At 38.3% G+C, this 61156-nt stretch overlaps 1 protein-coding gene across 3 annotated transcripts; it reads right to left on the bottom strand.

Moving 5' to 3' along the window:
• Window positions 1-1949: 1949 nt before the first annotated feature.
• LOC124887966 lies at window positions 1950-15488 on the bottom strand. 3 transcript variants are annotated; one of them, XM_047397890.1, is made up of 2 exons: window positions 13980-15488; window positions 1950-2196 (listed from the first exon to the last, which is right to left on the bottom strand). In XM_047397890.1, exons 1-2 carry the CDS (start codon window positions 15053-15055, stop codon window positions 2190-2192), a joined length of 1083 nt encoding a protein of 360 aa, XP_047253846.1. In that variant the 5' UTR covers window positions 15056-15488; the 3' UTR covers window positions 1950-2189. The 3 variants fall into 3 exon arrangements, with proteins under 3 accessions (XP_047253846.1, XP_047253848.1, XP_047253847.1); XM_047397892.1 differs by lacking the exon at window positions 1950-2196 and adding an exon at window positions 4245-4405; XM_047397891.1 differs by lacking the exon at window positions 1950-2196 and adding an exon at window positions 9464-9528.
• Window positions 15489-61156: the final 45668 nt, after the last annotated feature.

The following is a 61156-nucleotide window of genomic DNA, read 5'->3' as shown; positions in this document are numbered from 1 at the left end:
GGTCGGAGAAGTCCTATCTCGAGTGTGGGGCCTAGAAGCCTTATAAACGCTTGAATCCCTTTCCTGTTAGCAGAACTGACAGAGTACGATCTTGCTTTTTGCTCTTTCTCCCCTGTCTGCTGCCCTGCTTTAAGCCGAAACAGGTTTCGAAGGAAGATCCCCACAGCTGATTCCCTTGACGAGAGGCTGAGGCTAAGGAGAAAGCAAAGCTAACAAGAATTTTTTTCCCGAGCAAATCATTCTTCATCGCATAAGCCCATGACAAGTCATTTCCAGATGCTTCTTTCAGAAGAGCACGGGAAAAACCTATGGAATCCATTGTACTAAGAACTAAGACCCGAAAGATCATACGATAAGTTATTGACTAATTAGGTCCATTGCAAGAAAAATGAGAAAATAACTGTCCTTTTTGTCAACTCACAAGGTGTTCGTTGATCTCGAGAAGGCGTACAATAAAGTCTCCAGGGAGATTCGGAGATTCTGTGGAGGTGCTTGGAGGCCAGAGCTAAGGCTATGGCATACACTAGGTCGATTCAAGACATGTACGACGGAGCGAAGACTCGTGCAAGGGAGGTCGGAGGAGATTCAGAGCACTTTCCTGTTTTGACAGGATTGCACCAGAGATCGTCTCTCAGCCCATTTTTATTTGCCTTAGTACTAATTGACAAGACCTGGGGAGGAGTTAATGATAAGTTGGAGGTTTGACGACAGATTCTAGAGTCTAAAGGGTTTAAGTTGAGCAGGACTAAGACGGAGTACTAGAAATGTAAGTTTAGCGATTCGACGCATGAGGCTGACGTGGCAGTGAAGCTAGATTCTCAGGCCATTTCGAAGAAGGATAGTTTCAAGTATCTTGGGTCTATGATTCAGGGGAATAGAGAGACTGACGAGGATATCACGTGCCGTATTAGTGCAGGGTGGTTGAAGTGAAGGCTCACTTCGAGAGTCTTCTATAATAAAGAAAGGTGTCTTCTAAGCTTAAAGGTAAGTTCTACAGAGTGGTTGTCCGACCGGCTCTGTTGTATGGAGCAAAGTGTTGGCCAGTTAAGAACTCCCCCATCCAAAAGTTAAAGGCCGCAGAGATGAAGATGTTAAGATGATGTATGGATTTAATAGGAGAGATAGGGCCAGAAATGAGGTTATTCGAGAGAAGGCGGGAGTGGCCTCGGTGAAAGACCAGATGAGGGAAGTGAGGTTGCGATAGTTCGAGCATGTGATGAGGATGTGCACGGATACTCCATACGGAGGTGTAAGAGGCTCTGGCTATGGATGATTTTAGGCGAGGTAGAGGTAGGCCAAAGAAATATTTGAGAGAGGTGATTAGGCACGACATAGAGCGGTTACAGCTTACGGAGAACACGACCCTTGATAGGAAGGTGTGGAAGACGCGAATTAGGGTAGAGGGTTAGTATGTAGGAGTGTGTTTGTAATGGTAGGGAGGAGCGCTTTGTTTGTATCTGTGTCTAAGTTTCTTGTTCTTAGGGGTCTGATGATGTTTGTGATCTTGAATAGATAGTTTATAGTATTACTCTGTTGGTGTCTTGTTTCTTTTATTATCTAATAGTGTGTTATTCCATTTTGTTGTTTATTTTTATGTTTTTTGTTTGTTATACTGTTATCTATCTTGTGTCGGGGTCTATCGAAATCAGTCTCTCTACTTTATTTGAGGTAGTGGTATGAACTGCGTACACTTTACCCTCCCAGACCCCACTTTGCGGGAATACACTGGGCATGTTATTGTTGTTGTTGTTGTTTTGTAGACTCAGAAGTAAACACATATTGTCACGACCCAAAAACGAGGGTCATGATGGCACTTGTCGCGGCGTACCTTGACAAGTAAGCCTATCACCCAAACTGATACGAATAGAGAAAAAGACAGAAATACCCAAAGGTAAGGCTTCTAGAATGAAGCCGAACCATATAAATAATCATAACAATGCGGAAAGAACTTGTCCAAAATACCAATCATGCCCAAAACCAAGTGTCAATAGTGTAAGAACTACTAATACAATCCAAGAGTCAAATACATCAGAAAAATAACCACAAAGGAATAATAATTGTCTCCGAATACTAATAAAGACATAACTAGTATAGAAAGATAGAGGTGAACTTCGGACGCATGAATGTCCAACCGCTACCTTGGAAGCTCCAATAATCGCCCAAATCAAGTAAGTTGAGGCGCATTCGAGCTAGGACCTGCACCGAAAGGGCGCAGTAGGCATGAGTACGGTCCACTTGTACTCAGTAGGTATCATAGGTCAACCAAGCAAAGTAGAAAATAAAGCATACAAAATATACACTAAGGGCACGTCGCCTGCAATCAGAAAATGTCCCACAATGGTAGCCCACACCGCTTGCACTAACAGTTCTAATATATCTCACATATATTACAAAAACACACAAAGATATAGAACACAAGTATACATTATGTCACATATAAATAGAACAAGAGAGAACATGTAGATACAAGATCACCAAATACAAGTAAAGTAAGGTTAGACAAATACATAGATGACAACTCAATAAGGCAATACAACACAACATAAACACAATAAAGTAAGTGCAATGTATATGATAATGATGATGATGATGATGATGATGCACAAGGTTGTCGTACAACCTCTGGGAACGTCGCACAATCCCCGTATACACCTACGGAGCTAAAGCATCCCGACGTAGGACCCATGAGGGGTTCGTCAACCCATATACAATCCATATATCTCATATCTCCTTTCCAGCATATCCCTCGGAAAGGGTTTTATAAGATGTTACAACATTTTAGAAAAGGTGTTACCAGTGTTTCTCAAATGTTGTCATGGTGGTACCAATGTTTCATAATGAGTATGATATGAAGATGTAATGCTCACAACCCATTACAATAAGTATTTCCACAACCAACCACAATGATACATTTCCACAACAACATGAGCCAATATCCACTCGTTATTTTCATTTCATCCATGAATTTCCACATGTCTTATATGTCGCCAATAAAGTATGAATATAATCACAATACACTAATTGTACCACATTAAACAATACAATACAATTGTTCACATGTATTCAAGGCTATCAATATCACATAGGACCCCACACGGTCAAACATATCACATAACATTTCAATTTCGGCAATTACATCACATATAGGCCCCCACACGGGCACAACACGTAGATAGCCATTTTTCATGATTAGTTCTCACCCTTAACATGCATTTTATACCATCATTTACTACCCAGTCCAGTCTGAAGAGTTAAGTCATAACCTACCTCAAAAGTCGAAACCGGTCCGCTACACTTGAACCCGCAACCTTACCTTTTACGAACAATCTCGAACTTCACTAGAAACATCAAATATGAAATCTACGCGTCAAAACAGAACAAACGACACCCATATTGACTACTTTTGATTCGGGGTTAAAGAAGGGCAAAATTGAAACTTTACTTCAAAAACATGTTCCTCATAATTTTAGGAACCTACAACTGAAAACCCAAGTTAAATCGACTCAAAAACGAGGTTCAAATCGAAGAAAAACCATTTTTGGAGTTTTACCGAGTAAAATATTTGAAATCCGGGTTAAAATCCAGAATCAAAATTGTTTTAAAGATTAAATTGATGAAAAACTAGTACTTATAAGATAAAAGTATTATATAAGTGAAAATGAGTGAAATTTGGATTTAAAATCACATCCTAAGATTTTTTTGGGTTTTTGAGAAATTAATGAAGAAATTACTAAGAAAAGGGTGAATTTTACCTTAAATCCGTCATATAATCAAGAAATAGGTATTAATCTAGTTTCTCAAGCTCCCACAAACTTCACTTTTAAGCTCCCAAAATATTTAGGGTTTAACTCTCAAGAGCCAAGATAAAAATGAGCAAAATGGGCCAAAAAGGGTGAAAAATCTGCTATATATTGCAGATTTTTCTGCTATATATTTCAGATTTTTCTGCAATAACTGGTGCTGTCTTTTTTTCCAAGTCGAAATAGACTTCGACGGGGTGCCCAGGATTCGTTTGGAGTCCGATTTATACAAACGAACTATGCAACCACACTAAATTCGACGTTCCGGACGCGATGGCGCTACCAGATTTTTCAAAAAAATTGTTTTCACAAAATTGACCCCCGAAACCCAAAATCACAATTTTCCAAACCGAGGATCGAAATGAGATTTAAAAGCCGTAAAATCATACCAAATATGCTAACACACTAAAATCAACATTCCAGATCTGTTGGCGAAGTCGAATTTTCCATACGAGGTCATTTTGACCAAAAGTGGGTCCCACTCCCAACTTTTCAATTTTCCGATCAATAGGTCGAAATGAGCTCGAGTGCACCAGGACCCGAACCCAAGGTCTACCTAGCCTAAAATCGATATTCCGGAGCTGCTGGCGCAATCCGTCGGTCATCTGTCGCACGGATCAAAATATATCCACATTAGTTTGAAATAAGACTCTCAAAGCCATCAAAAACCACAATATTACATAAATGATACCAAAATGCATCAAAAATCATGTCAACCACTCCCACACCCCAGAAATATCATAATTCAACAACGGGAAGGGGTAAAATAGTCAAATCATACAAAATCACAAATTTCACATATTTCATCAAATTTTCAGGTCGTTACATCATCCACCACTAAAAATCTAGTTCGTCCTCGAACTAAGGCAAGGAAATACCTGAATCAATGAAAAGTTGGGGATAGGAACTACGCATATCAGACTCAATCTCCCAAGTAGCCACATCTACAGGTCAAAATTATCACTGGACCTGAACCACAAGGCACTTTAGAGCGCAACTGCCTAACATCCCTAGCCAAAATGAAAACTAGCTCCTCAACAAAGGACAACTGCTCATCTAACTGAATTAACTCCCAACGAATGGCATGAGACTCATCAAGAATATAGCAATGAAGCATAAAAAAAATGAAAACTGGATGAACAACTGATAGAACAAAGGGCAAAGCCAACACATAAGCCACATCACCAATAGTTCGAAGAATCTCAAATGGATCAATATACCTGGGGCTAAGCTTACCCCTCTTCCCAAGCCTCATCACACCCTTCATAGGTGAAACTCGAAGGAAAATACGATCACCAATACCAAATCTCAAGGCACGAAGTCTATGATCAACATAGCACTTTTGCAAACTCTGAGCCGCTCTAAGTCTATCCTGAAAGACTCAAACTCTATCCAAAGACTCACAAAGAAAGTACGCACCTCGAAGTCTCACCTCTGAAACATCGAACCAGCTTATAGGAGAGCGACAACACCTACCACACAACGCCTCAAAAGGAGCTATTTCAATACTGGAATGGTAACTGTTACTACATACGAATTCTGCTAGAGCGAAATGCTGCTCCCACTAGCCACCAAAATCCATCACGCACGTGCGGAGCATACTCCAAAACCTGGATAGTCCGCTCTGACTAGCAATCAGTCCGGGGTGAAACACTGTGCTAAAATCAACCCGAGTACCCAACTCATCCTGAAAAGTCTTCTAACAGTGAAATGTGAACATAAAACCTTGATCTAAAGTAATGGACACCGGCGCACCATGAAGACGTACAATCTCACGAATGACAATAGGGGCTAACCTCTCAGCACTGAATGAGACCCGAATCATAATAAAATGAGCTGACTTGATCAATCGATCCATGATGACCCAAGCACTATCAGAACCATGAAATGTACGAGGTAAACCAGTCACAAAGTCCATAGTGATGCATTCCCACTTTCACTCAAGAACGGGTAACCTCTGGAGCAAACCACCAGGTCCCAAATGCTCGGCCTTCACCTGCTGACAACATAGGCAACGAGCCATAAAATCCGCTATATCTCGCCTCATACCACCCCACCAGTAGTGCTGCCACAAATCACGATACATCTTAGTTACACCTGGATAGATAAAATATCTGAAACAATGGGCTCCCCCAAGATCAACCTAATCCGATCACCACTCTCGGCACAACTCATCCCCGAATCCTCAAAACTTCATCCGAATCAAGTGAGTCTTCCTTAGCCTCCCTACTCTATATCTTATCTCAAATCAACCTCAATCTAACGTCGTCAAACTGATGAGCTCGAGTCTACTCTATCAAAGATGATCTAGCCTCCATAAATGCCAAAACACGCCCTGGTGTCGAAGTATCAAGCCTAACCATCTGATTAGCCAAAGACTGAACCTCTAAGGCCAATGGCCTCTCCTGAATCAAAAGATGTACCAAGCTACCCATGCTAGTCGACTTTCGGCTCAAGTCATCTGCCACTACATTAGCCTTGCCCTGATGGAAGAGAATAGTCAAGTCATAATCCTTAAGCAACTCAAGCCAACGACACTGCCTCCTAAGAAGATCTCGCTGATAAAGAAGTACCGAAGGCTACAATGATCTGAGAAGATCTCACAATGGAATCCATACAAGTAGTGCCCCCAAAAATTCAAGGCAAACACAACTGTGCACAACTCTAAATCATGGATAAGATAAATCCTCTCATAAGGCTTTAATCTTGACGAGACGCATACACAATTACCTTGCACTCCTGCATCAACATAGCACCTAACCCAACACCTGAAGCACCACAAAAGACAATAACGCCAATGCTCTTCTTGGGCAAAGCCAAAATAGGAGCTGAAGTCAATAAATCCTTGAGTTTTTGAAAGCCCGCCTCACAAACATTAGACCAGTGAAAATGAATCTTCTTTTAGGTCAACTTGGCACAAAAATCAGACCAATGAAAATGAATCTTCTTTTAGGTCAACTTGGTCAATGGAGCTGCAAAGGAAGAGAAATCCTCAACAAACACTAATAATACCCGACCAAGCTAATAAAACTCAGAATCTCGGTGGGCGAAGTAGGTCTAGTCCAATCACGAACCGTTGCAACCTTAGTTGGATCAACCATAATACCTTTCTTAGTCACCACATAATCGAAGAAAAAACAGACTACAACCAAAACTCGCATTAGAGAACTTAGCATACTTCTCATCCCTCAATCTCTAAAACACAATCCACAAATGCTCCTCCTTCTCAGCCTCACTCTTGGAATAAACCAAGATATCATCTATAAATACGATCACCAAGGAGTCGAGATACAGTCGAAACACCCAATTCATCAACTCTACAAACACGGAAGGGGAATTGATCAACCCAAAAGACATGACCAAAAAATCATAATGACCATATCGATTCTGAAAAGCTATTTTCGGAATATCCAAAGCCCTAATCCTCAACTGGTGATAATCGAACCGCAAATCAACCTTCGAAAACACCGCAGCACCCTGAAGCTGATCAAACAAATCATCACTGCGAGTAAGAGGATACCTATTCTTAACCATCACCTTATTCAACTGTCGATAGTCAATACACATCCCAATAGACCCATTCTTTACAGACAAGACAGATGCACCTCAAGGTAAAACACTAGGTCAAATAAATCCCTTATCTAACAACTCCTATAACTGATCCTTCAATTTCTTCAACTCTGTTAGGGTCATCCTATAAGGAGGAAATAGAAATAGGCTTAGTGCCCGGCTCAACATCAATGGCGAAAACATTATCTCAATCTGGAGACATACCAGGCAAGTCTGTAAGGAACACATCCATAAACTCACGAACAACACAAACACTATCCAAGGAAGGAGGCGAAACAACACGTGTCACGAATACAAGCCAACTAAGATAAACATCCCTTTTCAACCAATTTACGAGCCTAAACATAAGATATAACCCTTTTAGGACCCGAATAGTGTACCCTCCCAAGCCATTCTTGGCACACCCGCTAAAGCTAAAGTCACAGTTTTAGCAAAATAATCTAAGACAACATGATAAGGAGTCAACCAATCCATACCCAAAATAACACTAAAATCGACCATATCTAACACGAGCAAGTCTACCAAAGTCTCACGCCCGACAAAAGTCACAACACAAGATCAGTACGCCTGATCCACCACTAAAGAATCACCTACCGGGGTAGATACACAAATAGGCATGGCAGAAGGCTCACTACCAGAATCAAAACCCCAAGCAAAATACGCAGACACATAGGAGAAAGTCGATTCAGGATCAAATAATACAGATGCAGGTCTAAAACAAACGAGGAAGATACTTATAATCACAACATCTGAAACCTCCATCTCAGATTTGACTGAAATAGCATAACACTATTTGTGACTACCAACTGGCTAAGTAGCCCCACAACCACCAACACGTGCTCTACCATCTCTACCTCTTGCACCTTTAGTAAAACACCTACCTCTTACAGCTAAAATAGGAATAACTCTAAACACATGGCAAGCACAGTCCTTGGCCATATGACCAACCTTATCACATACATATCTCAATAGGAGAAGATACAAATAGACCCGAACAGCCACCCCATACTGCTGAACTAGAAGGTCCACCACCCGAACTCTATAATGCCGCCTACACTAGCCTACCATAGTATCCTCGAGAACCTCTAAAATCTCTGCCTCGAGAGGTTTGACTTTTAAACTCACCAAAACGACGCACCCTTTTGGTGCCTCCCTGAGATGCACTAATAATACCCTCTGTCACCTTAACATAATCCACAATACTCTTAAAAGAACCATCAAACACAACCATCTGAGATGTAGCCAACTGAAGGGAGACAACCAAACCTTTCACAAACTTTTGAATCTTCTCAAACTCATATCTGGACAGGGCGTGGAAGCATGCCTTATACTCAAAAATTGTCATGGAGCCCTGCTCCATATGATCAAACTCGTCCCACATACGATCTCTCAAACTAAAAGGCACAAATCACTCCAGAAAGGCATCAACAAACTAATCCCATGACAACTCAGGAGCATTTACAAGCCTACAACCAACAAATGATATCCAATAATCTCTCGCTGCATCTCTCAACGGATAAGAGGTATAAGCAACTCCATTCACGTAGAAAGAGTGAAACACAACACAGAATACAGGGTATGAAAGAATTAGCACGATAAGGAATAAAATGAGGGAAGTTTCCTAAAGAAATCCTATAGCCTCTCGAAGATAGATACGGACGTCTACGTACCGTCCGCGAGACTCTATTAGACATCCCGTTCTTACACCATTGAGACCAATGAAACCTGGCTGCTCTGATACCAGTTTGTTACGACCCAAAAATGAGGGTCATAATGGCACTTGTCGCGGCGTACCTTGACAAGTAAGCCTATCACCCAAACTGATACGAATAGAGAAAAAGACAAAAATACCCCAAGGTAAGGCTTCTAGAATGAAGCCGAACCATATAAATAATCAAAACAATGCGGAAAGAACTTGTCCAAAATACCAATCATGTCCAAAACCAGGTGTCAATAGTGTAAGAACAACTACTACAATCCAAAAGTCAAATACATCGGAAAAATAACCACAACGAAATAATAATTGTCTCCGGATACTAATAAAGACATAACTAGTATAGAAAGATAGAGGTGAACTTCGGACACATAAATGTCCAACTGCTACCTTGGAGGCTCCAATAATCGCCCGAATCAAGCTGAGGCGCACTCGAGTTAGGACCTGCACCGAAAGGGCGCAGTAGGCATGAGTACGATCCACTTGTACTCAGTAGGTATCATAGGCCGACCAAGCAAAGTAGTAAATAAAGCATACAAAATATACACTAAGGGCACGTTACCTGCAATCAGAAAATGTCCCACAATAGTAGCCCATACCGCTTGCACTAACAATTCTAATATATCTCACATATATTACAAAAACACACAAGGATATATAACACAACTATACATTATGTCACATATAAATAGAACAAGAGAGAACATGGAGATACAAGATCATCAAATACAAGTAAAGTAAGGTTAGACAAATATATAGATGACAAGTCAATAAGGCAATACAACACAACATAAACACAATAAAGTAAGTGCAATGTATATGATAATGACGATGATGATGATGCACGAGGTTGTCGCACAACCTCTGGGATCGTCGCACAATCCCTGTATACACCTACGAAGCTAAAGCATCCCGATGTAGGACTAATGGGAGGTTCGTCAACCCATATACAACCCATATACAATCCATATATCTCATATCTTTTTTCCGGCATATCCCTCGGAAAGGGTTTTATAAGGTGTTACAACATTTTTAAAAAGGTGTTGCCAATGTTTCTCAGATGTTGCCACGGTGGTACCAATGTTTCATGAATGAGTATGATATGAATGAAGTAATGCTCACAACCCATCACAATAAGTATTTCCACAACCAACCACAATGATACATTTCCACAACCACATGAGCCAATATCCACTCGTTATTTTCATTTCATCCATGAATTTCCACATGTCTTCTATGCCAATAAAGTATGAATATAATCATAATACACCAATGGTACCACATTAAACAATACAATACAACTGTTCACATGTATTCAAGGCTATCAATATCACATAGGACCCTACACGGTCAAACATATCATATAATATTTCAATTTTGGCAATTACATCACATATAGGCCCCCACACGGGCACAACACGTAGATAGCCATTTTTCATGATTAGTTCCCACCCTTAACAAACATTTTATACCATCATTTACTACCCAGCCCAGTCTAAAGAGTTAAGTTATAACCTACCTCGAAAGCCGAAACCGATCCGCTACACTTGAACCCGCAACCTTACCTTTTATGAACAATCTCGAACTTCACTAGAAACATCAAATATGAAATCTACGCGTAAAAACAAAACCAACGACACCCATATTGACTACTTTTGATTCGGAGTCAAAATGGACCTCCAAAATGGGTTTTCGAAAAAAAAGGGCAAAATCGAAACTTTACTTCAAAAACATGTTCCTCATATTTTTAGGAACCTACAGCTGAAAACCCAAGTTAAATCGAGTCAAAAACGAGGTTCAAATCGAAGAAAAATCATTTTTGAGCTTTATCGGGTAAAATATTTGAAATCCGGGTTAAAATCCAGAATCAGAATTGTTTTAAAGGTTAAATTGATGAAAAACTAGTAATTATAAGATAAAAGTATTATTCAAGTGAAAATGAGTGAAATTTGGGTTTAAAATCATGCCCTAACATTTTTTTTGGATTTTGAGAAATTAATGAAGAAATTACTAAGAAAAGGGTGAATTTTACCTTAAATCCGTAATATAATCAAGAAATAGGTGTTAATCTAGCTTCCCAAGCTCCCACAAACTTCACTTTTAAGCTCCCAAAATATTTAGGGTTTAACTCTCAAGAGGCAAGATGAAAAATAAGCAAAATAGGCCAAAAAGGGTGCAAAATGCAGATTTTTTTGCAATAATTGGTGCTGTCTTTTTTTCTAAGTCGAAATGAACTTCGACAGAGTGCCCGGGATTTGTTCGGAGTCCGATTTATGCAAACGACCTATGCAACCACACTAAATTCGACATTGTGAACGCGATGGCGCTACCAGATGTTTCAGAAAAAATTACAACAACAAACCTAGTGTATTCCCACCTAGTGGGGTCTGGGGGTAAGATGTACGCAGTCCATACCTCTACCTCTGATAAAGTAGAAAGGCTGTTTCCGAAAGACCCCCGACTCAAGGCACGAGATACCACACCAACCCATAGTAAAGCACAGAAGCAGATTACATAACATAAATACGGCACCCATAAGTAATATAAAACAGAGGAAAGCAGGGGAAAGCACACAGATTCGTAATAAAACATGGAACACGGAACACGGAATCATAACAGGAATAAAACCCCCACCAAGTAATCCCTACACTAGCGACCCAAACTGGCCCTAATCCTCTGCCGTAATTCGCGTCTTCCAGACCTTCCTATCTAGGGTCATGTCCTCGGTGAGCTGTAACTGTTCCATGTCCCGCCTAATCACCTCACCCCAGTACTTCTTCGGCCTACCCCTACCCCCCTAAAACCATCCAACGCTAGCCTCTCACACCTACGGACCGGGGCATCCATGCCCCCTCCTCTTCACGTGTCCGAACCATCTCAATCGTGCTTCCCGCATCTTGCCCTCCACTGAAGTCACACCAACGTTCTCCCGGATAGTTTCATTCCGAACTCTATCCCCTCTAATCAGTCCACACATCCAGCGCAACATCCGTATTTCTGCTACTTTCATTTTTTGGATGTGGGAGTTCTTAACTGGCCAACACTCCGCTCCATACAGCAAGGCCGAACGGACTACCACCTTGTAGAATTTGCCTTTAAGCTTGGGCGGCACCTTCTTATCACACAGCACCCCCGACGCGAGTTTCCACTTCAGCCATCCCGCCCCAATACGGTGCGAGACATCCTCGTCAATCTCACCGTTACTCTGGATCACGGACCCAAGATACTTAAACTTATCCCTCTTACATACCTCCGTGCTTCCAGCTTCACTACTACCTCATTCTCCCGCCTCACGTCATTAAACTTGCATTCCACATACTCTGTCTTGCTTCTGCTCACCCTGAACCCTTTAGACTCAAGAGTTTGCCTCCACACCTCTAATTTGTCAGTCACACCCCCTCGAGTCTCATCTATCAGAACTACATCGTCTGCAAAAAACATACACCACGGCACCTCCCCTTGAATACGCCGCGTCAACACATCCATCACCAACGCAAACAAAAAGGGACTAAAAGTAGATCCCTGATGCAATCCTGTCAGGACAGTGAAATGCTCTGAGTCTCCTCCTGCCGTCCTCACCTGAGTTTTCGCTCCGTCATACATATCCTTAATTAGTCTGATATATGCCTGCGGTACTCCACTCACCTCCAAGCATCTCCAAAGCACCTCCCTGGGGACTTTGTCGTAAGCCTTTTTCAGAAAAAATTGTTTTCACAAAATTGACCCCTGAAATCCGAAATCACAATTTTCCAAACCGAGGGTCGAAATGAGATTTAAAAGCCGTAAAATCATACCAAATATGCTAACACACTAAAATCGAAATTCCGAATTTGTTGGCGAAGTCGGATTTTCCATACGAGGTCGTTTCGACCAAAAGTGGGTCCTACACCCAACTTTCCAATTTTTCAACTTTCCGACCAATAGGTCGAAATGAGCTCGGGTGCATTAGGACCCGAACCCAAGGTCTACCTAGCCTAAAATCGATATTCTGGAGCTGCTGGTGCAGTCCGTTCGGTCATTCGTCGCACGGCTCAAAATATATCCACATTAGTCCGAAATAAGGCTCTCGAAGCCATCAAAAATCACAATATTGCATAAATGATACCAAAATGCATCAAAAATCATGTCAACCACTCCCACACCCTAGAAATACCATAATTCAACAACGGGGAGGGGTAAAATAGTCAAATCACACAAAATCACAAATTTCACATATTTCATCAAATTTTCAGGTCGTTACACATATGGTTGTTCTTTTTCCGTTGTACTAATATGATCACCCAACTGTTTTTCAGCTTTTTATTAACAAACCGCATCATTCTACATATATACAAGAGTAATCCAGTTCTTGCGGAAGCTCTTTCTAACCGGTCAATTATGTAGTACAAAAGATGTATCTTATCCTATAGCCTGGCACACAGGGTCGCCTTTTAAATTTGATTAGTAGTTCAGAGAAGAATTAAGATGAAACAAAAATTTATACAGTGATATCCAGTGGATAAAAGTTATCCTTCCCTCAAGACATAACACAACATGCTCAACGAATATTCTCACCATCCTCTAACTATGATAATAACCATTTCAAGAAGGTCATATACTTTATTTTACATAAGATATGATCAACAAAACAGCAATAAAAAACAATTTATTGCTTGACATGATGTAGGCCATATCTAAGGTGTTTAAACTGATTGCACATTCCAAATATGCTCCATCTTTCCGATAGGCAAACAACTAGTTAAAATGTCATCATCCATAAGCTATGCTAAGACCCATAGGAACAAACATATTAAGCGCGCCATTAGATTTCACAAGAAAACTTTAATTTGCTGATGAAAAGATATTAAAACTAACACAACGAAAATGAAAGCAAAATATCAATGACTATAAATTACCTGAAGTGGTAGTGTCCAAGGCCATGCTTAACTCCCCACTTGAATTCACCTACATACTTGCTCCCATCCTCACAAGTATGAACTCCACAGCCGTGACTTTGTCCGTTAGACCATTCCCCAGCATATACATCACCAGTAAAGAACCTATAAACCCCAAATCCATGCCTAAGACCTTGCCTGTATTGGCCTCTGTATCTGCTCCCCCTTGCCCATGTTTCCACCCCATATCCATCATACTTCCCATCAACCCAATCCCCTTCAAACCTCCCACTCATATAATAGTAATAAACTCCATTTCCACTACATTTCCCCTTGTGAAACTCCCCCTCATACACATCCCCATTACTGTAAGCCTGCACATAACAACCTGAATTTACCCTTTTATCATTTTTTATCCGTGACCCTATTGACCAGAATACTGGCAAAGTATTCCTAGACACTTGTTTTGATGATGAAAGCTTAATTGGCAAAGACCTAGCCAAGAATAACCGAATTGAAGGAAGCCTGGGAAGTGCTAAATTCAATGAAAATAAAAGGGCTGCGGAAAAAGCAAAAGCAGAAAGAAAATCCAAAAAGAAAGAATTAGTTGGATGTGAAACTAAGAAATAGAAGAAGGGAAGAGAAAGGAGAAGTATAAGTCGGATATGGAGACGAAGAATTCGACGAAGGTGGCAAAGGCAAGGGTAAAGATGGAAATTGGTATATGGGTGTTGAGCCTTTACAGAAGAAAAAGGGTATTTGCGAAGAGAATTGGATAGAGTTGGTGATTTTAGGATAGATTTGGAAGGATTATTTCCCAAATGAGGTCTTTTATGGGGAGTAGTTTTGGTGGCAGGGGTGGTGGGAATTGAGTCATTATTAGTAATATCATTTTCTAAGAAAATTTGAATAGCTGTATGATTAGGATGATATTCAGCTGATGAAGAAATGGGATTTTGCGGACCGGAATAGAAACTATGAGGATGTTTCTGATGAAGAGATGAAGAAGAAGAAAGAAGGGGTGCTGTAGGATTGAAATCGGAAGAGATGCAACTGCTTTCTTTTCCGATCTGCACTTCAGATTTCTTCAGATGCATTTAACTATAAACACTAACCAAAAAAATTCACCAAAAATTCTCTCTTATCTACACAACAAAACAAACCTATCTCTGCAAATTCAACAAAAATTTCCTCTCTTTTTCTGGTTTGATAAATATTTCCAAAATGGGTTGGTCTTTCTTGCAAAAGAACTTTTTCCCCCTAAATCTAATATCTAGTATCCTTTTACAAAACTAAAAATAAAATACAGAATGTGTTCGTCGTAGATATGTGTTGGAAGTTAAAATATGTGTGTTACGGAAAAGAAAGCGGAGAGAGCAATGCGAGGATTAGTTTTTGAGTTCTTGGGATACTGGAGAAGGGGATGCGCATGGGATGGGGTGGGGTGGAGTACGGGGGGATTCAATTTATTTTTGCGTGCGAGAAAAATCAGTTTAAAACCAGAGGCGACGACGGGTTCTTGTGTGACAAGTGTATAACTGTTAGGGGTAATTTGGTAGGAAGAAAAGTAATTTAGGGATTACAACAATAACAATCAACTCAATATATTTTCACGTGAAATTTGGGGAGAGTAGAGTGTATGCAGTCCATATCATTACCTCTAAAGAAGTAAAGAGGCTATTTTCGATAAACAAAAGTAATCTAGGGATTAAGAAAAGAAAATCAGAGGAAAGGTGTTTTTAAGTCTTAAACGAAGGATTGATAATATTGATCAATTTAAAAGGTCAAACATAATTAAGAAACTTGATTAAGTTAATTCTAAATTTAATTAATATTTTCTAAATTTATACAAATCAACTCACACTCCTCTCCTCTCGAAATCAATTGTTTCTCTCGTCTCTTTCTCAACCAATAGCTCTCCCAACCAACAGTTCTGCAAATTTCTCCCTTCAATCCCCGGCAACTTCAATCTCTGGCGATAAAAAGTTTTGAGTTCCTTTTCGATTTTTAACCGGCAATCGACGTGACAACATTTCTAGCGACAACAGCTTCGAATTCTTCATTGTCCATTTTCGACTTTCACAGGTAAAAAATTAGGGTTTTTTAGTTATTAATAAAAAGAGAAACTTGAGTTAACTTCTCTTCTAGTATGAATTAACAATTTAAATATTTGTTGCTTAAATTTGAAATGGATACTCAATAAAATCCTAATTTGTGGTATTTCTTCTCTTCTCTTTTCGGAGTGAAATATGATTTTTGTTGTTACTCTAGTTCTTGTTGTCGAACATTATTGTAAAAATAGCACGAGTTGAATTTTAATTTTTTTCGGAGACATTTATTGTGATAAATTTAACAAACAACTGTTGATTTTATTTATTGGTGTTTGTTGTTGTTTTCAAACTTTTTTGTTATTTATGTTTGTACAACAAGTTGTTTGGTGTTGTTGTTGGTTAATATTGATGTTCTTGGGGTATGTGTGTGTGTTGTATTGGTGTGCTGGGTTGATTTGTTGTTTGTTTGTGTGTTGTTGTTGGTTTTGGTAAAAATGGTGTATTGATAAATGGCAATATTACTGTTGTTCTATTGAATAAATTTTGCTACTAGTTTGTTTTTTTTCAACAGATGAACCATCTGTTGCACTAGATGAACCATATATTTGACGAAATCCTAACAGTTATTCCAACAGATGACATGTCCAAGACTTTGATTTTTTTCAAAACAGATGACCCATTTATTGGAAGAGATTTAAATAATATTGACAGTTTGATTTCTTCCAGCAGATTGCTCATCTATTGCAATAGATGAATGATCTGTTGTATAAATCAGTCATTTGTTTCGACAAATAAGTGATCTGTTGGAAGAAATCACAACAGTATTGAAATTATTTTTATTGTTTAATGATGCATTAATCAATTATAATTATTTTTATTTTTCTCTTATTTTTAGATAATATGGCTCCAAAAAGAAAAAAAATTGAATCAAGTCCAAGTAAAGGAATAAGTAAAGTAGCTAGGCTACATCTACCACTATATGAGTTTGTTGTACAAGCGATATCTCAATCAAAAGCAGAAGAAAATGAACACGAGGAAGAGGAAAGTTTCAAAAGAGATAATCCAAATGTTAATAGCCCTTCCACTAAAGAGTTGGTCAAAACCTTCAGTATTGATAGTTATCCTATGAGAATAGAGTGCGATGGTACCACAGATTTAACTGGTGATCTTCTGGTAAAGTCGGTCATGGAAAAATCTTTTGATACCTTTTGAAAAATACTTCAAGACCAAAGATTGGATGCTTAGTTCAGGGACAACTACTTTGGGCGATCTCTTGATTTGCCATAGGACAACAATGCTCATTTCCAAATGAGCATGTATGGTCTTCTCAAACGTAGGCTTATGTATGAAAATAAAGATAAGATGGATGAGGTGTGGATAAATTACTGTGGCAGGCCAGTTTGTTTTTGTTGGAAGGAGTTTGTCATAGTTATTGGACTAAAATATTATGCTCCTTCTAAACCTATACCTATTCTAACACCAACCCTCCCCCCCTAAAGACAAAGGTAAGTTAAGTGATGATGATGATGACTTGTTGTCCCTTGTTGGCCTAAGCTTCAAAAACACAAATTTGATAGAAGAGTTGAAAGATAAAAGGCTTTTAAAGAATCACAAGCAATTATGGTCCTTGGTTTGATTCGTACATAATATTCTTTAGGCGAGAGACATTAACAACAACATACCACATGGTTTAATAAAGATCTCTAAGGATCTTGAGGCATTTAACAGCTATCCTTGGGGTTATGAAAGCTTTAAAATGGTCGTCAAATATTTATTGACTCTATTAATGCCAAAGACAGTCAACTTATATGGCTTTTCGTGGGCTTTCATTGTAAATATTTCTTTTATTATGATTCATTTATTTTTATTAAATAATAATTTTTATTTATTGACGTAATTTTATAGGCTTGAACATTTGAAGTCATTCCGCATCTCAGACAACAAGTGAACTACCAAGAAGAAGTTTCATGTCCAAGAATCCTAAGATGGTTGTCGGTCAAAAGTGAAAAAAAAGTAAAATTTCTTGATCTTTTCAACCCTCCAAAGAAAGCAGTAAGTCTAATTCTAATTAAGTTTTTATTTTAATTAATGATTAATCATCATTCTAATATATGTACTGATTAACAGAACCCGAACTGGGGTCTTATCGTAATGGGCATCCCAAGTCCAACCAGGATCGGGGACCACTCCCGTTACCCAACCCAACCTCCAAACACATACCCTGAGTCGAATTAATTTTGAACATATAATAAAATAGCGCTTATTACAAGTCCAGACTCTGGAATAGGTCTATGACCATAACCAACCCAAGCAAGTCCCAGCAACCAATATCCAACCAATAACCATACCGAAACCAAAACAATAACTAAGAGTATATCCATACATAAGAGAATAGAATGGAACAATCATAAATTCAGTCCAATGGTATCAACCCCAATATCAATGTTAATACTAAGGCTGACACTAATACCGACCCATCCATTCCAACCCGTAGTAGTTCCACAAAGCCTCTAACAAAAAGTAAAATAATATCTGATTGGGACATGCCCCTAACCATAGCCAAAACCAATGTCTGTAAAATGACCAAACTATAAAAATACATCTATGATATGAAATAGAGCCTTCTAGAGTATGGAAGCTCACCATTTCAATCCAACAGCTAATCTCAAATCTGATCGCTAAGCAGGAAGAGTAGAATGGTTGATTCTTGCATCACGTGGGGAAACAGCCGCCCAAAAATGGGTTAGTGGGTGAACGCTAGACAATACTCAAGATAAGGATAAAGTAATGCCAACCTTTAAAACCAAGTAAACTAACTATATGATGGGAAAAAGAATAGGGTTTAGATGCATTTAAAATCATTAACCTAGATATGTAGAGCTTAACCATTCTAGAACCACTCATTAGCTAATGGGTCCAGTGTAACCTCCTAGACGGGCTCCGATGCGTGTAGCCACATAAATCGAAGATATCATAAGAGTAGGGATTCCTGAGTGCCTTTTGTTTTCCATGATACATATGTACAAGTGTACTTAGGGGATTCCCGTGTACCCTGTAAGTATCATATATGGTCGTCATGACCAATCCTCATATTGGCAAACATGAGTTTCCAGTGTCCTTCTATTGGACTCATACCTTCACTGTTAGCTATCACACCCCACCATTATTACCCAATTAAAACCATTACCAAAAAACTAAACCACCATTCCATTTATTATTAACCAAGGCTATAAGTAGTGGTATCGTTATACCGACTATAGCTTGCAAGCAATGTCCTTAGCCAACCTTTTAAGAAGAAGGGATTCCCATGTACCCATAGATTATATTATAAAGTTAGCTTAAGGGATTCCTATATACCCCACAAGTATGTTCAGTATTATGTTTGCTTGGGGGATTCCCTTATACCCCACAAGGATGTTCATTTAACCATAACCATGACCACTAAGACCTTACTATTTAACCATTCCAAACTATTAAAACCATTTATACCATTTAGGGTTTTATTACCAAGTTGTACCATGCAAAATCTCCATTAAAGTCCAATAATATAGTAAAAGCATTTTCATAGGCATTTTATCAAAACATGTTGAAGGCATAGTGTTTCCAAAGACAAAACCAATAACCAATTAACCATTCCCATGCAACCATGTGTTTAAACCATCATTATAATTTGCAAACTATAAGTAAAACACATGGAAAAACCGTTACCAACCATTATAACCAAACAACATATTTTTGAAAACCTAAAACCATATAACAATTATGCCATGAAAACAATTCATAAAACATGCCTCTAGTTGGAACTAAAATTGAGAAAGGAGTAACTTGCCTTAGACTGAGAAAAAGATGAAAAAAAATCACCCATATGAGCCTCAATTGACCACCTTGCAAACTATAAGTAAAACACATGGGAAAACCATCATTCGGAGATTAATCTCTAAAGTGTGTCTCTATTATTTTATCGGGGTTAAAGATTCTAACTCGGAAGGTCCTTCTTTACATTCAATTTCGGTGGTGAATAAGTTTCTGAGGTCTTTCTTGATGATCTTCCTGGTGTTCCTCTGGATAGAGAGATTGAGTTTGGGATTGATTTGGTTCTGGACACTCGTCCAAGATCTATTCCTCCTTGTAGAATAGCTCCGGCTAAGTTGAAGGAATTCAAAGAGCAACTTAAGGATCTTTTGGATAAGGATTTTATCCATCCTAGTGTTTTCCTGTAAGGTGCACTAGTTTTATTCGTGCATAATAAGGATGGTTCCATTCTGATGTGTATTAACTATAGGTAGTTAAATAAGGTAACAATTAAGACCAAGTATCTTTTTTCAAGAATAGATGACTTATTTGATCAGTTGCAGGGTACCAAATTATTTTCAAATATACATATTCATTCTGGGTATCATCAGCTTAAGATTAGCGAAATAGCTATTCCTTGGATGGTTTTTCATACTTGGTATGGGCACTTTGAGTATCTGGTTATGTCATTTGGGTTGATCAATGTCCCAATGGAATTCATGGATTTGATGAATAGGGTATTCCATAAGTTTTTAGATCTATTTGTCACTGTGTTCATAGATAACATCCTGGTATATTCTATGAGTGAGGTGTATCATGCCAATCACCTTCGTTTGGTATTGCAGATCTTGAAAGAGCAGCAGTTGTATGCCAACTTCTCAAAATATAAATTCTGGTCGAACATTATCACTTTTATGAGTCATATTATTTCAACTGAGGGGATCATGGTGGATCCATAAAAGTGGGGTGGTTAAGAAGTGGCATAGACCTATGACTCTAACTGACATTCGTAGCTTCTTCAATTTGGTCGGGTACTATAAGAGGTTTGTGAAGAGTTTTTTTATGATATCTACCCCATTGACTAAGTTAACTTAGAAGAAGGTAAAATTCTTATGGCCGGATACTTGCGAGGATAGTTTCGAGAAGTTGAAGGATAAGCTGACTTCAGATCCTGTTGACTTTTCTTGAAGGCAATGAGGGGGTTTGTGGTTGATTATGATGCATCCCGAGTGGGACTTAGTTGTGTTATGATGCAGCATGGTAATGTGATTGCCTATGCTTCTAGGAAATTAAAGATGCATGGGAGAAATTATCCAACTCATGATTTGGAGCTTTTAGCGATGGTGTTTGCATTGAAACTTTGGCGACACAATTTTTATTGGGTACATGTGGACATTTTCCTGGATCATAAGAGTCAGCAGTATGTGTTCACTCAAAAGGAGCTTAACCTCAAGCAGAGGAGATGTCTTGAGCTTCTCAAGGACTATGACATCAGTTTTCACTACCATCCAGGCAAGGCTAATGTCATTGCTTATGCTCTTAGCAGGTTGTCCATGGGGAGTTTGGCTCATATGGAAAAGGAAAAACGGGAGTTGGTGAAGGATATTCACCGCTTGGCTAATTTGGTTGTTCATCTTTTGGACTCTAAAAATGGTGGTTGTTGGTACAGGAAGTGGTTTGGTTGTCTCTTGGTGCAGAGATCAAGGAGAAACAAATAATAGATCCTGTATTGATAAAAACCAAGGGTGATGTAGGTAGGCAAAAGGTAATGATATTTGAGATAAATGGTGATGGTACCTTGCGATACCAAGGGTGTCTATGTGTTCCTGACATTGATGATTTGCGAGAAAGGGTATTGGCTGAGGCACATGAATCACGCTACATTATTTATCTCGGTTTGACAAAAAAAATCATGATCTCAAGGAGATATATTGGTGGAATGGTTTGAATAAGGATGTGGATGATTTTGTGGCCAAATGTTTGGTGTGTCAACAAGTAAAAGTTGAGCACATGAGGCCTTGAGGTTTTTATCAGGAGATTGAATTGCCTGAATGGAAATAGAAAGTGATCAACATGTATCTTGTTACCATTCTTCCTCGTTCTTGGACCCAATTTGATTTAGTTTGGTCATCGTGGATAGGATGACAAAGTCGGCTCACTTCTTGTCAGTAAGGACTAATTTTTTGACTGAGGATTATGCGAGGTTATATCTTCATGAGATTATGAAGCTGAATAGGGTACCTATTTCGATTATCTTTGATCGTGGTACACAGTTTTCATTTTACTTTTGGCGGTAGTTTCAGAAGGGGTTGGGTACTAAGGTTAGTCTGAGTATTGCTTTTCACCCACAGACAGATGGACAAGCAGAAAGGACTATTCAGACAGAAAGATATGCTTTGTGCATGTGTGATTAATTATGTTGGTAATTGGGTTGAGCATCTACCTCTTGTAGAGTTTGCTTACAATAATAGCTATCATTCTAGAATTGGGATGGCCCTTTTTAAGGAATTGTATGGTAGGAGGCATAAATCTCTTATTGGGTGGTTTGAGCTTAGTGAGGCAGATATGTTTGGTCCATACTTGGTATATCAGGCTATGAAGAAGGTGAAGGTGATTTGGGATAGGCTTTAGACTATCTAAATTTGCCAAAGGTCCTATGCAGATGCAAGACATAGGGACTTAGAGTTTGAGGTTGGGGATAGGGTGTTCCTAAATTTGTCTCCCATGAAGAGAGTAATACGGTTTGGGAAGAAAAGAAAGCTCAGTCCCCAGTATGTTGGTCCTTATGTGGTTATGAGGAGGGTTGGTAATGTTTCGTATGAATTTGAGTTGTCTTCTAGTTTGGTCTTCATTCATTCGAGATTCCATCTCTCTATGTTGAGAAAGTGTATAGGTGATTCTCATCAGTTGTTCCTTTGGAAGGATTGGGTATCTTGGATTCTCTGTCTTATGTAAAGGTCTCGGTTGAGATCTTGGATCGACAAGTTCGTTGGTTATGGACCAAGGATGTAGCTTCAGTTAAGGTTTTATGGCGGAATCACAAGGTGGAAGGAGCTACTTGGAAAACGGAAGAGGACATGAAGTCCAAGTATCTGTATTTATTTTCTGCTCCGGATATTCATGTGGAAAGTATGTGTTCTTGGTCACATCTTTATTTTCTAACTTGGTTAAAAGAAGGTTTATTTCCTTGCATCTTTATTTTCTAGTGTAGTTAAAGGTTGGAATAGTTAAGTTAGGGTTTTACTCGTGATTGTACTACCTTGTCCGTTATTTGGGGACGAATGATCCTAGTGGGGGAGATTGAAACACCCTAGGTTTTTGTCATGACCCGAACCAAGGCTTGGCCGTGACGAGCATTTCGAACCATGAAGGCCCAAAACACCCCTATCTGTCTGGTAATCATGCACCTAATTCATATGATCAAAGTAATGCGCAAGAAACACAATAATTCAGAAACATGGTCATAAATATGAAAAGAAACAATAATGGGGAAATAAGGTTCCCCTAACATCAATCAACTTCTAAACAGCTGTCTGCGAAAATCTCTAACAAATGACTGAGTCAAGTAACTGTATATAAACTGGGACAAGGCCCCCAATAAACCCCAAAACTAAATATAAGATAAAAGGACTGCATGACATAAGACCTTCCGAAACATAGAAGGCTTACCACTTGTCTCTGCAACTCTGTCTGAATGATTTACTGATTCTCTTGACCCCTAGACTGGGCCTCTGAACCTGAGAGGTTAGAGAGGGGAGGGGATCAACACAAAAGTACTGGAACGCAGAGATATCAAAATAAAACATAATATTTTTACAAAATATAGTTGAGAGCCATTATAAAGCAATTTCGTATCAAATCATTTGAAAACACATGGGCGTAATGCAATAGCTTCTCAACAATAATGAAATGCAACTAAGCTAGGTGGAATACCCAACATAATTTACACCAACTGTCAAACCTCGGTTGCCGTCGAGATTAGAGTATAAGTGAGGGAGAGATACACAAGACCACGAAGCATAGTGTCTCGACCCAATGGTAGTGCCCAAGATCACTTAGCCCGGGCACTTACCTATAGTCCTAATTTAGGAATGACATAAAGTCAAGTACATAAGATCACTTAGCCTTGTACCAAATTTCCGTGTCGGCAAACACGTTTTCCAGCGATGAGCCCTTACACTCAAACGCCATCTTCGGGCATCCACCTATCTCATGTAAAATCAATGCATTCAAATTTCATTTGATTCAATCACATATCATATTCTGTAGGGTATCATCATACCCGACTTGCAAGCCATCAATATCACATTATTCTTCTCATTCAACCATTGTATTCAACATGAATAACCTTCTCGTTTTCAAGTCAAAATCATATCAATTCTCAAAACATTTCATGTCATGCTCTTCAAGATGTTTCAAACAATTTACATCATATGATTATTTAAAACAAATTCACATCAAGAGAGGAAATTTTATATCATTCATGCTCTCAAGTTAACATCTTTTCAGAATGCATGCATATACATATATCATATAGCAAATCACTTTGGGAGTAGGCCTAAGGGCCAAACATCCTAAAATGTTTAAAACATAATCATATTCGTAATTTCAAAACCCCCATTTGAAAACATGAATTTTTAAAGCCCATGAGATTTTTGAGATAACCCCACGTACCTTGATTACTACGAATATTAGATGTTTCTCGAAGCCTACGTTGAGAGGATTCCAAATATGCAATTTGTTCCTAAAACCCCTGGTTGAATCCTGAGTTGCTTGGGTTTTTATTTTGAAACCCTAAGGATAATCCTTGAGCATTTTTGATGAATGAAGGTGTATTTTGGGGTCCTTGGAACTGAATTTCATGTGTTAGGACTAAGTAAGGGTGGAAAAGGACCATTTTGCCCCAAAAATGGAGTGTTTAAGTCACTTGAATTCTTTACATAGGCGCCGCCCATCCCATCATCTATGTTTACATAGGCGCTGCCTAGGCTATCGCCTATGCTTTCCAGTGGCCATAGGCGATTGGTTACGCGACGCATATCACTTTGAAAGGCCATAACTCCTTGCTCGGGTGTGAGATTTTAGCAAAATTGGTATCATTGGAAAGGTAAATCGAAGAACTATCATTTGACACATAGTAGGCTTCCTAATTCGATATATATAGAGAGTTATGGTCAATAGAAGCTGACACAATTTACAACGTCCACTAAAACTTAGTCGATCGAAATAGTTTCAACTCGTCCTTGAGTTGAAGGACCTCTATGGTCTAAATTCAAGCTTTAATGGATTCACATGCTACACAAATAATTGACATGCCATATTGGCATAGGATTTTATGGCTTCGGGATTTATCAACACATCGAAATCATGGTTATATTGTAGCCCAAAATGCGGGGCGTTACGTTATCCCCCCCTTAGGATCATTCATCCCCGAATGAAGATGCGGGACACAGACATAAATGATTTCAAGCATAATAAAGGACTAGGAAAGATAAGATAGGAATAATACCTTCCATCTCATCCTCCATCGAAGCAAACAAATTGAGATATCTAATTTTCATGACATCTTCTGACTCCCAAGTTGCTTCTTCGATTTTCTGATTCCTCCATAGTACCTTTACAGAGGCTATCTCTTTGCTCTTCAGCTTTCGAACTTGGCGATCTAAAATTTCAACGGGCTCTTCTTTGTAAGACAAGGAGTCTGTCACTTAGATACCCTCTACTGGCAATACCAGAGAATGATCTCCAATGCATTTCTTCAACATGGATACATAGAATACCGGATGAAAAAAACCCAAACTTGCAGGCAATTCTAGCTCATAAGCAACTGTACCAATCTTTTTCAGAATCTGATATGGCCCTATGTAGCGAGGGCTCAATTTACCCCTTTTTCCAAACTGGATAACTCCTTTCATAGGAGAACCTTAAGAAACACCCAATCACCAACTTCAAACTCTAGTTCTCTTCTTCGAACATCGGCATAGGACTTCTGATGACTTTGATTAGTCTTGAGTTGTTCTCTAATGATCTTCACTTTCTCCATCGCCTAATGAACAAGATCAGGCCCATACAACTGAGTTTCACCTACTTCACACCATCCTATCGGAGACCTATATCTCCTCCCATACAAAGCCTCAAAAAGAGCCATCTTGATGCTGGCATGGTAACTATTATTATAAGCAAATTCAACCAGTGGCAGGTGATCTACCCAACTACCTTTGAAATCAATGACGCATGCCCTAAATATATCCTCGAGGGTTTGAATGGTACGCTCAGCTTGCCCATCCGTCTGAGGGTGGAAAGTTGTGCTCAAATTCACTTGTGTACCTAAACCCTTTTGAAAAGATCTCTACAACTGAGATGAAAATTGCGTACCTCTATTGGATATAATAGACATTGCTGCCCCATGCAACTGAATTATCTCATCAATGTAAATCTTAGCTTAACTCTCTCTCAAATAATTAGTCCTCACAGGCAAAAAGTGGGTTGACTTTGTCAACCGATCTACAATCACCCATATAGAATCATACTAGTTTCGGGATCTCAGAAGTCCTATAATGAAGTCCATGTTTATCATCTCCCACTTCCATAAAGGTAGGGCTATCTCCTGGGAAGTACCACCTGGCCTCATGTGTTCTACCTTCACTTGTTGACAGTTCAAACACTTGGACACAAAATCAGCTACATCACATTTCATGTTATTCCACCAATACAAGGTTTTCAGATCATGGTACATCTTAGTAGAGCCTGGGTGAACAACATACCTCAAAGTGTATGCCTCATTAAGGATTCTTTCCCGTAGCCCATCAACATTCGAAATGCACAACCTACCCTGAAATCTCAGAATACTATCACCACTAATTTCAAATGACATAACCTTTTGTTGACCCACATCTTTCTTGATTTACATCAAGATGGGATCTTCAACCTGCTTCTCCTTAACTTCAGCACAAAGGGATGACTTAGCTAACTCATGAACAATCACCCCTCCATCTTTGGAATCTAAGAGTCATACTCCCAGATTTGCAAGGCGGTGAATATCCTTCGCCATCTCTTTCTTTCCTTCTTCTACATGAGAAAGGCTGCCCATAGACAACCTGCTGAGGGCGTCGGCTACAACATTTGCCTTGCCCGGATAGTAATGCAGACTCATATCATAGTCTTTGAAAAGCTCCATCCAACGCCTCTGCCTGAGGTTCAATTCTTTCTGTGAGAAAACATACTGTAAACTCTTATGGTTAGTATAAATATCAACATGCACTCTATAGAGATAGTGCCTCCAGATTCTAAGTGCAAACACCATGGCTGCTAACTCCAATTCATGAGTAGGGTAATTGCGCTCATGCACTTTTAACTGCCTAGATAAATAAGCTATCACCTTACCACGATGCATCAATACACAACCAAGTCCCACACGGGACGCATCACAATAAACCATAAAATCATCTACACCCTCGGGAAGGGTCAAAATAAGAGCAGTAGTCAACATGTCCTTCAACTTCTCAAAACTATTTTCACACAAGTCAGACCACACAAACTTCATCTTTTTTTGAGTCAGTTTAGTAAGTGGAGCAGATATGGAAGAAAAACTCTCTACGAACCTTCTGTAATACCCCGCCATACCCAAGAAGCTCTGAATATCGGTTGGAGTCATGGGTCTGGGCCATTTTCTCACTGCTTCAACTTTTTGGGGATCCACTCTTATCCCGTTACTGGACACAATATGACCCAGGAAGGAAATAACATCTAACCAGAATTCACACTTAGAAAATTTGGCATCCAACTGATGATCCTTAAGGGTCTGAAGAATAATTCGAAGGTGATTGACGTGATCCTCTTTACTTTTAGAATAGATCAGAATATCATCAATAAATACAATGACAAACAAGTCAAGAAACTGACAAAACACTCTATTCATAAGATCCATAAAGGTTGCAGGGGCGTTAGTCAACCCAAAGGACATGACTAGAAATTCGTAGTGACCATATCGAGTTCGGAAGGCTGTCTTGGGTATGTCTGACTCCCTAACTTTCAAATGATGATAACCCGAACGAAGGTCTATTTTTGAAAATCACTTGGCAGCCTGAAGCTGGTCAAAAAGGTCGTCAATCCTAAGAAGAGGTTATTTATTTTTAATTGTGACCTTATTCAACTGGCGGTAGTTTATGCACATACGAAGGGACCCATCCTTATTTCGCATGAAGAGCACGGATGCACCCCATGGGGAAACACTAGGACAAATAAAACCTTTGTCTAGGAGGTCTGCAAGCTGTTCCTTTAACTTCTTTAGTTCCGCGAGAGCCATTTTATATGGCGGAATAGAAATAGGACGAGTGTCTGGCAACACATCAATGCCAAAATCTATATCCCTATCAGGGGGTATCCCTGGGAAATCTTCGAGAAAGACTTCTGGGAATTCATTCACTACAGGGACTGTCTACAGAAGAAGATTTTCAACTTTTGAATCTTTTACTCGGATTATATGGTACATACAACCTTTGGAGATAAGCTTTCGGGCTCTAAGATAAGAGATAAAGTGACCTCTAGGTTCCACAAAACTCCCTACCCATACAATTAGTGTCTCATTTCGAAAAGAAAAAGTGACCTTTGGGGTCCTACAATCGAGTGTGGCATAGCACGAATGGAGACAGTCCATCCCAAGTATGGCATCAAAATCTATCTTATCGAGTTCTATAAGGTCTACCATAGTTTCCCTACTATGAATAAACACGACAAAATTTCTATACACCCTTCTAGCAATAACAGAATCACCTATAAGAGTAGAAATAGAGAAGGGTTCTACAATAACTTTGGGCTCAAACCCGAAACCAACAGCCACATAAGAGATCACATAAGATAAAGTAGACCCGGGATTAAGCAATACATAAACATCACAAGAAAAGATTCGTAACATACCGGTGACAACATCTGATAAAGCTTCCACCTCTCGGAGATTAGTCAAAGAATATAACCAGTTGCGACTGCTCCCGGTAGCTGAAGGGGCACTCTTAGGAAGAGGAGCTGTGGAGGTGGCATGGGACTTAGCCCCCCCCCCTCCCCCACATTTCCTTCAGTAGAAGGACAATCTCTCTGAAGGTGACCCACTTTTCCACAAGTATAGCAGTTTTACCCGTCAAACTAGCACTTCCCTAGATGATTCCTTCCATAAACCTTGCACCGCGGATAAGTACGACGCTGCTGGGCTACACTGTCCTGAGACTATATACCTTGAGCTTTGGATCCACGAGGAGTCCAAAAACTCTAAGTTTGTCTGTCTGTCGGTAGTCTGGGTGCTGGGGCGCTGGCTGCTGGCTGTGCATTATTCTAAAACTTCTTCTTCTTTGACCACTTATTACCCCAGTTACCACTCTGCAGCTGACTCTGGTGCTGGTCCATAAATCTAGCTCTCTTAGCCTATCTATCTTTCTCTCTAGATTCAACAATCTTTTCTTTCTTGTCTTCCACCTACTGCATATGAACGGTCAGTCGAGCAAAGCTAACTCCTTATTAAACATAGCCCCCTGGCACTCAAGTACCAAGTTATCAGCAAGGCCGGATGCAAATTTCCTCATCTGGGTTCTCATATTACTAGTCAACTCTGGTGCATAGCGGGCTAGTTTGTTAAACTTCAAAGTGTACTCCTGAACACTCATACTGCCCTACTTCAGATTCATAAACTCTTCCGCTTTGGTCTCCCTCAACTCCAGAGGAAAGAATCGATTAAGAAAAGCTTCCACAAATTTGCCCCAAACTGTGGGCTCAACACTCTCCCCTTTTGCATCTTCCCAGTCGGCATACCACTAATTCGCAACGTCCTTGAGCTGATAGGTTGTTAGTTCCACCTATTCAAACTTATCCACGTGCATTACCTTAAAATCTTTTCCATCTCATCCATGAATTCCTATGGATCTTCCTCCATCTAGGTGCCAGTGAACTTAGGTGGGTTCATTTTCATGAAATGTCCGACCCTAGTAGCCTCATACGTAACAGATGCAGACCCAACATTTTTCGATTATTGAGCCTGGTTGGCTACCAACTGTGTCAACATATGAATAAAACATCTGAATTCTGTATTTGAAATATCTCCCTGAGCAATTGGGGGATGATTGACATTAGTCTGCAGAGCTCGAGACGGACTGGTCGGGACTGGAGGGATTCACGATGTAGGCACAAGTTCTCGAGTGTGAGCTCTATTATGGGTCTACATCCCATGGGTGGGACGGACCTCATCTGCCTGAGCATTCTGATCGATGATACGATGTGGGTGCATAACTGTGTTTCTAAAACACAAGTGATCATTGATTAGGGGACAGTTTAGACTCCGACGGACGAACTAAATCATAAAAAAGGGAAACATTTCTTAAACGCCTAGCAGCCTCTTACTTATAAGTGTGGAACACTACACACCCATAAATAGGACTCTACCCGACATGATTTCGCAGACACCCTGGGAGCATGAACCATGCTTTGATACCAAGTTTGTCACAACCCGAACCAGAGCCTGGCCGTGATGAGCATTTTAAACCATGAAGACCCGAAACACCTCTATCTGTCTGGTAATCATGCACCTAATTCATATGATCAAAGTAATGCGCAAGAAACACAATAATTAGAAAACATGGTCATAAATATGAAAAGAAACAATAACTGGGAAATAAGGTTCCCCCAACATCAATCAACCTCTAAACAACTGTCTGTGAAAATCTCTAACAAATGACTGAGTCAAGTAACTGTATATAAACTGGGACAAGGCCCCCAGTAGACCCCAAAACTAAATATAAGATAAAAGGACTGCAGGACATAAGACTTTCCGAAACATAGAAGACTCACCACTTGTCTCTGCAACTCTGTTTGAATGATCTACTGATTCTCTTGACCCCTAGATTGGGCCTCTGAACCTGAGAGGTTGGAGAGGGGAGAAGGTCAGCACAAAAGTACTGGCACGCAGAGATATCAAAACAAAATATAATATTTTTACAAAATATAGTTGAGAGCCATTATAAAGCAATTTTGTATCAAATCATTTGAAAACACATGGGCGTAATGCAATAGTTTCTTAACAATAATGAAATGCAACTGAGCTAGGTGGAATACCCTATATAATTTACACCAACTGTCAAACCTCGGTTGCTGCCGAGATTAGAGTATAAGTGAGGAAGAGACATACAAGACCACGAAGCATGGTGTCTCGACCCAATGGTAGTGCCCAAGATCACTTAGCCTGGGATCTTACCTATAGTCCCAATTTGGGAATGACATAAAGTTAAGTACACAAAATCACTTAGCCTGGTACCAAATTTCTGTGTCGGCAAACACGTTTTCCAGCGATGAGCCCTTACACTCAAACACCTTCTTCGGGCATCCACCTATCTCATGTAAAATCAATGTATTCAAATTTTATCTGATTCAATCACATATCATATTCTGTAGGGTCTCATCATACCCGACTTGCAAGCCATCAATGTCATATCATTCTTCTCATTCAACCATTGTATTCAACATGAATAACCTTCTCGTTTTCAAGTCAAAATCATATCAATTCTCAAAATATTTTATGTCATGCTCTTCAAGATTTTTCAAATAATTTACATCATATGAATATTTAAAACAAATTTACATCAAGAGAGGAAATTTTATATCATTCATGCTCTCAAGTTAACATCTTTTCGGAATACATACATATACATATATCATATAGCAAATCACTTTCGGAGTAGGCCTAAGGGCCAAATCAATATCATAAAATGTTTAAAACATAATCATATTCGTAATTTTAAAACCCTCATTTGAAAGCATGAATTTTTAAAGCCCATGAGATTTTTGAGATAACCCCACATACCTCGATTACTATGCATATTAGATGTTTCTCGAAGCCTACGTTGAGAGGATTCCAAATATGTAATTTGTTCCTAAAACCCCTGGTTGAATCTCGAGTTGCTTGAGTTTTTTTTTAAACCCTAAGGAGAATCCTTGAGCACTTTTGATGAATGAAGGTATATTTTGGGGTTCTTGGAACTGAATTTCGTGTTTTAGGGCTAAGTAAGGGTGGAAAAGGACCATTTTGCCCCAAAAATGGAGTGTTTAAGTCACTTGAATTCTTTACATAGGCGCCGCCTATTTCATCACCTATGTTTACATAGGCACCACCTAGGATATCGCCTATGCTTTCCAGTGGCCATGGGCAATTGGTTAGGCAACGCATATCACTTTGAAAGGCCATAACTTCTTGCTCGAGTGTTGAATTTTAGTAAAATTGGTATCATTGGAAAGCTAACTCGAAGACCTATCATTTGGCACATAGTAGGCTTCCTAATTCAATATATAGAGAGAGTTATGGTCGATGGAAGCTGATACAATTTACAACATCCATAAAACTTAGTCAATCGAAATAGTTTCAACTCGTCCTTGAGTTGAAGGACCTCTATAGTCTAAATTCAAGCTTTAATAGATTCACATGCTACACAAATAATTGCCATGCTATGTTGGCATAGGATTTTATGGCTTTTGAATTTATCAACACATCGGAATTATGGTCTATATTGTAGCCCGAAATGCGAGGCATTACATTTTTGGTCCTTAGAAATATTCCTAGGTTTTTGGCCTCTTGATGTCATACGTGTTGGGTTACTAGTCGTATAGTAGGGTACCGGTAGTATGGTCCAGTCGTATGTTGTCTAGTGTTGGGTAGTGTTTGATGGTTGAGCTTCTAGAATGGGTTTGACTTGGGTAGGTACGAGTTGTATGATGAATGATGGGTCGTATAGTTGGTTTTTCCTTCACTTAATCCAAAACTTAGTAACTTAACTTGGATCTAAGTATGAGTGGCTCACCATGATCTAACGTAGAGTATGAGTCATACCATTAACTCGTATGATGGACCATGTCCAAACCTTTCCTTTGATTCTATTCTAATATAGGTATGGTTTATGGGTTCTAATAGTATGATTGGGTAAGTGTGGGACTTAGGAGTCGCAGGTTGGTCAGTATGGGGGATTGAGATTCTGCTTGGGATATAAGTAGTGGGTACCAATCATACCCTAGGATACAGATGGAGGGGGTGGTCATACCCTCATGCGGAAAATTAATAAAGTTTAAGTTAGGGATATCCTGGACATTTCCCCTCATAACTCCTTGGGACCCCATGACTTAGAACACCTTTTTGGGGCTTCATTAACCTGTTGCAGTCAAGCAAACACTTAAAAACTCTCTCAAAATCTCTCAAGGCTCTTGGGTTAAGCAAACGTTAGGGTTTCCTTCAAGGTGATCAATTAAGGCTCATAGGGGTGATTTCTTCTCTTCTTCTTCTCAATCTAAGGCAAGTTACTCCTCCCACATTGTTAGTTTCAACTAAAGGCATGTTTTAGAAATTGTTTTCATGGCATAATTGTTGTATGATTTTGGATTTTCAAATATATGTTGGGGTTCTTGGTTATAATGGTTGTTAATAGTTTTCCCTTGTCTTTTACTTATTGTTTGCATATTATAATGATGGTTTGAACACTTGATTACATGGGAATGGTTAATTGGTCATTGTTTTTCCTTTGGAAACACTATGCCCTCAACATATTTCATAAAATGCCTGTGAGAATGCTTTTACTATATTGTTGGACTTTAATGGAACAATTGGATAGAATAACTTGGTAATGAAACCCTAAATGGTATAAATGGTTTAAACGGTTTGGAATGGTTAAATGGTAAGGTCTTGGTGGTCAAATAGGTTAATGAAGCCCCACGGGGTCCCAAGGATTTATGAGGGAAAATGTCCAGAATACCCCTAACTTAAATTGTATTAATTTTCCATAGAAGGGTTCGACCACCCCCTCTATCCGTACCCTAGGGTACGAGTGCAACCCACCACTCATACCCAAAATAGAATATCACTCCCTCATACTAACCAACCTATGATCCTAAGTCCCACTCGTACCAAATTATATGATTGGTACCCGTAAATCATACCCATAATATAATAGAATCAAAGGAAAGGTTTGGACACTGTCCATCATATGAGTCAATGGTACAACTCGTACCCTACCTTATGGCTCATGGTGAACCACTTGTACTCAAATCCAAGTTAAGTTACTATGTTTTAGATTAAGTGAAGAAAAACCTAACCATACAACCCATCACCCACCATACGACTCGTTCCCTCCCAAGTTGTACCCATTTCAGAAGCACAACTATTTAACACCACCCAACACTAGACAACATACGACTAGACCATACTACCTGTACCTTACCTTACAAATGGTACCCCAACTCATATGATGTCCAGAAGCTAAAATCTAGGAAAATTTCTAAGGACCAAAACCCAAGGTGTTTCAGTCTCCCCCACTAGGATCATTCATCCCCTAATGATGGACAAGGAATTACAAGAATGAGTTACACCCCAACATAACTATTCCAACTTTTAATTAAGTTAGAAGACAAAGATGTAAGGAAATAAACCTTCCTTTAACCAAGTTAGAAAACAAAGATGTAATCAAGAACACATACCTTCCGCACAAATATCCAGAGCAGAAAATAAATGCAGATACTAGGACAGATGAAACCCTTATCCAAAAGATCCTTAAGTTGCTCCTTAAGTTCTTTCAACTTAGTTGGAGCTATTTTATAAGGAGGAATAGATATTGGACTAGTGTCCGAAACCAAATCAATCCCAAACTCAATCTCCCTATCTGGAGGAATACCAAGAAGATCATTCGGAAAGACCTCAGGAAACTCATTCACCACTAGAATCGAATGTAAAGAAGGACCTTCCGAGTTAGAATCTTTAACCTGAACCAAATGATAGAGACATCCTTTAGAGATTAGCCTTTGAGCCCTAAGATATGATATAAAATTCCCCTTAGAAGCTAAGGAACCAACCTCCCATTCAATAACTGGTTTACCAGGGAACTTAAAGACAACCCTACATGTCTGACAATCTAAGAATGTGTAGCACAAATGTAACCAATCCATCCCCAGAATGATATCAAAATCCTTTATGTCTAATTCAAACAAATCCATCAAAGTCTCCTTACTACCAACAAATACCACAAACCCCCTATCAAATCTTTTAGCAACCATAGAGTCACCTATCAGGGTAGAAACAGAAAAGAATCTGAAATAACCTTGGGATCAAACCAAAATACACAGCCACAAATGGGGTCACATAAGAAAGAGTGGATCCCAAATAAACTAAATAATACACATCACAAGAAAAGAGTTATAACATACTAGTCATGACATCTAGCGATGCCTCAGACTCCTCTTGGGTAGCAAGAGAATATAACCTATTCTAGCCTGTACTGGTACCAATAGTAGAAACAGATGCAGAAGCAACACCCTTCAGTGTAGAAGCTGATGAGGAGGTAATCGGAACCTTAATCATTCTTAAAGCAACCTTACCAGCCAGATAAGTTCTAAGCATATGGACTGGCTGGCCATATATAAAGAATCTGTCCCTCCCTTTATCACAAACACCCCGATGTAACCGACCATATAACTTACAAGGGGGATATTATGAGGCTGACTGGGCCCTACAAGTCTAATATTGGGCACTTTGTATCCTGAATATATCGCCACCCTACTAACGCCTATCACTCAACTGCTTTGGGTAAGGAGCACTAGCTGTAGAGAAAGAACTAGAACTCCCCCACTTTTTCTTTGGCTACTTACCACCATCCCGACCACCTTGCTGTTGACTACCCTACTCAGAGAAAATAAACCTCTTACCATGCCTTTCTCCCACCTCAACCTGCTTTCTCTTTTCCTCCTCCACCTATTTCATATGAAAACCCAACCTAGAGATATCCGTGTCCTTGATCAACAATGCAGTATTGCTTTTAAGAATCAATTCATGAGACAGTCCTGAAGTGAACTTTATCATCCTGGACCTCATATCAAATAACATTTTTAGAGCATACCTAGACAGTTGGTGAAATTTTAAGGCATACTCCTTGACTAATATCTTTCCCTATTTCCTATTAACAAATTCCACCATTTTTTCTTTCCTCAACTTCTGAGGAAGGAAGTGGTCCAGAAATATATTAGAAAAGGTCTACCTTGAGGACAACTCCTCAACATCACCCCTTGCCCTATCCCATTCTTCATACTATTAGTATGTCATATCCTTCAGTTGATAAGCTGCAAACTCCACCCCTTCCACATTTATGGCATACATAATTGTGAATATCTTTTCCATCTAAACTAGAAAACCCTGAGGATTTTTCTCTACCTTAATTCTAGTAAAGGTTGCAGGACTCAACTTCATGAACTAGCCAGCCCTTTTAGCCTTTAAAGATGGAATACCAAATACACCAAGCTTAGCCTAAGAAGCCACCAACTGTGCAATTATATAAATTAACTGACAAAACTCTGCATTTATCTCCCTGCCCGGGGAGGACTAGAAGGAATTGGTGGAACTCCAGAATAATCAAGGATTGGATCCCTAGATCGAGTATGGATTCTCTACGTAAAACGTGTCCTATCAATATTATCCCCAGTTGGTATAGAGGAGTTTTCATGAACTTCAAATTATCTAGACATGGTCTGAAAGGAAAACAAAAAAAATTAGAGAAAATTTTAGAACTTAGACTCCAAGCTTGAAAATTGAATACAAAGAAGAGAAATAGTTTCTAAATGCCTTGCAGCCTCTCCTTTATGAGTATGGCACGTATGCTTGGTTACCTCAAGAAGGGGTTACCGATATCGATTTTTGACCTTCTATTAATCTATTGACGTAAATAGTGACAAATCTATCACGTAGTTTGATTTTATTGGTACAAAGAAAAATAAGGCGAGGTTGGGAAATAGGTGGAGTAAGAGGTCTCGATTTTCTATAAAAAGGAGAGGGTAATATAATGGTGGTAAGTGGTCTAAGAGGAAGAGTTTGGTAGGCCCTAACTCCTACTTTATGGTTAGTGCTCCCTAACCAAATCCATTGGGAGATAGTTATTTTTAGAACGATAATGTTTTTAGGGCATAAAGTATTGCATCTCGGGTTGGTGAGGCCCAATCCGTACCATCCTACCCTCCTTGTTGATTTTATGTTTAGTTGCACTGTGGTTGTTGTAAGAAAGGGAGAAATCGGTGTTTTAATTATGGTTAATTAGGTTATATGCAATGAGAGTATCTCATAATGATTGCCACTTGAGCAAATAGGGCACCGATTACTGATGTGCTAGCATTTTGTTAGCACATTTAAAACTTTTAACTTGGAATAATTGTAATTTCTTAAGTAACTATTGTTGTTTTTGATGATATTTCTTTGATATTGCAGTGAAAGGCAAGATGCAAGAGAAGGTAAGACAATAAGGATAAAAAGAGGTGAATATGGAATAAATAGTCAAGAAATTACAGAAGAGTAGTTGACGACTTTTGTGATAAGTCATCAACTTAGTAATAAGTTAACAGGTCCATTGTCAGCTGGAGGCAGTATGATGAAGTTGGTGCAGAAGTGTGATGACATCCCCCTAATATGTTGTCACAAATTTGATAACCTATCAAGAGCATCGTCAGCCTTAGTTAGAGAATGGACTTCAGTTGGAATCTGTGACGAAATTGGTGATAAGTCATCAAAGTTTTGATAAGCCATCAGGTTTTATCGTTAGCCTTAAGCAAAGAATGTCAAAATTGAATAGGATCTGACGACATTCCTGATAAGTCGTTAGAACCCTGATAAGGCATCACACATGTCGTTGTCTATTTGGAGAAAAAGCTGTAACTTGTGATTTTTTTCCATAATTAGCCTAAGTATTTAAGAACAAGTCTAGGTTTTCCTTAAAAGTTTGAGTCATCTAAGGAACGAATTTCTGAAATTTTAATTCGGAATTTTCTTTAAGTTACAACTATAAATAACAGCTTTTAGGGTTTCATTCAGGACGAGGGAGAAATCTTAGACATCTTAAACTTTAAGAACTTTAGTATTTCTCTCTCTAGTTTTGGGATACACTATTACCATTAACTTGTGAGAGATTACTATTGCTTTTTTGCAGAGTTATTTAGTGATTAAATCAAAGAAACAATTATTGCTTTTCATTGCTCTGTAAGTTTATCTTTTAAATCATGATTTTAATTATGTGTTTCGTTCATTACATCATGAGTGGCTAAACTTAATTAACCTGAGTTATGGGATCTAGGGTTAAGTCTTGATGAGGTGCTAAGTATTCAAGATTCAAAAGGTAGTAGGATTTCTTGATAATTCTGAAGTTTTAATTAACGTTTGTGGTTAAAAATAGTAGATACACCTGCTTTGATTTGATTGAGAAAGAAATCAAATCGAGTAGGAAGTGAATTATCAACAGGGACTCAGAAATACTTCATTTAATAATCAGCGCTGTAACAAGGTTGGTTACCTGAGGTAAAATTTGGGCAGTAAATAGAAATTCTCTAAGTCCGAGAGGATTAGGGAATTAAACGCTTAAGTAGGTCAAGAGACATTTAAGCATAACATCAATAAAGATAGCTTGTTATCCTACCCACCGTGAGAATCTTGAATCACTTTTAGCATCTGTCATGTACCGAAAGCCCTAGTGAACATATTTTTGGTTATTTCATAAACTCTTGATTTACAAACACTGAAACTAAAGTGACCAACAATTATTTGTTGATCATAAAAAAACCCCCATTTTATATTTTCGTATCATTTGTTTGAATTTAACTTGTAGCTTTAGTTTCAAACTAGTTTAATCGCCACTCATATTGTTTCCTGTAGATTTGACCCCAACTCCAAAGTTGGGTAAATATATTGACGAAGACCGCCTTGCACCAAATTGAAGTGTTAGTTGAGTGTTATCAAAAATAGCACCGTTGTCGGGGAACAATTTGGCGTATTGAGTTGGTTTGGAATTTTAGCCTATTTGCTTAAATTCAAACTTGTAAATATTTATCTTTAGTTTTCTTTTATTTCTTATGTTAGGTAGATTTTTATTTTAGTTTACTTATTACTATGACATCACGGAATAAACATGAGCTTGGTGGTTGAAAATCTTATCTTGATGATCTATGTCCATATTATGATGGACCTCACTTTTGTCAAGATTGTAGTATGCTCCCCAAAGAGAAATATATGCACTATCTCCATCCTACCGGGAGTATGACTGTTCGTTAAGTGATGGTCAAGATGGACATTGGAGTAATTGCCCAAATGCCCCCTTCCCCTGGTATGCTAACCCAAATTCTAGTTCTTCTTATGATTTTGATGGGTCTTATGGTCAAGAACAGGAAGAACGAAGCACCGAAAAGAGTGGCATTAAAGCTATGCTTCAACTAATGTTGAAGTGTGTGGACATAACGAATGATATCATACGTGATATATATCAAGACGTAAGGGCAAATAACAAGGAAAAAGGAATAATAGAGAATATGGTTATAAAGGTCAAGCATCCAAAGCACTTTTCAACATTATGTTTAGATGATATCTTATCTGTGGAATCATTTAACATAATGGATGAATATGAAGATGAGAAGCAACTATCTGATGTTGATGATGAGCTTGATGTTAAGAAATCCTTGATGATTTTCTAACCGAATGAACCAATAATGAGGGATGATTCCAAGATTGAGAAAACGGTACTAGAGTCGAAAGAAGAAATTAAGCACAACCCTTGTAGAGACCTTAGTCTATTTTAGGGTAAGGATACTAATAGGGATGCTATTCCGAAATTGAGGGTTATTCCTCATTCAAATCACTTTTCAAAATTATGCTTGGTGGATGTGATGAAAGTTGAATCACCCAAGCAAATAATGAATTTTTAAAATAAGGAGGACAATTCTTACATTTTGGAGTTTGTCCTTCCAAAAGGGTATACAACAACCCCAATCTTGAAGGCCAAGAAGCTTAAAGATCGATGTCTATTTAGTGGCTTTTTAAGATTCTCACTATTGCCCAATGAGCCCATAAGAAAGTTCGATGTAAAATTAAGCAAGCGGTTCAAGTCTTCAAAGTGGCGTGATAGAACATTCCTTATCATGCCCTCACATTTGCCCAACATACCTAAAAGATGTAAAGATCGAAAAATAGGCCGACAATTCAAATCATCTAAGTGGAGGGATAAAGGATGACTAAATAATGTCATGCTGTGACATTAAATTAGGCGCTACTTAGGAGGGAACCTAAGGTATTTTATTGTTTGTGTTTGCATTATGTGATTGACATCAGATCTTCGTACCCATGGTGCCACAAGTATGTTTCTAACTCTCTTGTTTTGGTTTGACGCATTGGGGACATTACATGATTTTAAGTAAAGGGTGAGGCTATTTGTGGGTGTTGATGTCCTCCGTGGTTTTTTGTTGTTGTGCCTCTTTTTCCCGGAGTCCTGTTCCTAGTAAAGCTGGAATGTTTAGGCATATGGTGTTTTATTTTGTGATGGGTTGTGGTTAACTAGGAGAAATACAAGTACTTGAGGCAGTTAACATGTTTTGTTATTTTATGAACACCTCTCAAATGGTCCGATTGTTTAACTGTGTGATTTGCATCTAATTGTGACGCCAATGCATCTTTTAGTGGCATTAGTTCTGGCAACGTGATAATCAGGCTAAACAATTACATGAACCAAATAAGTAGTGATATGCGATATATTTGTGTGCCATGTGCATGTGAGGTCTTACTCAGTCCACTTTATATGTGAATTCAGAACTTTCCTAGTTAGTTTTGCCTTGGTAGAAGGATAGGGGTGAGGAGAGGATCATAGGCCATTTTTAATTTTAGCCTAATTTTAGCCTAAATGACCTTCCTTGTGTACATAATATCCTTTGCCCCCTGTTTTTAGCCTAAATTACCTATTTCTTTCATCATACCTATCACCTTCCCATTTACATCATAATGAACCTGTTTTGGCCCTAGTCCTCCTTGGATACTGTGCACCTTGACTTAGGCAAATAGCCTAAGTTGAGGGTGGCTATCATATGGGTGCATAATGCAAAATGATTATGAAGAGAGGTAGAATAAGAGAAAAGAATAAAAAGTCGGGTGTGGTGCAAAAAGAATAAGAAAAGAAAAAGTTGTGTAAAAGATGAGAAAAAGATAATTTGGTTTTTGAAAAGATAGCACCTACCTTGAACATGTGTGATCAATATAAGAGAGGAAGAGAAAAAGGTTAAGAAGTGAAACCCCAAGAGGTTAGCATAGTATCAAGGAGGCGTAGTCACTTTAAATACCCTTAAATATCATACCAACCCCTAGCCTACATTACAAGCCAAGAAAAAGACCTATAGTGATCCTAGCTGACCTGTCTGAAAACCTTGATACTGACTATAAGGGCAAGCCTATGGCATTTGACGTACATTGAGTGAACTTTATTCTGAGAGTGAGTCTCGTGATTATCCCTATGTGTATATATGCGATTTCTGATATGAGAGAAAAATGGATTTCTTTACTGTGAGGGTACACAGGTTATGTTGCTAGTTGCTAACTTATTCGGATAGTATGATCTTGGTACATGCATGGTTGCTATTACTGAATTTATGCCACATCTTGATTTCTATGTGTTACATTATTATTTTTCAATAGTATACATAGTTGAGTTTGAATTGATTGACCTGGGAAAAGGTGAAGTTGTGTTGAGATGATATAGAAAATTGACTGCCGAATGTACTTTGTATTCTCTTAGTTATATTTTGGTTGCTTGAGGACAAGCAATTGTTTTAAGTTGAGGGTGTTGATGTGCTAGCATTTTGTTAGCACATTTAAAACTTTTAGCTCAGAATAATTGTAAGTTCTTAAGGAAATATCATTGTTTTTGATGATATTTCTTTGATATTATAGTGAAAGCCAAGATGCAAGAGAACCTAAGACAATAAGGAAAAAAAGAGGTAAATATGGAACAAATACCTAAGAAATTGCAGAAGAGTAGTTGATGACTTTTGTGATCAGTCGTTAACTTAATGATAAGTTATCAGGTCCATCGTCAGCTGGAGGCAGTGTGATAAAGTTGGAGCAGAAGTGTGATGACATCCCCTGATATGTCGTCATAAATTTGATAAGCTATCAAGAGCATCGTCAGCCTTAGACAGAGAATAGACTTCTGCTGGAATCCGTGACGACATTGGTGATAAGTTATCAAAGTTCTAATAAGCCGTTAGATTTCATCTTCAGCCTTAAGTAGAGAATGTCAAAATTGAAGAGGATCTGATGACATTCCTGATAAGTTGTCAGAAACCTGATAAAGCATCACGCATGTCGTCGTCTATTATGAGAAAAAGCTGTAACCTGTGATTTTGTTTCCATAATTAGCCTAAGTATTTAAGGACAAGTCTAGGTTTTCCTTAAGAGTTTGAGTCATCTAAGGAACGAATTTCCAAAATTTTAATTCGGAATTTCCTTTAAGTTACAACTATAAATAGCAGCTTTTAGGTTTTCATTAAGGAAGGGGAAAAATCTTAGACATCTTAAACTTTAAGAACTTTAGTATTTCTCTCTCTAGTTTAGGGATACACTATCACCATTAACTTGTGAGAGATTACTATTTCTTTTTGTGGAGTTATTTAGTGATTGAATCAAAGAAACACTTATTATTTTTCATTGCTCTGTAAGATTATCTTTCAAATCATGAATTCAATTATGTTTTTCGTTCATTACATCATGAGTGGCTAAACTCCATTAACCTGAGTTATGAGATCTAGGGTTAGGTCTTGATGAGGTGCTAAGTATTCAAGATTCAAAAGGTGGTAGGATTTATTGATAATTCTGAAGTTTTAATTAACGTCTGTTGGTTGCCAACAGTAGACACACCTGCTTTGATTTGCTTGATAAAGAAATCAAATATAGTAGGAAGTGAATTATCAACAGGGATTCAGAAATACTTCATTTAATAATCAGTGCTGTAACAAGGTTGGTTACCTGAGGTAAAATCTGGGCAGTAAATAAAAATTTCCTAAGTCCGAGAGGATTAGGGAATTAAACGCTTAAGTAGGTCGAGAGACATTTAAGCATAACATCTATAAAGATAGCTTGTTATCCTACCCACCATGAGAATCTTGAATCACTTTTAGCATCTGTCATGTATCGGAAGCCCTAGTGAACATAATTCTAGTTATTTCATAAACTATTGATTTATAAAAATTGAAACTAAAGTGACCAACAATTATTTGTTGATCATAAAAAAAAACCCATTTTATATTTTTGTATAATTTGTTTGAATTTAACTTGTAGCTTTAGTTTCAAACTAGTTTAATCGCTACTCACATTATTCTTGTGGATTTGACCCCAACTCTAAAGTTGGGTAAATATATTGACGACGATCGCTTTACACCAAATTGAAGTGTAAGTTGTGCATTATCAATTACCACTTTTCTAGCTCTCACACCAAGGGATGTTACTTCTGGCTCTGGCACTGCTCAAGATTATCTCAATGACTTTACTATCTCTCAGAAGTTTGAGGCATCTTCTGATGCTGACACTAGTATGCTGTAAACTCTTTTCTTTTAATATATATGGTTAAATGGTTTGGGGTCCCCTCTCTCTATTATGTGCCCCCACTTATGGTTGTGTATTTTGGTTTTAGTCTTAAGTTTATTTATTCCCTCTTTCTATATGTATCCTGATAGGTGACTCAGTGATTGCCAATAAGTCCACTCAGTGATTGCCAATAAGTCCATAAGGGGTGTGTGGTATTTGTTGGTGGTAAGGGGCTTTGGTGGATTTATTTAATTCAGATATGGTGGATTTCTATGATATTCTAGGCATGGATTGGTTGTACTCGTGCTATGCTTCATTAGACTGTTGGACTTATATAGTTATCTTTAGGCTTCCTGTTGAGTCGGGTTTAGAATGGGAGGATGATTCCTTGGCTATTAGGGGAAAGGCTATATCATATCTTAGAGCTTGATGATTTATCTCCAACAGGATGTCTCTATTAGTATTTGGTTTGGGTTAAAGATTCTAACTTAAAAGGTCCCTCTTTTCATTTGATTTTTGTTGTGAATAAGTTTTCCTAAGGTCCTTCCTGAGAACCCTCATGGTGTCTTTCTAGTGGGGAGATTGAGTTGTCGATTGGTCTTGTTTTGGACACTTGTCCAATTTTTATTCCTTCTTTATAAAATGCTTTCGGTAGAGTTAAAGTGGCTTAAGGGGCCATTAAAGAACCCCTTTAGAAAAAGGTTTCACTTGTCCTAATGATTCTCCATGGAGTATTTCCTTTCTTTTATGCATAAGGGGGATGGTTTTTCCCTAAAAATACATAGGTTGTCGGTGGGTGAATAGGGATTTTAGAGCGTCCTTCTTATGGGGTGGACCATGTATGATTATTGTATATGGGCCACTCTGTTAGGAGTGCATGGTGGTTGATAGACACTAAGTGTGAATCTTAAATGTTGAAGTTGATGAAGGAAGTATGTTAGCTCAGGGATAGCAATGCAAAAATTGTGGATGTAGAGTGGTAGGTTTGATGAGATTTTTCAAAGAGGGTAAGGTTGGTGACTTGGGGATACGTAGGAAGGTTGTTACATATAGGCCGGGGGTTCAGGTTGTACTAGTGGGTTGGTGGTTAGGACACTGGTTGGGCTAAAACATGGAATTTGTCTGACTATCTTGGACTTTAGGAGACATTTAGGTAGATGAGGTTTTAAGTATAGGGAAACTAAGAAACATTAGTGATCGTCCTTACTGATGCCCATTAGAGCGGAGTACTGTGCTTTTAGGCATCATGGTATGAAGGTCGAGGTTTAATCTTTAATCTTTTTTTTAGCAGTGGACTTCTAGGGAAGGTCGAGGTCCATTTACCCCTATTCTTATGATTCTCCCCTATCTCGATTAATAGCACTCTCCTAGTGTTGTATGTATTTTAATAGCTCTTATGCTTAAGGTTCTTATTTTGCATTCGCCTTGGTTCCCTGGATATGGATCTTGACCTTACGTCACCTTACCCATGATGTATACGGTCGTGTATCTTTTGGTGTCCAGTTCTAAGGACTCCTTCTATGGTTTGGTTTTATCGGGATGTTTTTTTATTTATGACCTAGGTGGTTACTATGAAGTACTTTATGCCTATTGTACTGTGTATCATTTTGGGGTTCTCGCTTTGGGGTGGCGTAAGTAATTTCTATACTTTAGTCCCTTAATGACCTTTCTTATGTTAGAGTGGTGGTAGCTTTGGAGGTACAGTGATATTTTGAGCGGTGGGGAGGTAGAAGTCCCTAAGTGGGGGAAGAGTCTAGGGTGGCTACTAAAGTGAAGGTTTTAGAGGGTGAGATAAGGTTATTTTCATGAGAAATGGTTTTGAGAAAAATAGGTGGTGATGATATTTATGGTAAAAGATAGAGGCTACTAAATCCTTAGAAGGATAGGCAGTACCACTGGAATAGAAGTGGTAAGCTTGAATATTTTGGTTGATAGATATACCAATCAGGGTGTTAGGTACCTAAAGATCTTGGTGAGGCATGATACTTGGTTTTAGTGATGTGACAGAATAGTGTTTTGGATGGATATAAGGAATAGAACTCTGTGGCCTAAGTTAACTACTTTTTGCTTGGGATAGGCTTAAACATAGAAGTGGTGTATATCTAGACTCATGCTCTCGTGGTGATGAGTCTCCAAGGAATTGTAAGTTAGATTGGACTTTTCCTTTAGCATGAGTTCCATTTATTCAGTATTCTATGTGGTTGTGTTGAGGTAAGGAGTGGGTGGTCCTTGTTTGGTTGTTTCCTTTAGTTAGTATTGGTATCTCAAACTCTTTGTCGTATAAGGAGGTCCCAGTGAGGATTTTAGGTTGGCAAGTTTGCCGATTGTGGACAAAAGAATGTGGCTTTGGTGAAGGTTTATGGTGGAACCAAAAGCTTGAGGAAGCCATCTGCATTCGTTCTAGATACTCATGCATAAGGTATGTGTTCTTTATGATATCCTTGTTTTCTAACTTGGTTAAAGAAAGGGTGGATTTCCTTGTGTCCTTGTTCTCTAACTTATATAAAGGTCGGAATGAAGGTGTTGGGGTGTAAATCCTACTTGGAGTATGTGATAATCTTCCCGTCTTCTTTTATGTCTTGATCTTCTAATTTGGTTAGAGGGAAGTTTGAGGTGTGTTAATGTGTTGTCTCGTTCTTTTGCTCTCCTTTACTCATCATTCAAGGACGATAATCTTAAGTGGGGGAGAATGAAACACCCTAAACTTGGACCCTTAGAAAAAATTTCCTAAGTTTGAGACTTTGGGAAAGGTATGGCTCATGGGTACTAGTCGTACCCTAGGATACGATTTAGGGTACCTCTTCTTGTATATTGGTCAGTAAGTTTTGGTTGGGTTCTATCCAAGATACGAGTAAATAGGCATCATATAAGTCGTATAATAGGGTAAGAATGGTATCTTGCAAATCGTATGATGACCTAAAGTTAATCTAGTGGATTCGATTCTGTCCAAGGTAAGGTTTATGGTACCATTCATACCCTTGAGAATGAGCTTGGCTTATGTTGTCGTATGATGATCAGTTTGGAGGATCATGGTGAGGCCTAGGGTATGAGTTAGGGTACTACTCATACATTAGGGTACGGTTTAGATGGGTGAGTCGTACCTTTCTGGGAGTTGGTTTTCAGGTTTTAAGCTGAGGGCATTCCAGATATTTTCCATCCCAAAACCCTTATGTCCCATGTTATATATCATGTTGTGGACTCTCATAACACTTATTGGAGGATCAAAACATTCCAAAAACACTCTCTAACTCTCTCTTGATGAGTGGAGGCTAGGGTTTCAAAAGGTGTTCATCTAGAGGCTAAAGGGGTCAAGTTCTTTCTGTGAATCATCTTATATAAGGAAGGCCACTCCTCTCTCATTGTTAGTTCCAACTAAAGTCATGCTTTAATGTGTTTTAAACACTGATTGTGGATCATGAATGGTGGTTTTGAAAACCAATGTTGAGAGTCTTGAAGCATATTGATTGGTATTGTTTACTTTTGGCTTAAACTATATTTTCACATGTTTTTGGTGGTGGTTTTCATATGTGGGTGCTTGTTGGTTATGGTTTAACAAATGGATCATGTGTAACCCTAAATTTGATGGTTTATGCTTTGGTTTTGGTCTTGGTAAAGGTAGTCTTGGTAAAGGTATTCCTTCAACATGTTTGATAAAATGCCTATGAGAACATTTTACTCTATTATTGAACTTTCATTGAATCTATTACATAGTATGGTTTGGTAATGGAACCCTAAATTGGTTTGGATAGTTTTTGCATGGGTTTAAATGGTTTTGAATGGCTAAAATGGTTTGAATGGTTAACATGGTTTTGAACGGTATGCATGGTTTAGCATCGTTAAATGGTAAGGCCTTGGTGGCTATGAAATTGATTTGAATGAAAACATTGCAGGGTACACGGGAATCCCCCAAGTGAATGCATAATGAAAATGGTTTGAATGATGAACGTCTTGTGGGGTACAAGGGAATCCACCAAGAAAAGCTTAATAATGAAATACTTGTGGGGTATACAGGAATCCCCCATGTAAGCCTAATAACAATGTACTTGGGGGTACATAGGAATCCCAAAAGTAATCTAAATGATGTAACCTATGGGTCCATGAGAATCCCCTAAGGTTGGATAAATACATTGCTTGCAAGCTATAGTCGGTATGACAATACCAATAATGATAGCCTTGGTTAATAATAAATGGAATGATGTCTTCGTTGTGTGGTAATAGTTTTAATTGGGCAATAATGGCGGGGTGTGATAGCTAACCTTAAAGGTGTGAGTCTGAAGGACGGACACTGGAAACTCATGTTTACCGACATGAGGATTGGGCCTGGCAACCCTATACTTGAGGGGTACACGGGAATCCCCCAACATTTTTATAAATGTATCATGGAGAGAGAAGGATATACGTGAATCCCCTATTCCAATAATATCTCCTGTTCGTACGACTATACGTATTGGGGCCCGTCCAGGGGGTGACACTGGACGCATATAGCCCACGGGTGGTTCTAGGATGGTTAAGCTACACATACCCAAGTTAATAGTTTAAAGGCATGTTAAACCTGATTCCCTTTCCAAGCATGGTTATATATATATGTATAGATATGTATGCATATGGGTGTTCTCTTGGTTTACTTAGTTTTGAAGGTTGGAATTATTTCATCCTTATCCTGAGTGCTTGCTATTGTTCGCCCGTTAACCCATCTTCGAGCAGTTGTATCCCTACACGATGGAGGAACTGACCCTACTACTCCTCCCGCCTGTGGATCAAATTTGGGAACAATCGGTGTTGGATTTAAGTGGGGAGCTTCCTTAGTTCAAAAGGCATTCATTTTAGGTTATGGATCTCTTTATACACTTTTGTCTTTTCATAGACTTTAGTTTTTGGCTATGGTCAGGGGCATTTCCTGACTATATACTTTTTTGTTTGGGTTAGAGGCTTCTTATAGACAACTGTGGACTTGGGTATGGTATGGATATGATTTGTAAATTATATACATTGGCTTGTCATTATTGGTTTGATTGGTTGGTTATTGGATGGATTGACTTAGTTAGGTTGGTATAGTAACTAGACCTATCCCAAAGTCATTATATCTTCTAATTTGGTATGTTGTTATATGTTTAGAATATATCTGTCTTAGGGTATATGTTGGTTGGTTGGATTGGGTATCAGGGGTAGTCTCCGGTTTTGGTTGGACTTGATATTCCCATTACGACAAGTCCTTGATTCGAGTCGTGTCAAATTGGTCACCTTGACATGACCCGAACCGGGGCCTTATTGTAATGGGCATTCCATATCCAACCAGAACCAAGGAGCACCCTCGTTACCCAACCAAACCTCCAAACACATACTTAAGTCGGATGAATTTCGAACATCTAACAAGATAGCGTTTATTGGAAGTCCAGACATTGGGATAGGTCCATGACCGTGACCAACCCAAGCAAGTCCCACCAACCAATATCCAACCTATAACCATACCAAAACCAAAACAATAATCAAGTGTATGTCCATACATAACATAATAGGATGGAACAATCATAAATTTAGTCCAACGGTATCAGCCCCAATACCAATGTCAATACAAAGGTTAACACCAATACCGACACCGCCCATTCTAACCCATAGTAGTTCCACAAAGCCTCTAAAGGATAGTAAAATAATATCTGGCTGGGACATTCTCCCAACCAAAGACAAAACCAATGTTTATAAAATCACAAAAATGTAAAAAGACATCCATGATATGAAATAGAGCCTTCTGAAGTATGGAAGCTCACCACTTCAATCCAACAGCTGATCTCAAATCCGATTACTAAGAAGGAGGAGTAAAATGAATGGTTCCTACATCGCGTGGGGATAAAGCCGCCCAAAGATGGGTTAGCAGGTGAACGCTAGCAAGTACTCATGATAAGGATAAAGTAATTCCAACCTTTAAAACCAACTAAACCAACCATAGGCATTCACAACAACACATACATATATATAACCATGGTGGGAAAGGGAACCGGGTTTAGCATGCCTTTAAAATTATTAACCTGGGTATATGTATCTTAACCGTCGTAGAACCCCCCACGGGCTATACGGGTCAAGCATAACCCCCTGAACGGGCACCGATGCATGTAGATGCACGAACTGGAGATACCATAGGAGTAAAGGATTCTTGAGTACCCTTCGCTCTCCATGATACATATGTACAAGTGTAATTAGGGGATTCTCGTGTTCCTCGTAACTATAATATATGGTCGTCATGACCAATCCTCATGTTGCTAACATGAGTTTCTGGTGCCCGTCCATTGGTCTCACACCTTCATGGTTAACAATCATACCCTACCTTTATAGCTCAATTAAAACCATTACCATACAACCAAACCACCATTCCATTTATTATATACCATGGCTATAATTAGTGGTATTGTCATACCGACTATAGCTTGAAAGCAATGTCCTTAGCCAACCTTTTAAAAAAGAAGAGATTCCTATGTACCTATAGATTACATTATTAAGTTATCTTGAGGGATTCCCATGTACCCCACAAGTATGTTCATTATTATGTTTGCTAGGGGGATTCCCTTGTACCCCATAAGGATGTTCATTTAAACATAACCATGACCACCAAGACCTTACCATTTAATCATTAAAAACCATTTAAACCATTTAGGGTCCCATTACCAAGTTGTACCATGCAATAGTTCCATTAAAGTCTAATAGTATAGTAAAATCATTCTCATAGGCATTTTATCAAACATGTTGAGGGCATAGTGTTTCCAAAGCCAAAACCAAAAACCAATTAACCATTCCTACGCAACCAACTGTTCAAACCATCATTATAATATGCTAACTATAAGTAAAGGACATGAGAAAACCATTACTAACCATTATAACCAATACCCCAACCTATATTTAAAAACTAAAAAATCATACAACAATTATTCCATGAAAACAATTCATAAACTATGCCTTTAGTTTGAACTAACAATGGCGGAGGAGTAATTTGCCTTAGATTTAGAAGAAGATGAGAAGAAATTACCCCTACGAGCCTCAATTGACCACCTTGAAGGAAACACTAGCTTTTGCTTAACCCAAGAGCCTTGAGAGAATTTGAGGGAGTTTCTAAGTGTTTGGTTGATTGCAAATAGGTTAATGACCCAAAAGGTATTTAAGTCATGGGGTCCTAAGGAGTTATGAGGGAAAATGTCCATAATATCTTCAACTTAAACTTCATTAATTTTTTGCAAGAGGGTATGACCACCTCCTCCATCCATACCTTAGGGTACGAGTGGTACGCACCATTCGTACCCCAAGAAGAATCTCAATCCCCCATACTGACCAACCTACGACTCCTAAGTCCCATTTGTACCCAATCATATGATTGGTACCCATAAAACATATCCATAAGAGAATAGAATCAAAGGGAAAATTTTTACACTATCCATCATATGAGTCAATGGTACGACTCATACCCTACCTTACGTCTCATGGTGAGTCACTCATACTCAGATCCAAGTTAAGTTACTTAGTTTAGGATTAAGTGAAGAAAAACCCAACCATACAATCCTTCACCCACCATACGACTCGTACCCACCAAAGTCGTACCCATTCTAGAAGCTCAACCATTCAATACCACCCAACATTGGACAACATACTATTGGACCATCCCGTACCATACCATAGACTAGTACCCTAACTCGTATGATGTCCAAAAGAAAAAAACCCAGGAAAATTTTGAACTACCAAAGCCCAGGGTATTTTAGTCTCCCCTATTAGGATCATTCATCCCAGAATAACGGACAATGTATTACAAATACGAGTTACATCCCAACTTAACCATTCCAACCTTTAACTAAGTTAGAAAACAAAGATGTGATCAAGAACACATACCTTTCGCATGAATATCTGAAGCAAAAAATAAATATGGATACTTGGACTTTATGTCCTCTTCCACTTCCCAAGTAGCTTCTTCTACCTTGTGGTTGCGCCATAGAACCTTAATCAAAGCTACATCCTTGGTCCGCAACTGACAAACTTGCCGATCGAGGATCTCCATCGGGACCTCTTCACAAGATAGAGAATCCGAGATACCTAATCTTTCCAAAAGAACAAATGATGAAGAATCACCTATACATTTTCTCGGCATAGAGACATGGAATATCGGATGAATGGAGCTCAAACTAGAAGGCAACTACATTTCATATGTAACATTACCAACCTTCCTCAAAACCACATAAGGAATAACATACCGGGGACTAAGTTTCCCCTTCTTTCAAAACCGTATTACTCCCTTTATGGGAGACACCTTTAGGAAAACCATATTCATAACCTCGAACTCTAAGTTCCTACATCTTTCATCTGCCTAGGACTTTTGGTGACTTTCAACAACCTTAAGCCTATCCTGAATCACCTTTACCTTCTCCATAGCCTGATACACCAAGTCTAGACCAAACATATCTACCTTACCAAGCTCAAACCACCCAATAGGAGATCTACACCTCATACCATATAATGTCTCAAAAGGAGATATCCTAATGTTATAATGATAGCTATTTTTATAAGCAAACTCTATAAGAGGTAATGCTCAACCCAATTACCACCATAATCAATCACACATGAACAAAGCATATCTTCTAATGTATGAATAGTCCTTTCTATTTTCCCTTCTATCTACGGGTGAAAAATAGTACTCAGACTAACCTTAGAACCCAACTCTTTCTGAAATGACCACAAAAAGTGAGATGAAAAATTTGTACCACGATCATAGATAATCAAAACAGGCACCCCATGCATCTTCACAATATCATGAACATACAACCTCGCATAATCCTCAACTGAAAAGTTAGTCCTCACTGGAAAGAAGTGAGCCAACTTTGTTATCCCATCTATGATGACCTAAATCGAATCAAATTGGTTCCGAGATTGACGAAGAATAGTAAAGAAATCCATGTTGATCATTTCCCATTTTCGTTCAGGCAATTCAATCTCCTGATACAAACCCCCAGGCATCATGTGCTCAACTTTCACCAATTGACACCCCCAATATTTAGCCACAAAATCAGCCACATCCTTCTTCATGCCATTCCACCAATACATCTCCTTATGATCATGATACATTTTTGTCGAACTAGGATGAACAATGTAGAGCGATTCATGAACCTCAGGCAATACCCTTTCTTACAAACTATTGACGTCAGGAACACGTAGCCGCCCTTAGTACTTCAAGGTACCATCACCACTAATCTTAAATACCTTTACATTTTTCCCACCTACATCACCTTTGATTTTCATCAATACAGGATCTAGCATTTTTTCTACTTGATCTCTACACCAAGAGGCGACTGAACCATTTCCTGTACTAACACACCACCATTCTCGGATTCCAAAAGGCAAACTCCTAGATTAGCCAAGCGATAAATATCCTTTACAACCTCTCGCTTCTCTTTTTCCACATGAGCCAAACTCCCTATGGAAAACTTGATAAGAGTATCAACAATAACATTAGCCTTACCTGGATGGTAGTGAAGACTCATGTCATAGTCCTTGATAAGCTCAAGCCATCTCCTTTGCTTGAGGTTAAGCTCCTTCTGACTGAACACATACTGCAAATCTTATGATCCGAGATATGCCTACGTGCTCCTCATACAAATAGTGCCGCTAGATTTTTAATACAAACACCATTGCTAAAAGCTCCAAAGCATGAGTTAGATTATTTCTCTCATAAACCTTCAACTTCCTAGAACATAGGAAATCACTTTACCGTGATGCATCAGAACACAACACAGTCCCACTCGAGATGCATTGCAATAAACCACAAACCCCTCATTGCCTTCAGGAAAAGTCAAAACTGAAACAAAAGTCAGCTTATTCTTTAGCTTCTCAAAACTACCCTCACAACCATCCGATAATAAAAATTTTACCTTCTTCTGAGTCAACTTAGTCAATGCGTCAGATATCATAAAAAAATTCTCCATAAATCTCCTATAGTACAAATCCAAATGAATAAACTCTAAATATCATCACTTCTTAACCACCGCCACCTTTTGTGAATCCACTATGATCACCTCACTAGAAATAGTATCACCCAAAAAAGTGACAACTTCAATCAGAATTCACATTTTGAGAATTTGGCATATAAATGCTGCTCGTTCAAGGGCTACAATACCAAAGAGAGATGATTGGCATGATCCACCTCACTCTTAGAATATGCCAGGATGTCATCTATGAACACAATGACGAACAGATCTATAAACAAGTAGAATACCCTATTCATTGAATCTATGAATGCTGTCGGAGCATTGGTCTACCCAAATGACATAACCACAAACTCAAAGTGCCCATACCTAGTGTGAAAATCTATCTTAGGGATATAAACCTACCTTAATCTTAAGATGATGATACCCAGACTGAAGATCTATCTTTGAAAAAAATTTGGCACCCTACAACTGATCAAACAAGTCATCTATCCTTGGAAGAGGATACGTGTTCCTAATTGTTACCTTATTCAACTATCTATATTCAATGCATATCCAAAAGGAACCATTCTTCTTACGCATAAATAAACCGGTGCACCCCACGGGGATACACTAGGATAGATGGAACTTTTATTCAAAAGATCCTTAAGTTGCTCCTTGAGTTCCTCTAAGTTAGCTGAAGCCATTCTATAAGGAGTAATAGATATTGAACGAGTGTCCAAAACCAAATCAAACCCAAACTTAATCTCCCTATCCCGAGAAATACCAGGAAGATCATTCTAAAAGACCTCAGTAAACTCATTCACCACTAGAACTGAATGCAAAAAAGGACCTTCCGAGTTAGAATCTTTAACCTGAACCATATGATAGAGACACCCTTTAGAGATTAACCTCCGAGCCCTGCGATATGATATAAACTTCCCCTTAGGTATGGGTCCGACAATCTAAGGACGCATAGAATAAATATAACCAATCCATCCCAGAATGACATCAAAATCCACCATCTAATTTGAATAAATCTACCAAAGTCTCCTTACTACAAACTGATACCACACACCCTCTATAGACTCTTTTAGCAACTACAAAGTCTCTTATCGAGGTAGAAATAGAAAAAGGATCCGAAATAACCTCGAGATCATAACCAAAATACATAACAACAAATGGGGTCACATAATAAAGAGTGGACCCTAGATCAAGTAAATAATAAACATCATGAGAAAAGAGTTGTGACGTACCAATCATGACATCTGGCGATGCCTCAGACTTCTGTAGGGTAGTAAGAGCATATAACCTATTTTGGCCTATGTCGGTAACATAAGCAAAAACAAATGCAAAAGCAGCACCCTTCGATACAGGATCAAATTAAAAGAAAACCGAAACCTTATTTGCTCCCAAAACAACCTTACCAACCAGGTAATTTCTAAGCATATGGCCTAGCTGACCATATTTAAAGTACCTTTCCCTCCCTTCATACTAAAACCTCAATGTAACTGAAGATAGAACCTACAAAGGGAACATGATAAGGCCGACCGAGCCCCACTAGACTGAGATTGGGCATCTTGTTCCTTGAAGTCATTGCTATCGTATTGATGCCTATTATCCGACTACTTTGGGTAATAACCACTAGCTGTAGAGAAAGAACCAGAACTCCCCCACTATTTCTTTGGATGCTTACCACCATCCCAACCACCTTTTTGTTAACCACCTAGATTAGAGAACCTAAACTCTTGCCTTGCCTTTCTGCCACCCCAACCTGCTTTTTCTTTTCCTCTTCCACTTGTTGTGTATGAAAAATCAACTTAGAGATATCTATGTCCTTGATCAGTGATGTAGTTTTGCTTTCAAGGATCAATTCATGAGACAGTCCTAAAAAAAACTTTCTCATCCTAACCTTTATATTAGATACCATTTCCAAAACATACCTAAACGGCTGGTGAAATTTCAAGGCATACTCCTTGATCGACATCTTCCCTTATTTTAGAATAATAAATTCCTCCACTGTCGCTTTTCTTAACTCTTAAGTAAAGAAGTAGTCTGGAAATACATTGGAGAAAGTCACCCAGAGGGATGACTCCTTAACATCACCCCTTGCCCTATCCCATTCCTTGTACCATTGGTATGCCACATCCTTGAGTTGATAAGCTACAAAATCCACGCCTTTCATATTTGTGGAATGCATAATCCTGAATATCTTTTTCATCTTATCCAAAAAACCTTGAGGATCCTTCTCTACCTTAACTCTAGTAAAGGTTGGAGGACTCAACTTTATGAACTAGCCAACCCTTGTGGCCTTCGAGGATGGAATACTAGATGCGCCACACTCAGACTGAGAAGCCACCAACTGAGCAATCATATGAATTGACTGATGAAACTCTGCATTCATTACGTCTGTCAGAGGAGGATAAGAAGGAATCGATGGAAGTTTAGAATATTCAGGGACTGGACCCCTAGATCAAGTATGGATCTCTTGAGTAGAATGTGTCCCATCAATATTGTCCCCAGTTGGGATAGAGAAGTTTTGGTTGACTTTATATCATCGAGGCATAATCTGAAAAGCGAACAAATAGGAATTAGATAAGATTCCAAAATTTATACTTTAAGCTTAAAATGGATCACAAAGAAGAGAAACAATTCCTAAGTGCCTTGTAGCCTCTCCCTTATGAGTGTCTTGCTACATATCCTTAAAAAAGACTCTACTCGACACAGCTTTATGGACTCCCAATCGACCATGGACCTAAAGCTCTGATACAACTTGACACGACCCAAACTGGGGTCTTGTCGTAATGAGCATCCCAATTCCAACCAGGACCAGGGACCACCTTCGTTACTTAACCCAAACTCCAAACACATACCTTGAGTCAGATAAATTTCGAACATATAACAAGATAGTATTTATTATAAGTCTATACTCTGGGATAGGTCTATGAGTGTGACCAACACAAGCAAGTCCCACCAACCAATATCCAACCAATATCTATACCGAAACCAAAACAATAATAAAAAGTATATCCATACATAACATAACAGGATGGAAAAATCATAAATTCAGTCTAACGGTACCAACCCCAATACCAAAGACAATACTAAGGCTGACACTAATACCAAAATCACTTATTCTAGCCTATAGTAGTTCAACAATGCCCCTAACCAAAAGTAAACCAATATTCAGTTGGGATATGCCACCAACCATAGCCAAAACCAATGTCTATAAAATGACCAAAATATAAAAAGACATCCATGATATAAAATGGAGCCTTTCAGAGTATGAAAGATCACTACTTCAATCTAACAACTAATCCTAAATCCAATAACTAAGCAAGAGAAGTAGAATGACCGATTCCTACTTCACGTAGGGATACAATCGCCCAAAGATGGGTCAGAGGGTAAATACTATCAAGTACTCAAGATAAAGATAAAGTAATTCCAACCTATAAAATTGAGTAAACCAATCATATGAACTCACAACCATACATACATATATATGACAATGCTAGGAAAAAAAACCGGGTTTAGCATGCCTTTAAAATCATTAACCTGGGTATGTATAGCTTAATCATCATAGAACCACCCATGGGCTATATGGGTCCAGTGTAACCCCTTGAACGAGCCCCAATGCGTATAATCACATGAGCCAGATATACCATAGGAGTAAGGGATCCCCGAGTACCCTTTGCTCTCCATAATACTTATGTACAAGTGTACTTACGGGAATCCTGTGTACCCCGTAACTATCAAATATGGTCGTTTTGATCAATACTTATATAGATAAATATGAGTTTCTAGTGTCTATCCATTAGACTCAAACCTTCACAGTTAGCTATCATACCCCACCACTATTGACCAATTAAAACCATTACAATAAAATTAAACCATCATTTCATTTATTATTTACCAAGGCTATAAGTAGTGGTATCATCATACTGACTATAGCTTGCAAGCAATGTCCTTAGCTAAAATTTTAAGATAAGGGATTCTTATGTACCATAGATTACATTATTAAGTTAGCTTGGGGGATTCTCATGTACCCCACAAGCATGTTCATCATTATGTTTTCTTGGGGAATTTCCTTATACCCCACAAAGATGTTCATTTAACCATAACCATGACCACCAAGACCTTACCATTTAACTATTCCAAACCATTTATACCATTTAGGATTCCATTACCAATTTGTACCATGCAATAGTTTCATTAACATCCAACAATATAGTAAAAGTATTCTCATAGGCATTTTATCAAACATGTTAAGGGCATAGTGTTTACAAAGCTAAAACCAATAACCAATTAACCATTCCCATGAAACCAATTGTTCAACCATTATTAAATATGCAAATCATAAGTAAAAGACATGGAAAAACCATTACCAATCATTATAACCAAAACCCACAACATATATTTCAAAACCCAAATCATACAATAATTATGCCATGACATAATTCATAAAACATGACTTTAGTTGGAACTAATAATGAGGGAGGGGTAGCTTGCCTTAGATTAAGAAGAAGATCAGAAGAAATCACCCCTATTAGCCTTTATTGACCTCCTTGAAGGAAACCCTATTTTTTCTTAACCCAAGAGCCTTGAGAGATTTTGAGAGAGTTTCTAAGTGTTTGGTTTATTGCAAAAAGGTTAATGAATCCCCCAAAAAGGTGTTTTAAGTTGTAGGGTCAGAAGGAGGTATGAGGGGAAATTTCTAGAATACCCCTAACTTAAACTATATTAATTTTTCATAGAAGGGTACGACTACCCCCTTCATTTGTACCCTAGGGTATGAGTGGTGCCCACCACTCGTACTCCAAGAAGAATGTCAATCCCCCATATTGATTAACCTATGACTACTACCTACTTGTACCCAATGATATGATTGGTAGCCATAAACTGTTCCCCCAATAGAATAGAATCAAAGGAAAGAATTGGACACTGTCCATCATACGAGTAAATGGTAGACTCATACCCTACCTTATGGCTCATGGTGAGCCACTTGTACTCAAATCCAAGTTAATTTACTAAGTTTCAGATTAAGTAAAACCATACGACTCATACCCACCCAAGTAGTACCTATTTTAGAAGCTCACCCATCCAACACCACCCAATACTGGACAACATACGACTGGACCATACTACCCAAACCCTACCATATGACAAGTACCCCAACTTATATGATGTCCAGAAGTCAAAAACCCAGGAAAATTTCTATGGACTAAAACCCAGGGTATTTTATGATTTATTTTAGATTGTGAATCAGTGGCTTGTTCCAACCAATCGAGACTTGAAGATACCATTTTTTCTTAATTTTTGGTCTGTACAAACTTTATCAGACCATAATGTAATTAATAGAATAAAAAATAAATTAGTTGGAGAAACAACTATCATAGTAAAAATATTTTAAATGGTAGGCTTGTTATTATTGATGGTGCTACTGGTCATGGTGGTAGTAGTGATTGTGTTCCTGTTGGGGCTAATGATGCTCCTTTTTTAGTTTTAAAATGATAAACCAGTATGATTATAATCATACTAATTTATTGATTTTTGTGGTCATTATACCCCTTCTTTAAATTGGCATACTATAAATTTTTGAGATGATAGTCAATCTTTTGGTGATCTTACATCTAACTTATGTTGTTGTAATACCCTGAGATTTTCAACTAATAGTAGAACCCTATTTCAAGCTCGTTAGAAATAAAGTTAGTGATTTGGTAGCTACATGATCTAGCTTGATGAGTATTAGGGCCTCAAAAGTGTCCTAGCTATTAGACGAATTAAAACATTCCTTGCCGAATGAATTCTTAAGATGGATATTAGTATGGTCAACTTCAAATGAGCATATCTCTCTTTATACTATGAATTTCTAAGCTCATGACCCACTAAAAGATATATAATTTAATTAGCTTTCCAACGATACCAATTTTACCAAAATTCATTATCGGAGCAAAGAGTTATGCCCATTTTACTCTAGCATATCAGCCTAGAAATTTCATGACGACAATTGTGATGACTTGTCACAAGCCTGATGGCTTGTAACAAAATATCGTCACCAAAATAAGCCAGTCACAAAATCCAACATTTTGTGATGACTTGTCACAAAATGTCGTCAACCTTAAACAAAAAATTATAAAATCCACCATTTTGTGATGACATTTCATGACGACTTGTCACAAGTCTGACAACTTGTCACGAATGTCGTCAACTATTTTTTTCAACAATTTAATGACATTTTTACAAGAATATTTTGGTCTTTTTCCTATAATTCCCACGACTTATAACCATCAGAGAACGTATGTTCTTCTATTTCTCTTTAGTTAGACATCTCAAAATTCTCTGCACACCTTCAACCACAAGGTTAGGTTTCAACATACAAATCTAATTATCTAGAGATTGAACCAAGAGAATTCAATAATTCTTGCATATTTGAATTCCCCGTTAAGAGGGCTACGAGGGACACCCAATAGTTCGTGAATAACCTTCCTAGATACTGGAATTAGAGTAGAATCAATAGGGACTAAAATTTTAAAGTCATCCAAAAGCTCCAAGTTTAAGGTATGTGGGTTTTGAACAAGAACACCCTTTCATTCTTGTGCCCAAAAGTTTTAGTTTTCTTAAAGAATTTTGTATTTCCAAGATAAATTCATATTATTTTGCTATATTTCAAGTTTATGAGATTATGAAATTGTTCACATCCTGAATTGCATGATTAACTTATTTAATTATGAGATAAATCGAGATTTCATGATATAAATTGCACATTTCTATATTGATTTCATATTTTCAAGTATTCCCAAGACTTGTTTTTATGAGTTGAGCCTTATTGTTAAATTATGAGTTTTGAGAATGAGTTGTTGATGACTTTAAAGAATTGCAAGAAGTATGTACATATTTCCATAATTGTGAGATCTTTAAATTTTTAATGATGAGTCTATCAAGATTTCAAGAAAAGTGAATTTTGACCCTAAGTTAAGAAAGAAATCCACATTTTTGATTTTGAGATAAGGGGGATGCATTTTAGCTTCCATTGCATATTATTGAAAGGTTTTAAGGTGAATTTTTCTAAAGTTTCGAGCTAAGTAAGGGAGTAGTATTTAGCATCGAGTTGGGCTTGATTTTGAGGTCTCATGCCCTAGAACTACGTGCCCCCATAGGTTCTTAATATACCCCAAGTAGGTTAAGATAGTGATCACTAAAGTTAAGGTTTTATCTGATGACAAGAATAAAACAACTCTCCCCAACATGGGTAAGACGTTGGACTCCATGGAGCTCACATCGTTTTTGTCAGTTAGAAGAAATTCCCAAAGTAGTCCCCCACTCTATCTAAGATAAAAGTATATATATTTTAAAAGCTGTGAGTCCAAGATTTCTAAGGCTCTCAAGTGTCTAAATATTTAAGTTTCCAAAGAAGTTCCTAGTTTTTATGAGATTAAAGTGTATGCTCTGAAAGACGTTATTTTAAAACTTTTCTATCTTACAAGTTTGAGAATAAAGAAAGAATTCATATTTCGAATAAAGTACAACGACTCATGTGATTTACATTACCTTTTTTCTTATTCATAATTGTGATGGTTTTTAATTCATGCCATGTGATTCATCTATACTAGCATGCATATTTTCTATAAGGATTTATGATATTGATTATTTAATTGCATACACCCCATATACTCAGTACATTTCCAAAGTGTTGATCCATATATATATGTGCTACATTATCTCATAATATAGGTACAAAACTTAGTATACACATTGAGAATCAGTCAGTTCAAAGTTTCCAATCAGCAGGTGATGAGTCCTTTTGATTCAAGGGCTTAAGTCAGTTATATTATTTGAGAAGTGTTGTATTTTCTTTATTCAGTCGTATTGAGTTTGGATAGTTGGAAGTCATAACCTGGCCATCTAAAGTTAGTACTAGTAGAGCTTCATAGACAGTCAGTAGAAGTTAATGTATTTAGTTTTAGTTTTGATTTGTAAAGCGAAGTTATAATCTTATAAATTCAGTTTTGTATTGATCAGATTCAGAAAGATTTATTTTCCACAAATTTG

The sequence above is a fragment of the Capsicum annuum genome, chromosome 10 (assembly GCF_002878395.1).
Source record: "Capsicum annuum cultivar UCD-10X-F1 chromosome 10, UCD10Xv1.1, whole genome shotgun sequence".
Lineage (NCBI taxonomy): Eukaryota > Viridiplantae > Streptophyta > Magnoliopsida > Solanales > Solanaceae > Capsicum > Capsicum annuum.
This window is presented reverse-complemented; position numbering and strand designations above follow the sequence as displayed.

Bases quoted from the DNA above. Each gene is read 5' to 3' on its own strand.
- LOC124887966 (XM_047397890.1), bottom strand. From the start codon at position 15,055: ATGCATCTGAAGAAATCTGAAGTGCAGATCGGAAAAGAAAGCAGTTGC.